General features: G+C 44.9%; 2 long non-coding RNA genes across 2 annotated transcripts; one reads left to right on the top strand and one right to left on the bottom strand.

The window, feature by feature from the left end:
- Positions 1 to 35,079: 35,079 nt before the first annotated feature.
- Positions 35,080 to 41,529, top strand: LOC123373882. Its single transcript, XR_006580919.1, has 3 exons — positions 35,080 to 35,185; positions 38,335 to 38,390; positions 41,048 to 41,529. It is a non-coding gene; the product is annotated as an uncharacterized LOC123373882 (long non-coding RNA).
- Positions 41,530 to 56,674: 15,145 nt separating this feature from the next.
- On the bottom strand, positions 56,675 to 68,953 carry LOC123373858. Its single transcript, XR_006580899.1, has 3 exons — positions 68,725 to 68,953; positions 65,505 to 65,555; positions 56,675 to 56,784 (listed from the first exon to the last, which is right to left on the bottom strand). It is a non-coding gene; the product is annotated as an uncharacterized LOC123373858 (long non-coding RNA).
- Positions 68,954 to 72,089: the final 3,136 nt, after the last annotated feature.

Raw genomic sequence — 72,089 nt, 5'->3', positions numbered from 1 at the left:
AAGGCACGGATTGTGAACGATGAGTCTGATTAACCGTTGGGGCAATTACAAAGGTATAGTGTGGATTTTCCACTATTTGGATTCTTTAAATGAAGATTGGATGTCTTTCTAAAAGCTCCAGCTCGATTACAAGATATGGGCTTGATGCAGAAATCACTGGGGAAAATTCTGTAGACCTGTGTTATACAGGAGGTCAGATTAGACAATCCCTTCTGGTTTTAAAATCCATCTGTGAAGGAGGATAAGTGTCCACTGAAATTCATTTGGATTTGGGTACCTAAATCCCCTAGGTTATTTTTGAGACTCCCAGTCTAAATTCACCCACTATATACAGTAGAGAAAATAGAGAAGTTCACAACTCCTGCAGGATAAGAAGTGGGTATTCACCCACGAAAGCTCATGCTGCAAAACGTCTGTTAGTCTATAAGGTGCCACAGGATTCTTTGCTGCTTCTACAGAACCAGACTAACACGGCTACCCCTCTGATACTTGACAGTGTACACAATGTGACAGCTTCTGCTCTCACTTACACTGCTGTAAGCCTGAAGTAACTGCACTGATTCACAGGGCTTGAAGCAAGAGCAGAATCTGGTCCAGTTGTTCCTGCAGTGACCCCCTTGGTGACAATTCAGCTCCGGCAGCAAGGAAGCCAGTGTCTGGTTCACCAGCTCATGTCTCATCTCTGCCAGCCCACTTGAAAAACAGCTTGGTCATTTTTTCCTCTCATGGCTGCTTGGTTGCTAGGAATGTTACAAGCTGTTTCAGCTCCCTTATCACAGCATGCTAAATTCTGTAGATGAATTTATGTTGGCAACACATATTTGTTACAAGAAATTGTCGTGTGTTCAGAAAGGCTCTGTCTTAAAACACAGCTGATGTGCTGGCTGGAGGGTACCCACTTTAGAAATCATATGGCACGCTGTCTTATCTATTGTCAGCCACCTTTCTGCTTTCATTCAGATTGAAATCTTTGCTTGAGCAAGATCTTTTCACACCTCCCGTTTGACAATGCTGACAATAAAGGAGTTTATCTTCCCCTGTGTGTCGTTTCACTGTTCACAGAAAGTAAGAGTCAGGTCTAGCACAGACTATCTTAACGCAAGACCAGCAAGCATGTGAGATGGGTCCAGTTCATTGTACCACAACTGGCTGTGACTAATTGCTGGTGATACAGTGGTTCTGATTCTTCCATCGGCCAGTACCATGTGTAATTATTGACAATAGGGCCCAGTGAGTGTAATAATAATCCTGGGCTCTTAAACAGCGGTTTTCACCAGAGGACTCAAAACACAGTACAATGGAGGTCAATATCATTCTCTCCATTTTTACAGATGAGGAAACCGAGGCACAGAGCAGTGACGTGACTTGGCCAAGGTCACCCAGCAGGCCAGTGGCAGAGCTAAGAATAGAGGCCAGCTCTCCTGAGTCCCAGTCTAGCTTTCTATCTACTAGGCTATGCTACCAAGCCCATCAGATGCAAGTATAAAATGAAGGTTGGAATCAGAGCCGCCGCTCCACCTCCAAAGTTGAAGTTTGTTGAAGCCGTGATCTGAAAGTTAAGGCATGATTCTGTGGGTATGTCTACAGGGTAGAGACTGGGGTTCTGAAACTTTTTTTCGCTGGGCCCTCCCTTGAAAATATTTCAGGCTGTGATGATCTCCCCCACCCCCAAAAGGGATGACCCCCTCATAATGTGCTAGTCTTACTTCTGCACTGCTGCTGGTGGTGACGCTACCTTCAGAGTTGGACCAGTAAGTAGCTGCCACTCTCCAACCGCCCAGCTCTGAAGGTAGCTCCGCCGCCAGCAGCAGCGCAGAAGTAAGGGCGGCACGGTAGGGAGTGGGATGTCACTTTTTGTAGATGTTTGGGATAGGGCTGGAGCCTGGGCTCTGGGATCCTCCCTCCTCATAGGGTCCCAGAGCTCAGGCTGCAACCTGAGCCCGAATGTCTACACTGCAATTGTGCAGCCCACAGCTTGAGCCCTGTGAGCCTGAGTCAGATGGGTGTTTAATCGCCACGTACACATACCCTGTGTCTCGCCAACCTGTCAAGATGAAGTCTCTGATCCAAACCATCCTGAACTCTGGATTTCTCACAGGGGGGGTTGTCTCTAAAGCAAGTCCCAAAGTAGGTTTGTAACATCTGAGCATCTCCCCAACCCTAATTTGGAGCTCTGTGTGCGAAGCGACAGCCTGGCAGTTCTACCCAGCCATCCCCACTCCCGGGCCCAGCATGAGAACTAATGAGAGCACCTAGGAAGCTAAAAGCCTGCGTGTGGGAATGGAAGGTGCTATAGGTTAGTGAACTAAGGAGGGCTCTCAATGCTAGCAGATGCCCCTGCTCCCTTATGGCTGCAGGTAAAGGGGCTAATAGTCCTTTAGATTGTAGATCCATGTATTGTTTGTCACTGGGCCCTGTCCTGGGCCTGAGTCCATATCCATTATAATCGACTATGTCAGCTGTGTTGTTCATTTACTGAGCAGAATGGACTGTACTGGGATTTCTCCCACCATTGCATTCTAAGTCCATCCCTGGCATCAGAGCAGTACTTAGCCCTGACCCCTGCTCTAACCCCGTCCCCATCCAGCTGAATCTCTCTTGGACTGGCGATCATACATGGTACTTTACATCTGTAATGCTGCTGCCGACTACATGACACTCATCCTGGAGTGTGGTGTCTCTCTCTCTGGTTAGAGCACAGGATTTATGCAGTGCAAACAGATGGGCGAGGGATTAGTTGGGCTTCACTGATGCTTGTATTTCGATGTAGCAGCATTAATTAAATTAACATTAAAGTGAGATGCTATATAGGAAGGAATACGGAAAGAAAAATGTGGGTGAGGAAGTTATCTAGTACCCATGAAGAAAATGCTGTGTGTTTGCACTTCTTTTCTGGCTTGGTTCTGATCTCCAAATCTGGCATGGATATTTCCTTGTATGAACTTGAGCAACTCACTTAACCTCTCAAGTGTCCTAGTTTCCTGGCCTTTACAATGGGGACACTAAAAACTTCATACTCTGTAACGATGCACATTCACCACCAGGCCGTCTCCTCGTGTCAGGGCACAATGCTGCAGTGTTTTTCATCTCCGCTGCCCCCTGGCAGCCATCTGTCTTTGTGCACCACTCGGCCCTCCATCTGAGAAGTGGCTAGACCAAACCTCTTCCAGGATAACCAGATATCCAGGTATAGTCCAAAGTCCCAAAGAATCACCCTGTCCTCTGGACGCCGTGCTCAGCCCTTTGTGTCTCTGGCATTTCAGCCCTCCACAGAAGCCAGTCTGCTCCTTAAGGCTTCTCCTCCCCGAATTAACACGCTCAACCTATTTATAAGGCCCAGGTGTCTGAGTTATCACCTGATCCTTTTAGCACTGCCCTCTCTGGCTAACAAGTAACTACCCAGCTGAAGTAATGGTGACTAATACAGGTTTTAACCCTTTCTTGCCCGCGTTGAGGATGTCAGTATATTGTACCGAATTTGCAAAGCACGTTGACGCCCTGCAGAGAAAGATGCTGTACAGACATCTAGGTCCTGATCACTGTCATGTTGTACCTCCCAATTGTCATACTGGACTTCATGCTGAGGTAACTGGGTGATATTCTATGGCCTGGGTTACCCAGGAGGTCAGACTAGATGATCTAATGGTCCCTTTTGGCCTTAAAATCTATAAAGCTATGAATGTCTAGCCCGGTGAGAGGTAGGGAAGCATTATGGCCATTGTACAGATGTGGAACTGAGTCCCAGGGCAAGTGAAGAGGCTTGTCCAAGGTCACACAGCTATGGGATGAGCTGGGAATAGAGTCCAGGTCTTGTGTCCTAGTCCAATACTCTATCTACTCAATACTGGATCCCCACCTCTGGCTGCTGAGGCCTGGCAGCTGAGGATTGCCCCCTGGCATGGGGGAAGATGCTCTGAACTGGTGTTGGTTAAAGAAGGGGACAAGCAGAATGCACAGAGTGCTGTAGACTCCTGGAGATTAGGTACACCAGAGGCCATTTCAGCTGCCTGCCATTCCAGGAGCAGTCGAGGGAGTGGAAAGGTAGCCCCTGGAGCCCACCTTTTCCTTCCTTCTTCTTAGCTGCATTGAGAGTAAACTCAGTGCGCCGCAGAGCAATCGTCTTTGTGATGCAGAAATATACCTCCTAGTGCCATGGATTGAAATGTCCGTGCTTTCAAACGCAAGAGAACCAGGGATGTTATTTCCAAATCTGTCCAGTCAGCTGCTCAGCAACCTTCACCTCATTTTAATCAATTAATTAGTTTGTAGCCATTGTTACAATGCTCATCACTTTAGTATCTGGGAGCCAAGTGGAAGTCCAGGGGATTCAGAAGTGTAAGAGAGAGAGAGTGTGTGTGTGTGTAAAACTTTTCCTGGCTGTTTTCTTTAAGGAGGATAATGGCTAGGGCTGAATGTCAAAAGGCTGAGAATTTCCCTTTAGGCTGGATGCATATCCAAACTATCCAGATCTCTCTCTCTCTCTCTCTCTCTCTCTCTCTCTCTCTCTCTCGTCAACAGTCTGACTGAGAATCCCTCAAACTGGCGGAGATGTCCAGCAATTGTTGTTAACATGTAGCCAGAAACACACAAACAGCTACTCTCATGGTTTTTCAGCACTTCTGCTTTAGCGTAATAACCTGGAGGTTCCCAATCATGGAATAGTTCCTGTTCTGGAGTTGTTCTAGAAATGGGCCAAGGGTCACGAGATGGGGGAAGGGAGTTCATATTTATTTTTCCACACAAATATGTATGTTCTGAAACTAGGGATGGATAAACATTGTGGAGCTGGAGGCTTTGGAAATAATCACAACCTACCTTTTGGGTTCAGAAAACTGCTCCTATTAGTGCTAGAATTATTGACTATTTGTATCACAGCAGCTCCGAGAGGCCCCAACGAAGACTGGGACTCCATGTTCACACATATAATGAAAAAACAGTGCCTGCACCCCAAAGAACCTAAACCCTAGGTGTATGATGAGACCCAACAGGTGGCAGTTCTAGTCCATGTACACATTGAGCCAGACGCTCAGCTGGTATAAACTAAGGCCGGGTCTACACTGCGGGGGGATCAACCTGAGATACTACGACCTATGAGAATAGCATAGCTGAAATCGACATATCTTAGGTCAACTTACCTCGTGTCCTCATGGCGCGGGGTCGACTGCCGCTGCTCCCCTGTCAACTCCGCTTCTGCCTCTCACCGCGGAGTCGACAGCAGAGTGATCGGGGATCGATTTATCGCGTCTACACTAGACACGATAAATCAATCCCCGATAGATGGATCACTACCCGCCAATCCAGCGGATAGTGTAGATCAGGGGTCAGCAACTTTTCAGAAGTGGTGTGCCGAGTCTTCATTTATTCACTCTAATTTAAGGTTTTGTGTGCCAGTAATACATTTTAATGTTTTTAGAAGGTCTCTTTCTATAAGTCTATAATATATAACTAAACTATTGTTGTATGTAAAGTAAATAAGGTTTTTAAAATGTTTAAGAAGCTTCATTTAAAATTAAATTAAAATGCAGAGCCCCCTGGACCAGTGGCCAGGACCCAGGCAGTGTGCGTGCCACTGAAAATCAGCTTGTGTGCCGCCTTCGGCACCCGTGCCATAGGTTGCCTACCCCTGGTGTAGATGTACCCTTACATAGCTCCATGCATTCCCCTGGAGTTACACTAGCAAAGAATCTGGGCCATGATGTCTGCCATAAGGGTGATTTCATAAAAGGTTAAGTTATAGATGGGCCCTGCTATCCACCACAAAAAGTTTGCCAGGCACCAATGGGTGGCCTCTTCTAGGTATAGATATTGGCTTAGTTTCTCTCACCCATTGAACTCAGTGCAGAAAGGTGGGTGGCATCAGGGAACTAGCCACAGTTCCATGATTCTGACGGCTACAGAACTAATCCTGAGCATGCTTGGAGCTGCTGGCGTGCAGCTTTAGCTTATGGCACTGGGACAGGGTCCTTAATGAATCCTACACCAGTGCAGAGTGGAGCTTGGTCATGTCCCATGCCTCCCGGAGGGGTGGGGTTGGGGGGAAAGACCCACATCTGGCACAGATGCACCAGCAGGGAGCTTTCCTACATGGGTGGGGGGAAGTGCAGGGGAAGTCAGAACTCAAAATAGAATGATTCAATTTTCCATTTTAAAATGCCAGTGTTTCAATTTTTGTATATATATTACATGATGCAATATACAGTTTTTTTTAAATAGTCAAAATTGGAACAAAACATTTGGATCAACCCAAGACAAAATAACTATTTGGAATTTCATTCATTCATTGGAATCGCTACATTTTTTGTTTTCATTATGGTTAAGAATTAAAAAAAACCTGAAACTGCAGATTCTCCAGTGAAACAAAAAAAATCCAGCTCCTCCTAGCTGTTGGGAGTTCCCAAATGCCAAGGAAATTCTCTGCTGGCAATGAGCTGCCAGAATCTGGGCCTTTTACAACACTTCTGAGCAGCATAAAGGAGACCTCTCAGAGGAGAGGCCGGCCCATTGTATTTATGTTGTATTTCCTCTCTTACCCTCTCCTCTCCCACCCCTGTCTCTAAATTTTCCCATTCTACCCACTCTCGGATCCATTTTTCACTCTCTTGCCTCTTCTCTGACCCTTATATGGATTTATTGTTGCCCAGTCAAGAATCCAGACCACAATAATCCATAATGCTCCACAGTGAAGCCATCAATATAAGTTAGGAATGCAAGCGATATAGAATTCAGCACTGTTTTCCCTGCAATCAGCCTCTAGTCTCTCCTCCCTTAATAATGGATAAACCATTTGGCTTCACTTTACAGATTTGTAACCTCAAATCCAAGGCAATTTGGACTTGATTAAATCCTATCCTCTATCAGGTCTTTTAAGTCACAGAAGTTACTTGGCTTCCCCCCCCTTCATTACGGTTCTGGTCCTTGGTTCTTAACTCTAAGAATGAGCTTAGTCAAATACATTGTATGTCAAGAATAGCTAATGAAAGGTCCGAGGTCGGGCTCATAACACTGACTCATAAAAAAGCTATTAACCTCAGGTTAGCCTTACTCAGTGCCAATCTCACAGCCAATGTGTCTAAGGCCTGGTCTACACTGCGGGGAGGGGGATCGATCTAAGTTACGCAACTTCAGCTTCGTGAATAACGTAGCCGAAGTCGATGTACTTAGATCTACTCACCACGGTGTCTTCACTACGGTAAGTTGACTGCTGCCGCTCCCCCGTCGACTCTGCCTGCGCCTCTCGTGGAGTACAGGAGTCAACGGGAGAGCGCTCAGGGGGTCGATTTATCGCACCCATCAACCCCCTCTGGATCGATCGCTGCCCGCCGATCCAGCGGGTAGTATAAACATACCCTAAGTATTCATAGCTGTTCGAACTAGGGGTCCTGGGGGTGCTCCTGCAGCCCCTGGCTTGAAATGGTTTCCATTATATACAAGGTTTACAGTTTGTTTCAATGGCTCTCAGCACCCCCCTATACAAACTGTTCCAGCCCCCTTGAAGCAGTTCATATTGAGACACGGAGGTTAATGTTTCAGCAGAAGGTTCGGTGCATGACGTTCAAATGAGAATGTACAGAACCCATTCCTGCCTTTGACAGATGGAATTCCACCCAGCTTACAAATATCATCCCCCTTTGCCCAGAGAAAGAGCGATACTTGTAATGGGAAGGCTCCAAAATCTTTATTAACTGCTGTTATTTGTTGGGGCTAGAGTGTATCCTTTTCTCACTTGGCCAACCCAGGGGTGCCTGGCAATAAGACTCCATCACGACCCTGCTCCCCTGAGCAAGACCCACCCATAACTGTTCACTCTGGATACTGACCATGAGCTTAAATGGGTGGGGAAGGAGAAAAGAGGGGGCAGAGACTCTTGTTGGCCAGATTAGCTGGCTGGGTGCAAAGGGTAAGATGCATTCTTCCAGTGGCTGCAATAACATTTCCTTCCTTGCAGCACAAGCAGAAGGAATTAAGCCACAGTTCCTTCCTGGGACAGCACAGCTATATATCACCCCTTACTAAGGGCAGAGGCTAACGGCTCAATCTCAGCAGTAGCAGTGATACAGCACCACACATTTGCCAGTGTAACGCGGACAGACCCTGGTTGTTGGCAGGATTGAACCTGAGAGCTTGCGAGCTAAATGCATGAGCCTCTACTGCATGAGCTAAAAGCCACACGGCCATTAGCTAAGGCTGTAGCACCCTTATTAATCTCTAAGGGTATGTCTACACTACCCACCAGATCGGCGGGCAGCGATCGAGCCAGCAGGGATCAATTTATCGTGTCGAGTCTAGACGCGATGTTAATGGTGAGAGTAATTAACCATGGAAACAATTTACCCAGTGTTGCAGTGGATTCTCCATCACTGGCAATTTTAAAGTCAGGATTGGAGATTTTTCTAAAAGATCTGCTCTAGGAATTATTCTGGGGAAGTTCTATGGCCTGTATTATACAGGAGGTCAGACCAGATTATCACAATGGTCCCTTCTGGCCTGGAGAATCTATGAATCTATTTAGCATTCAAGAATGTGTGAATAACAAGGCAAAAGATGGTGTAGCTAGCAGAGAAGAGTCTGAGCCAGTTGAGAGAGTGGGACTGAAGGAAGGGTTACAAGATGGATTGTGAGAATGATTTGCACACGGGGAGAGGAAGTTTGTTCTAGATAGAGGGGCCCACTACAAATACAGGCTTGAAGATCCAAATGCAGAAAGGGAGCACTGAGGTGAGAAGAGTGAGCAGGATGGGTAGGGTGACCAGACAACAAGTGTGAAAAATCAGGACGGGGGTGGGGGTAATAGGAGCTTATATAAGAAAAAGACCCAAAAATCGGGACTGTCCCTATAAAATTGGGACATCTGGTCACCCTAGTGATGGGCAAAAGGCAGAAGCAAGAGCTAAGCAACCAGAAAAAGTGGACGGATGGTCCAGTGGGTGAGGGTGTTATCAGGAGACCCATGTTCAATTTCTTGCTCCATCCCAGGCTTCTCGTGCAACCTTGAGCAAGTCACTTTGGTCCAGATTTCAAAAGTATTTAAGCATCGCTGCATTCAGTTTTGTAACACCTAGCAGATTTAAGAGAAGTGATTTGGACACCTCAGAGCGTAAATTCCAGTGACTGTCACTGGGTTTTTCGATCCTAAGTGCATTTAAAAATGAGATTTAGGCTCTGAAATGGGTTAGGCATTGCAATGCTGAGCGCAGCAACGCTTAAATACCTTTAAAAATCTGTGACTCTCTGTCCTTCAGCTCTGCATGTGTAAAATGGTTCCCTACACCTAGCAGGGGTGTTGTGAGGCACTCAGGTATTATGGTCAGAGGGTCCATATAAGGACCTTGCATGGGTGCATTGTCAATATGTCAGCACCATGACGGACCCCAGCACAAGGCGTCACAATGGGAAAGGTGTATTTAAGTGGGAAACAATAGAACCATTCCCCCATCCCACCCCCCATTTTTGTGGCCGGCTGCCAGCCGTTCTTGAGACAGCGGCTGTATTTGTTGTCTTTCTAAATGAGATGGGAATGCGGCTATAAGAGGGGGAGGAACAAGGGTGCAAGCTGTGTTTGGGTAGAGCCACAAAACTGTGCAATAGTTTCCCAAGGGAAATACGGTAGTAGAAGCCCCGTCATATTGGGTCAGTTAAAACTTACCTGGATAAGGCTCTGGGGATTGTACTGGAAACTCGCCTGGACAAGGCCCTGGATTGTTCATGAACAATCCTACATGGACTGAGCTCTGGGACCAGGTGACCCAATATTTGGCAATTAATTGATCTTTGACTATTAGCAGCAAATATGCCCAATGGTCTGTGGTGGGATGTTAGAAGGGGTGGGATCTGAGTTACTACAGAGAATTCTTTCCTGGGTGCTGGCTGGTGAGTCTTGCCCACATGCTCAGGGTTTAGCTGATCGCCATATTTGGGGTCGGGAAGGAATTTTCCTCCAGGGCAGATTGGCAGAGGCCGTGGGGGGTTTTCACCTTCCTCTGTAGTGTGGGGCAAGGGTCACTTGCTGGAGGATTCTCTGCACCTTGAAGTCTTTAAACTATGATTTGAGGACTTCAATAGCTCAGACATAGGACAGGGGTTTGTTACAGGAGTGGGTGGGTGAGATTCTGTGGCCTGCGTTGTGCAGGAGGTCAGGGTAGATGATCATAATGGTCCCTTCTGACCTTAAAGTCTAGGACTGTATGACTTCTTCAATCCCCAGTTACTGTGGTCCTATGTAATGTCCTAAGACAAAGATAGCTTTATCTAAACCAAGCAACACAAAATAAGATCTCATAAAAAGCATAGGCAGGCACAAAACAAACACACACAAAAAAGGGGAAAAAAAAACATTAGTAATTGCTGCTTTGCAGAGGAAAGCTCCAGGGTCCACAGACTTAATTATGCTAATCACACCATCAATCTTAATGCAGGCGAGACCACAATCCTTCTAAGAACTGAGGCTATTGATGCTTCTGCAGAATTCCTGTTTTTCTTACATTTGCTAAGGTCATTGATCACATAGCATCATTAAAAGGGTATTAGTTATGAGAGAGAACCCAAGCCAGTTCAGATAGATTCAAATGGCCAGATAGCTGCCTTCTTTTCTTGCATTGTATTGGCTGCCACTGGAGATCATTAGGTCTTTTACTGAAGCAAGTGTTATGCAAAAATCTCACTGAGGTGAAAAAGAGCCAGGGAGAGAAAACTTAAAAGGGCTGTGAAATCAATCTTCCCTCCTACTCCTCCTTTTGTCACCTCCCACTCCCTTGATACTTTTCCTACTTTAAGGTAATTTCAGCCATAAATGTGAAAGGGCCATCCTCCTACACAGTACTTGGGACTGAATTTGAGACTATGAGCCCCTCAACAACTAAGTGCACAAGCTGGAAACTGTAACAGACATATAGCCTGTGTTGATCAGGCACAGAGGAGATACACAACATGCATTGAACAGTGGATTACATATGGACTCTGATCTATCTATATCTGCTGGTATTTCTCTCTCTCCTATGTTTGTCTGTCTGAGTTGTATGGGATACAGTGCTTGTTACCTATAGATTTCTGGTTTGAAGCTAGATTGCATTCCTATTGATGAAAATTAATTGCCAAATGATGGCTGTTGATATGAGATGAGCTGATGATCTTAGCAGCACCTGGCAGATAAGCATCCACATTCCCAGAAGAGTCATCCTGACTGCTCTTTAATTTTGGAGTTATTCAAAGTCTGTATCCTATGGGGTCTAAGCCACAAGTTTGAAATACCTATAGAAGGCTCAGTGCTTTATAGCTATGGGGGCAAATCCTGCTTCTAGTGACACAGTGACATCACTGTGAGCTGCATGTATAACACACTTTGTCTCACACGTATACATTTCTCATAACCTCTGTTTTCTCTGGACACTGCTATTTCACGTCATCCATTACCACATGTGAAGCATCCATCCAAGTTTAGAATTCTTCCCTTTAATGGTTAAAAGCTTTTCCCATCTCTCTTCCAAAGGGAGTTTTCAATAAACAAGATGCATAGGGTTTGCATTTCTGATCAGCCACTAAGAATTATCTAGTGTGGCCCAGTGGATCTATCCTGCTTCCCTGATCCAGTATCTGATGCTTCAGGAGAAAGCAAAAAATCCCCATTTTACACTTACCCAGTTGCAGGGCAATTTCCTTCCTGGCCACTGAAGATGAAGTAACACCCTGAAGCATGGGCATGGATTGATTTGATCTTAGTGCATATAGCTACAGACATTATGGGCTTTCAGGAAATTACCCGGTCCTTTTATAAATCCAACTAGTATTTGACTCTATAGCCTTCTACAGCAGTGAATTCCATAAGTTAACTAAGCACTACTTAAAGAAGTATAGCTTTCCATTTATAATAGATGAATTGCTCTCATTGCAAAACATGGCCTCTTGTTCTTGAGTGGTAGAACAGGATAATAAGGAAAGATTAACCAGTGTTTATGTCCTTGGCAGCTTGGAATACTTTAGTCAAATCCAGACCTGTCCCTCTTCTTTCACAGCAAATGGGATGTGGATTAGCTGGAGAAGAGAATTAGGTGACTGAGCTTTATTATGTGATTTCCCCATAGAGATGACTGATCTACCTAGTAAGAGGCAAGTCGTCTTTCTTCCAGTACTTGCCCACTTTTAATAATCACACACATCTCGCTTCAGGAGATGGCACTGAAATAAAGGATGACTGGAAAGAGCAGGTTGTAAAGTCCTTTAATACAATAGTTCTTTTGCTAGTTATTCAGCAGCCTTTTTTTTTTGCATTAGATATTTCACGCTCTATAGATAAGAGGATTTTTTTTTAAACACTACGATAAGGGAACAAAACTATGATTAAAACTTCCACCCTGGAAAAAAGACTTGTTTATATAAGGAAAGATTAATCTGAATGGATTAAAAGTGATCACTCTAAGGACATATTCTGCAAACAGAGTTTTTAACAACTGGAAACGAGAGTCTAATGAGGAGAAAGCACTCTGAAGGAATAAAACTGTCCAGCTGAGTCCTGGAGAGATGTGGTTAACGTCAGGGAGGTTAGCACCTTGCCAATAGGCTGCAAGAGAAGCAGAACAAGATACTGGACTTTAGAGGAGTGTAGCAGGGTAGACACCCGCTCCTGCCCTGAGGGGTTTAAAGCCATCCTGGGAGAGGGCTGAGAGAAAAGCTGGGCTGATTGGGAGGCAGCCTCAGCTGGAGGACATGCCCCAAACAGACCCAGCTGGCCCTATAAAGGTCAGGGCAGCCAGGAGTTCAGAAGGCTCTCTCTGGTCTGAGAGGGAGCAGGGCCTGGCTGCCTAGCAGAAAAGGTACTGGGAGTGAGGCAGGGCTGGGGAAAGGCCAGAGGAGCTCCTGCCTGGCAACTCCCCAGGCTGCAAGGCCTGGTTTAAGGCCTAAAAGGGTACTGGGTGGTAGAGGAAGGCAGCAGGTCCGAAACCCCTTGCCTGTGATGAGTGGCTTATACTGCAGTCCTGCCCCAGGGATTGGGGCTAGATGGTGACGGGCAGTAGCCCAGACTGAGGCGAGGTCGGGTTAGTGGGTGGGGTTAGTGGGTGGGGGTTCCCCTGGGTGGGGGAGACCCAGAACCTGAGAGTGTGGGGGTACTGCCAGGGGGCAGCAACCCAGAGAAACGGGCACCGGGGTCCGGGAGGGACACGGGCGCCCAGTAGTAGCGGATCACAGGCCAACAGAGGGCACTCCAGAGGGCGGGTGAGCAAATTCCCACAGACGACCAGCAGGAGGCGCCTCTGGGTGAGTCCACACCCTTACAAGGAGTTAAATGCAAAAAAAAATAAAATAAAATCTGTGCTAGCAACACTATTGTTCTTCTTTCCCAAGAAGTCAGGAAGTTCAAAGTCATGTCTGCCACTGCAGATGAAATTTAGTCCCCTTGTGTATATATTACATTGTATAATCATTTATTTTATGATGGCCCCTGCAGGCACGAATTAAGTTCAAGATTGTGCTAAGCACTCTACAGACATATAGTAAGAGACGGACTCTGAAAAATTGAGCTTAGCTAGACAAGATAGGCAAAAGAAGGACCATAACATCTGAGCAATTCACAATCTTCAGTGCTCCTGTGAGGTACAGAAGTACTATTATTCCATTTTACAGATGGGAAACTAAACCAGAGAGGAACTAAGGCTATGTCTGCACTACCACCAGATCGACACTCCGGCAATCGATGCACTGGGGATCGATTTAGCGGGTCTAATGAAGACCCGCTAAATCAATGGCAAAGCACTCTCCAGTCAACCCCAGTACTCCACCCAGAACAAGAAGAGTAAGGTAAGTCGATGGGAGAGTTTCTCCCATCAACTCAGCATGGTGTAGACACCACAGTATTCACTACAGTTATTCACGTAGCTGAAGTTGCATAACTTAGGTCGACTTACCACAGTAGTGTAAATATAGCCTAAGTGACTTGCCCAAGGTCATCACGGAAAAAACAGGTATTGAATGTATATTTTCAGAAGTCCAGCCCAGGGCCTTAACCAAAAAAAAAAAATCCTTCTAAGTATTCTTCATGTAGCACTGACTATTGGACACTGAAGTCAATGGGAGCTGAGAATGTACAGGAATTTACACAAAGTGTTTACTACCTCATGCTTGGAGAGGTTTAATGTATCACTGATTATGCTGTTCCCTTTTCAGTGCAGAATATGCTTAAATTACTGCATTGGTTGCTGAGGAACTAAATTGCATTTTCCTGACTTTCATAAATGTAAAGATCTCAACTACCACACGTGCACTCATGTAGGGTTTGTTTGCTTTTTGGCATAGTCACGTTGGGCCTGTTGACGTTAAGGTGGATCAAAGAAGAACACGTTTGGGATCCTTGCTGCAGAATGAGATGCTATTCCAAATACAGAGCTGTCATGAATAGTTAGTAAAGGGTTAAAACATAGTACCTGGTGGACACCTGACCTGAGGACCAATCAGGGAAGAGAATTTGAAACTCCTAGGAGGGAACTTTTCCCTCTGTTTGGGGGGGTCTTGGTCTTTGGCCGTTTGGAGTTCAAGAGACCAGACGAGTTAATCAAGTCCCTACAAGTTCCACCTTTCTGAACTAATTTCTTCTAGTCAAGATAGTGAGTATTAGAAAGATACTTTGTGTCCTTATCTAATAATCCTATGTTTGCAATTCTGTGTGTTTGTTATTGATTATTCTTAATTCTGCTTGTACTGGTTGTACTGAGAAAGAGAGAGGATTCTCTCCAGAACTTAGCAAGGTTATACCCTATGAGTGCCCAGCTTGGATTCATAGAGATTCTGTATTTTCTTTTGTTCTCTTAATAAATTCTTTTCTTTTCTTTGGACTTGGTTAATTCCTTCCCTTGGGGAAATTCAGGGGAAGGGGAGGGGGAAGTGGGCTGCTTCCCTGTGTGTGTGAGATTCAAGGAGTTGAATCAGGGGGGAGGGGGAAGGTTCCTCCTCTGTGAATTGATCTGTGTTCCCAAGGGGGGAAACAGGGGTGTCCCGGCCCACGGAATTGACCGGGTGGTGGCAGCCGAAGGGGAGACCTACCCTAGCATTTTGGGGTGGGGGGAAGACATGCAGGTCCTCACTTTGAAACCGCCCAGTTTCAAGTGAGGGTAGACTCTGACAAGAGCAATTCCACAAACTAAATATGAGTCAACAATGTAATACTCTTGCAAAAAAAAGCCCAACAAAAAAACCTCACCATACATAATTCCCAAGTGTATTAGCAGGAGTGTTATAAGTGAGACACGAGAAGTAATTCTTCCACTCTATTCAGCTCTGATATGGCCTCATCTGCACTATTGTGTCCAGTTCTGGGCACCACACTTTGGGAAAGATGTGGACAAGTTAGAGAAAGTCCAGAGGAGAGCAACACAAATGATTACAGGTCAAGAAAATATTACCTATGAGGAAAGACTGAAAAAAAAAACCCCACCTCTGAGTTTGTTTAGGCTGGAGAAGAGAAAACCGAGGGGGACATGATCACAGTTTTCAAATGTGTAAAAAGTTGTTATAACGAGGAGGGTGATAAATTGTTCTCTTTAGCCACTGACGACAGAACAAGAAGTAATGGGCTTATATTGCAGCAAGGAAGATTTAGGTTAGACATTAAGAAAAATGTCCTAGCTGTCAGGGTAGTTAAGCACAGGAACAAATGACCTAGGGAGGTTGTGGATTCTCTGTCACTGAAGGTTTTTAAGGGCAGGTTAGACAAACAATTGTCATGGATGATACTTAGTCCTGTCTCAGTGCAGGGGACTAGATTAGATGACTGTGATGGGGTGTTCACCCCACACTTTCCCTGAAAAGGAAAAGGCAGACTGAGAAGGGAGGTTATTAACCCAACAGGCCACAGCTGAGGGGACTCAAGTGGCTAAGCAATCCCCCAATTGAATGAGGAAGATCAGCTGAGGAGGAACTGGCTAGGCTGGGACTATAAACACAGGAAATTGGCAGCAGAAGGGGGCTGCTGGGAAAGTCTGTAGTCACTCCCTAGGAGAAGGGAGGTGAATTTGGGCTGGCAAACCTAGAGAGGTGGGGAAGCCAGGAAGGTAGGACAGGCCTCAGGGAAAGGCATTAAGCTCTAGAAGGGAACAGACCTTGATTGCTGGCTAGAGGGTCCTTGAGCCAGAACCCAGAGTAGAGGGTGGGTCTGAGTTCCCCTGCCAAGGGGAGCGGCATTATGAGGTGTTGAGTGGAAGGACTGACTAAGATTGCCAGGGAAGGACTTTGGTGCCCCAGAAGGGGAAAATGTGTATAGTGACCTGGCTGGAGGGCTGAGTCATGAAGAGGTGGAAGCAGCTTGTGGAGCCAGAGGAGGGGCCGTGGGCTGGCAGAGAGAGATGAAGTGATGTCCTGCAGTAGCAGGAAGAGGTGTTGACCTGGTGAGCTATTCCCCAGAGTGACCAGGAGAATGAACCATCCTAGCAATGGGTGGAGCACCCCATCACAATGGCCTATCGAGGTCCTTTCCTAACCTATATTTTTGTGGTTCTATGATATTGGTGTGATCATGATCATTGTCATTAAAGTCTCATTCTTACCAGCCTTTTGGGACTGTACACCCTAAATAGGGTGTGAAACTTGTGATCTGCAGTACCAGTGCATGGGAGAAGAACAGACAGGTCTACATGGTCATCAATCCAGTTTCAAGGCAAGGGAGGGTGAGGTTTCTCATCCTCAGGTAGTGAATAAGCAAGACATTGTCACAGAAAGGGAGAATATTTTTAGAAAAAAGATACATCTAACAAAGGGATCCCAATGGGATCTGCTTTTCAACCATAGCTATAGCATTGCTGGCCCAGCACCCTCATAAATTCTCAGTTATGTAGAAGGGTGCACATGTAATTATCTGAAACATTTGCCATGGTAATTAAAAGCAATTACTTTTATTACAGGATCAAAAACAAACATTATTTATAACACATCCCTTCATTTCCCTATCGCTCATGCAATATACCGTCGTCACAGTAATTGCTGTACTTCACTGATATCCTACAAGTTCCAAAGGCAGGGACACAGTAATTTACTGTGTTGTTTCACGCTATGGCAGTGGATGAATACGTTTCCTGTGAAGTTGATGGCACGTCTCGGCTAGTTAGTTATAGAAAACTAGTAGTGTAATGGGGTCAGAACACCTCTGAGTAATTATGAACATGGTTTGGATCATTCCTGCTGAATTATTGTCTTATTAGAGATTCTAGGCACATCCATTGGAGCACTGTGGAAGGAGTTGTGATTAGAGCTAGGCAAATAACTGATTTTTTTTAAAGTTTTCTAGCTGTCCTGAAGAATGGGGGGGGGGGGAGGGGGATCTCAGACGGACGTGAAATGAAAATTCTTCAATTTTTTTGGAAAACAGAAGAGTTTATCAATAAAATTGTTTTGGGTCAAATGGAACCTGAACCTAAATAGTTTGGTTCTGAGATTTAAAAAAAAATAAATGCAAAATAGTCATTTTGAATAAAAAAACAAATCAAATATTTAATTTTAATTTTTATTTTTTGTGGGGGAACCAAAACAATTTGAGAATTTGTCAGTTTTACTGATGTTTGTCATCCCAAATCTGCATTTTTTGTGTTTGTTTTTTGGTGAAAAAGTTTCAGTTGCAAAATTTGGCCCTGCTTTTGTTCAGATACCAGTGATAAGTGTGATATAAGAACCTGAATAGAATACGAGAGTCCCTAGAAACATCAAATAAACCACTTCTCCTCATGAGATTATATCAGGACATTGGAGGATAAATATTGATCATGAAGTTTAATTTTCAGGCTTCTACTTAAGTGTATCAACTTAAAGCAAGGAATGAGGACTGGGTTTGGAAAAGGGTGCTCTAGGTTTCTAGACCCTGCATTACTATTGACTTGTAATGTGATGCTGAACATGATGCCGAACTTCTGTGCCTCAGTGGACCCATCTTTAAAATGGGAGTAATGTTTATTATTTGTATTACAATAGCATCTCCTCAGGTCCAATCCGAGATTGGAGCCCCACTGTACTAGGCACTGTGTGCACACGCACACATAGAGAGTAAAGGATGGTCCCTGCTCCAAGTTGCTTACAGTCTAAGGCTTTGTCTACACTACGCACCCTTTAGCGACACAGCTGTGCTGCTACAGCTGTGCCACTAAAAGACGTGCAGTGTAGCCACTATTTGTTAGCAGGAGTGAGCTCTCCCACTGACAAAGAACTTCCACCCCCAATGAGCGGCATTAGCTTTATTGGCAGGAGAGCTCTTCTGCCAACAAAACGCTGTTCACGCTGGTGCTATGTCAGTAAAACATTTGTCATTTTCTTCACACCCCCGAATGACAGAAGTTTTACCAACAAAAGTCCAGTGTAGACGAAGCCTAAATAAACATACCTCAAAAGCAGTGTTGTGAGGCTTAGATAAGCACTCCTTGGATCAGGGAACTATATCAGAACAGAGATGTTGTTATTTAACACAATTGAACACAGTAGCTCATCCTATTTTCAGTCCCTGAAATGGAATGAATGCCTGAAACCTCAAACAATCCTTCCAGTCCTCAAGAATACCTAGCATTGCAGATATTAGCAGGCTATTGATCGGATGCCTAGTGTATTTAATACCTTGGACTTTCAGAGTTGCTGGTTAGCTTATGAATACAGGCACGCTTAATGCCACTGGGACAGACCTTCTGCTGGTATGAATTGCCATTGTTAAGCTCCACTAATTTACTCCAGTGGAAGATCTGGCCAAATTAAAATTTGCATAATTTCTCATTTTATTATGTTTAGCAGTAATGTGTCATCAAGTGGCCTTTCCTAGGTGCCCCCTCAGGGCAGCCCAGCCAGCAGCCCTTAGCTCGTTTTCCCCTTTTGGTTTCTCAATAAACTTTAAAAAAGAGGCTATCACAAGTCCAGTAATAACAGCCCTCCTTAGGATTTGGTTTCTGGACTGTTCAAAATGCAACACAAAACTCTTCCCTCCAGCCTTAAACTGGGCACCACCCCAACTCCCCTGGTCTCAGAGTCTTCCCTACAGACTCCGTAGCATCCCCCGTCACTGCAGCCACATGCTCCTCCTTATAGGGAAGTGACCTGACCAATCCCAGGTGTGTCTCTTCAGTAATCAGGGTTGGCTGGGGCCAGGCCTCTAGCCCTTAAGGGCAAGACATTTTGTTACACTGTAGTGTAATAGTAGCATGCGGAAGACCCAACCAAAGGTCCATATTATTATTGTGCTAGGAGCTGTACAAACATAAGAGACAGCCCCTGCTCCCAATAGAATACAATCTAAACAGACAAGACAAACAGAGTGTGAGAAAGGAAATATTATCCCTGTTCTACAGATGGGGAATTCAGCACCTTGAAATTAAGTGATACACAGAGTGTTTGTGGTTGAATCAAGAATCAAACCCTGTCGCTGTCAAGATCTTTCCTCTTTAAGGAAGGTTTTAGGATTGCGTTTTGCGCAGGTCTCATGGTCACTATAATTAATTAAAGTTTGTTTGTGGAGGTTATTCCCAGTCAACCACTCCACCACACAGTGTAAATCCTACATTGTCTATCATCAGAAAACCAGTGCTGCAGTATATCAAAATCGAGAGTATTTCTAAAGTGACAGACACACGTTGGAAGAATAAAACTGTCAGGAAAATGCCCCAAGAGGATAATAAACCTGTGTGAAAGAGGACAGTGTGTATACCGGGTGATGGTGCCGGGACAAGACATTGATTGTAAATCTGAGTCACCATTTTCACAGCAATCACATTTCTCTCCACAACGAGCTTGCGGCATGGGTTTGTGTGAACGCTCAGCTCCTGTGAGCATGTTTCACTCAAGGAGACAAGTGGGGCTGTAATTGGAGAAAACAACCCCCAAGGGAAGATACTGCGGAAAGCCAAGAGGAGGGGTCAATCAGAAGAAAAGGTGAAGAGAGCTGAGCTGAGGTGGGGAGGGGACAAGTTACCCTGCCAAAACGGAGGTAGTAATAATCAGAAGTGGAGTATAAAACAACATTCACATCAAAGAACACCAAGGGAGTTCTGCGGGAGATGACTGAGGTGGGATTTTGACAAGGAAGAATGATTGTGAATAGATTATACCAGGGAAATGTGACACGGAATGGGGGGTGCTCAGTGTGAATGTGGATTTGTACCCCCAATTGTGGAGTAAGTCCTGGATTTCTGAGAGGGTGTGTTGGACTGACAGAGGGAGCAGAGTGTTATCACATACTCCCCCTCAGATACAGACACCACACAGGTGACAGCAAGCCATTTAACAGACAGAATGGGTCTAAATGCAGAACAATGGCGCATCCGGAAGAGTCGTATTCTCTGCCACAGCATGGCTGGCCAACTGGATACAAAACAGGTCTGTAACAAAGACTATAGAACAATATGGTAGTTGGACCTAGACACATCTTGGGAAGAGGGAGGGGTCCAAGGGCTTTCAAGAGAATGAGGGAAAAAATTACTGCAAGAGACCCTCACAGAGGGTCTATACATACTGCAGCGTGTACCTGTATCAAGGCTCCCATGTATATGGATCCATGCTTGCCAAGGCCTGCAAACGTCCACACTGTAGCCATATCCACACTGGCGCTGCTGTCAAACATGAGAAACTTAGACCAGGCTGGGACCCAAGAACTCGATGGCTTCTTGAAAGAATGTAAGTTGTTTCTGTATCTCAGGAGGAAAGTCTGTATAACTGAGCTTGCAGTGGAAGACAGGCTGAGATGAGACTCTGTGTGTGTGTGTGTAGGCCAATTGTTGTTCTGAAATCTCTCTCTAAAGCCTTGTTCCTGCTACTGAATAAAGCAGTTGGATTAAAGGAGTCATAGATCCCCAAAGAGAGGTGCCAGCATCCCTGTCAGGGATGCAGAGCAATAAGTGGGCAGTCTAGACAAGGTGTTGTATGCGCATCCCCATCTAAGAGTGGGAGAATTTCGATTCCACTTCAAAACAGCTAAGAGAGAGAGAGACCCAAAGCCTGCAGGGCTGCTCTCAAACACCAAAAGGGGTGAGAGGTGTGGCTAGCTCTGGAACTATGACAGAAATTAAGTAAAATAAATAAATGGAACAGAAAAGGAAGCCATTGTGGGTTGGAGGACGTGCATTTAGGCTGGGCGGGGCTGCATCTACCTAAGGTACTTGTATGGCCCCACCGCTGTATTTGAGCACTGCACGATCTTTACTGTATTCACCCTCACGCAATATTTGTTGGCATAGGGCAATGCTATGTTCTGTAAAATGGAGCTTTAGGGCACGGAGAGGCTCATTAATTTGCCCAGGTCCCATAGGCTGTGTGGCTTAGAACTGAAGCAGCATATCCTCAGTCCTAGGCTAATGCCCCTAACTGCTGGGCTATCCTTCCTTTCCTCACACAGTCTCCCCATTAACCCTACAGAAAAATCTCTGAAAGTATGAATGCAGCCCCAGTCCTGTGCTTCCCCCAGTCAGGGGGTTGTTTGGTCCCCAGCAACAGTGTGTTGGACTGAAATACACCATTTAGCCGATGAGATTAACCAATGTGTAAGGCAGAACACCAGCAAGCAGGTATCAGTTACTTATATGTGGGAAGCTTGCTGGGATGATACCACACATGCCTCCAGGACCAGTCAGTTCACAGTTCCCCGATCTTTTGTTAGGCTGACTATATATAAACTGCTTGTTATCTTGTATTATAAAATCATAGAACTGAAAGAGACCTCGAGAGGTCATCTAGGCCAGTCCCCTGCCCTCATGGCACTACATATGTAGTAGTTCCTCATTACCCTGTTAACTCTCCTCTGTCAGGTTTTGTGTTAGGAAAGACTGGTCTTTCCTAACTTTGTGGTTACTTTATCTTCCCATGATTACTTGGCATCTTTCCTGTCCATGCACAGTTGGAGTTATGCTGAGATGTTAAACCATTGTCAGAGCAGTGTAAGAGTCAAAGTTATATCCCCTACGGCAGGTTATGTCAGACATAAATATAACCTTGTTCCCAACACAGTGATGCCCTAGGTTGCTACAGGAGACTATGGATCATTACAGGGTTCTGTGAATAACTCCTCACAGTGAGGAGGGGGATTAACCATTGGAACAAATTCAAGGGAAGTGGTGGATGCTCCATCTCTTGATGTCTTCACACCAAAACTGGATGCCTCTCTGGAAGAGAAGCTTTAGTCACACCCACATTATTGAGGTCAATACCGGAGTAACTGAGTGAAATTCAATGGCCTGTATTATACAGGAGGTCAGACTAAATGATCTAATGGTACCTTCTGGCCTTAAAAATCTATGAATATATGGAAAGTCCGACTGGGCCACCACCTCTACCTCCATGCCTCAATATCTAACCCACAGTGGTGTATCATGCCTAATCCTGCTTACCAATCAACCATTCCACCTCCTCACGCCATGAACATTTCCACAAACTAACCCCGGGTTTGTTTAGTGAAGTCACTTTTAAAAATAATCAGAGATTAGATCAATATATCCAGGCCCCCATTAGCAATGGAACTGCTATGAAAAAACAAGGTCTTCAAACACTGATTAATGAATCTAATCATTCCCATAGCAAACACCATAAAGAATGAATGGCTCATTAGAAAAGAAGCTCTGAAAGGAAATATTTAGTGTGATGCGGTTTCCTGGGGAACACTGAAATCTCAAAGATCAAAAGCAACATCAAATACATTTAGCTCCATTTACATTGTAACCATTTTTTATTACAAAGCCATCTTATTTCAATGAATAAATATGGGGAAATGTATGGTCAGAAAGCAGCATTTTTTTTAACATTACCAATTCTCTATAAATCCCCAAGAACAAAACCTCTTGTTGCTGTTGCCGCTGCCAAGCACCAAATGGTATCATTTTGGTCACAGCTAGAGTGCCAGAAATGACCCATATTTTGCCTTGATCCCATTCCTGCAATTGGTTCTGCTCAGATGGGTCCCTGCCTTTCTGTAGAACCACAATAGTTCAGCCCATACAGTCACAGTTGCCGAATCAGCGTCAGCACCCGCCTAAATGTTAATTCACACTGATGTTTTCATGGGTCTTTGTGAATTTGTCTTGAGAGGGGAAATTATATAATTTTCAGCTGCATATTTTCACCGTGAGGAGGGCAAAGCCCTGGGGAAAAAGCTGCCATTTCCATCCAGGATTTCCACTTGTTGCACTGCAAAGGCATGAGGATTCTGCCTGCCAAAAAATGCCTATGAAAGTTACTGTTCTCAGCTACTTGGCCACACTGCCTCTCAGAATGAGTTTGCCAAATCTATGTGCTTGCTTCTGTTATCTGCTAAACGGGGCTACACCTGCATTCTGACTTTCAGAAGGTGTTTTGAGAGCCACAGAAGAATTAGTGCTAAGGATGCTTTGCATTTACATAGAGAACACCACCTTGGGAGGTGAGAATGAGAAATGTTTTGCCCATTTCATCACCCAACAAAAATGATTTTTCTCTTCGTTTGTCACTGACAAAATGAGATTTTTCACCCATGGCATCTTCTAAAGGGACTGTCACTTTAAATACAACGATATACATGCCTGACACGAGGGACTGGCAGAGACTCGGGTCTCTATGTGCTTTATAAAGAAGAAGAACTAGACAGCTCTCCCCTTCATTGGCATGGGGCTTAGACTCTCTTATATGATGCTGCTAGAACTTAGTCCTCATGCAATTTGCATTACCAGGAGCTGCTGTATTCAAGGGGATATTCATTGGTGGGTGTACCACCAACTCCCAATGGATGGCTTAGGGAGGGCATATGGGACTCCATTGAAACCAAGCTGTTGGAGGTTGCCTGAGAGATGTATTGAAGTTTTGAGGTCTGTGCTGGCCAGCTCAGGCCTCCTTAACAGAATGGAGCTTGTGAGTATCTTGGTTCCACTGAATCTGAATGGATTCCATTACCAAGAGCTTGCAATCCACATTTCTATCAATGTGTCTTATGCCACTCCCCATCACCAGAGTATCTGAGTGCCTTCTATATAAAATCAATTGCAACAGCGAAGTCCATAGTGGACTTCATAGAGTCTCTAGCATTTCTCTTCTAATAGGATAATAATTTTGCTTGGGATAAATGGTTTGGTTTTTGTTTGTTTGTTTTGGGTTTGGGGGAGATGGAGTAGTAAGGTTTGGGAGGGGATAAAGGGATATTTGAATTGTGAGCATCGCTTATGGGGGAAGGGCTCTCTCAAAGAAGAAGGCTTTGAAACTGTGACAGAGTGCCCTGAGCTAACAGGTGAACCAAGCCTTTGCTCACTCAGGCACCAATCAGTTATAGAATCATAGAATATTGGGGTTGGAAGAGACCTCAGGAGCTCATCTAGTCAAATCCCCTGCTCAAAGCAGGACCAACACCAACTAAATCATCCCAGCCAGGGCTTTGTCAAGCTGGCCCTTAAAAACCTCTAAGGATGGAGATTCCACCACCTGCCTAGGGAACCCATTCCAGTTCCCCTGGAGAAGTCTGATTGGGGATTTGCAGCTAATTAGCTGAACAGGCCAGGAGGGCTGGTGAACCAGTCATCAGCTGAAGGGTATAAAAGAAGACACAGGAAGGGAGTGAGTGGGGAGGATTTGGGTTAACTGAGCTCTGGCCCTGTGGGGGAAGGGAAAGAAACAGTAAATACTTTACTGAATAAGACTGTATTGGTATTGAGAATATAAATTGTTATGTCCTAGGGGCAGCCGGTGTAGGAAGCAATCACTTGAGGCCAGAGAGCAGACAGCTAACCAAAACCTCCATTTTATTTACAGACACAGAGAGCTCACCCAGCCGGTTGAAACCAGCTGAGCTATCCCTTAATAGTCTAACTCAGTTGCCATAGTAACAAAACCCATGACAACCAAATACACAACATAAATAAATTCACATGAAGTTGCTACCTCCTGGACAGAGTCTGAGAGGTTTCTGAGGCATCAGATGATGGGATAGAGTGTGCCAGTTACAGCAGTGTTCACCACAAAATGGTCCAATTCTGGATTCACCTGATCTCCTCTGGAAGTTTGCTTCATAACCAGATCCCCTTAATTGAAAATGCTTCATCCCCAGCTCTTATGTGTGTTGTCCTGGGCTTTGAGACCTGCATTGTCCGAGAGGAGAGTAGCTGTCACCATGATTCATAGATCAAAATCTGGTCTCTGATGCAGCTGGAGCTTGACCCATGAATTGCTCTGAAAATTAAACTGTCATTGGAAGCTAACTGGAAGTCAATGGACTTTTGCTCATGGCAGGATAAGCCATGGGAGAGAAAGGGAGGAAGATTCCTAGTAAGCTGGAGGTGAAGGCGGCATTTTTGGAGATTGTTACTAACTGGTGATCCAAACATAGTGAGGTGTCAAACAGGACACAGACTTTGCTCCACTCTGATGTATGGGGGCTGCGAGACATCAGTGGAAAGTGGAGATGACCCATTGGCCCTTTCTAACTAGCATCACTTTGTTCTTGGCTGGGTTCAGCTTGGGCCAGTGCCCTTCATCTGAGAGCTGATTTCCTGGTGGCGTTCTGACATTTTAACAGCGGCAGTGATTGCATCAGTTGAGAATGAGAAGTTTCAGTAGCTTGTTTTCCAGTAGAAACCTGGGAGTGAATCAAACCTGGGGTTTATCATAGCTTAAGGATGGGTGAAGTTTGTGTTTCTAATTGAAAGTTCTGGGAAACCTTAAGCCGGCATCATGTAATTAAGCAGATGACATTTAGCCAGGACACAGAGGTTAACACTTCTTGCCGGACCGCTGTATTGCACAGACTATTTCTGTTCTAAGACTTTTAGTGCCTTCAGAAGCTGGAGGTTTTTCTTACCATTTTCGTGCAGTCAAATAATGATGACAGGAATGCCGAAAAATGAGATCAAATGTATTCTGCGTTGCTACTGCTCTTTTACCAAAGTGCCTCTAATACTCCGTGGCTAGAACAGCTCATCAGCTCCTATCAGAGGTTGAAAAAAAAACTAATAGCTTGGGTGCTGTATAAACTGATAAGAAACACAAGCAAGGAGAAGGAAAGCCAGATAGAAATGTCGGGATCCAATGTTATTTCCAAAGGTTAGGAGAGAATGCATATTTCCCTTTTAAATGTCAATTTAATCTGAAAGACACTGAACCTCGAATAACATTTTGAAGTTAATGCAGAATTTCTGGAAGAAAGGTAATTGCTGATCTGGCAGCTGGGGATTTCATTTTCAGCTGATTGTTAGCATCAATATCATTTTTGTTTTACAATGTACCGTAAATATACACTTCTGTATAGACAGTAGAAGGGGATAACAAATCATTTCTGACCAGGTGTTATATCTCAGGTTATTGCGAGCTGCTTAAATCAAAGTGACATATATAATTATTTATCTAGAGGGTTGTGTCGCCCCATCACCAAATATCTGAGCACTCACATTCATTAATAGATCCTCCCAAAGGAGGTAAATGTATGTCATTTATAGCAGCAAATGCAGCTTTTTGCCCTGATGGGGGAAAAAAAACAACACACACACACACACACAGGTAGAAAGCACCATTTGGTATCTGTGATTCAGGACATAATCCCTGGGTAAAATTCTCAAAAGTGATTTAGGAACTGTGAAAGAGTGCACTCACCTCTGGCACGTCCCCTCATGACTTGGTGTGGCATAGATGACTCTTTCCTTGCTAGTGTCCTCTGCCAGTGGCCTCTCTGGTCCTGAGATGATCTCTGTTCCCTTACTCTGCCTGTAACTTGGCCCTCCAGCCAGGCCATGATTTACATCCACCCCCTCTGAGGTAACAAGAAGTCCATCAAACCAAAATCCCAGACTTTGCACTGGGTCTGTAGCTCAGATCCATGGTCCTCAGGCCCTTCCTTCAAGGCCAGGACTCATAAGGATCTCCCCTTGCATCCCCCAATCAAACGGTAAAAATGAGAGCCACTCCTGTTCTCCTCAGGCTTGACCTTTCACCCCTCTCTGGACCACTTCTCAGAGGTCTTTCCCTGGAAGTCCAGTTCCTGCCCAGGTGCACCACAAGGAGCTGCTCCACCCCAGTGAGTGTTCTGTCTCACCTGGCTGCTTGCCAGCCAGGTTCGTTCAAGCAAGGATACCAGGCCAACTCTCTCCCTTGGCTTCTGCCTTGACTCTCCCAATCCCTCCATTCCCAGACACTTTATGGCTTAGTCTGTCACCTCTCCCAATAGTTTTAAAGAGCTGCAGAATATCTTTTTAAATTGGCCCCCCTTTTCCTTGTATTCTGGATTGGTGTTGCAAAGAAAACGGTTACTCCAAGGCTTTTGAGTTTTCCATATCTGTATTTTCTTTACAATTCCATAAGAGACGAATTGTGATTTCCTGGATCTTATATGTCTTGCATAGTCCATCCTTGTATTTATGGATTAAATAGTCATCTATTTCTAATAAACCACCACCTGGTAAAACTCTCTGAATAGTCACTTTGCCCTTCCTCTCAGGGCCTTTGACTACATCAACATTTTCAACTGCTGGGCATGCTTCATGGCATTTTCCCCCTTTTGTTTCATCTGCTCACAGTTCCTGCCATTCCTTCATTGTCAGCTATCTCTGCACGCACTGGGATCCATGCTATTACTGTGGTCACACCCAATTGCTCCAATTCATTTGTTAGCAGTAATATTTCCTGAAATATATCATTTCTGCAGTCAGACTTGCAATTGTATAATACCATCCATTTCTGCTCCAGGCATCCTGGCTTTAAACTAACCAACCAGCTCCTCTCTCTGTTGGGACTCTGTGGCAGACTGCACCCTTGTAGTCACACCTTATACACTATTGTAATAATGGCTGAACAAAATATGGCTTGTAAGTTATCATTTGAAAACAAAGACTGTGCTGCTCAGTAATATCAGAGTGAAATGTGTGTAGTAACATGACACGTAACATTATGAACATAAGCTGAAATCATGACTGTAAACGTGCAGGACTCACCCTGTGGTGCCTCCTGCTGGTCGTCCCCAGGAATTAGCTCTTTGACTCAGGAGCACCCTCTGTCAGCTGGTGATCCGCTACCACTGCTGGCCCCCATGTCCTTCCCAGGACCCCGGTGTCTCTTTAACTGGGTACTGCCCCCTGGCAGTATCCCCACAATTCTGGGTCTCCTCCTCCCAGGGGAACCTCCACCCACTATCCCCACTTCACCTCAGTCTTGCCTACTGCCCAGTCTCCATCTAGCCCCCGTTCACTGGGGCAGGCTGCAGTATAAGCCACTTATCACAGGCAAAGGGGTTCGGACCTGCTGCCTCTGGCTACCCGTGGGCTGCCCCTGCAACCCAGTATCTAATAGGCCTTACCAGGCCTTCAACCTGACGCTTTCCTAGGCCGGAGCTCCCCAGCTCCCTTGGACTTTTCCCAGCCCTGATCCACTCCAGATACCTGGTTAACCTCCCTGCAGCCAGACCCTTCTCTCTCTGAACACACAGAGAGACTGTTGAGTGCCTGGCTCACTGGCCTTTTATATGGCCAGCTGAGGCCTGATTGGGGCATGGCCCAGCTGTGGCTGCTTCCCTAATCAGCCTAGTAGCTGCTTTCCCTGCCACAGCCCTCTCCCAAGGCTGTTTTAAGCCCTTCAGGGCAAAAGCGGGGTAAGCACCCTGCTACAATGACTGAAGTGTGTTTACCAAACAGGTCTGGGGAGTGAGTGGACCTATTTCTCAAAGACAAAGGATATGTTGATGCCTCTAGCCAGGTGTCATCAAAGCTGATGGGCCATCACCTATCAAGTAGCCATTCTTTGGCAAGGAAGTGGGGCAGGAACAAATAGATACACATCTTAGCAAATAACAGCATAAAACTTCTGTCCCACCAGCTGCCACGTCTCCTTTCATCTGGAAAGAACTTTGGGTATGGCTACACTTGCAGCTGTACGGTGCTGGGAGTTAAACCTGTCTTCGTACAGCTGAATAGAGAAAGCGCTGCAGTCTGGCCACACTGACAGCTACCAGTGCACTGTCGTGGCCACATCTGCAGCATTTTCAGCGGTGTTGGGAGTGGTGCATTATGGGCAGCTATCCCAGCGTTCAAGTGGCTGAAACGTGCTTTTCAAAAGGGTGGGGTGGAGTGTGACAGGGAGCGTGGGGGAGAGAGAGAGGGGACTTTTGGAGCTGACACTCCGTCAGCAGCTGCAAGTTCCGACCCCCTCCCCCACCCCGCTCTCGCTCACTGAAAGCAATTAGCCCTCTTTGTTTTTTTCCTCACAGACCAGATAAGCAGCCTCCCCGAAATGGACCCCCCCGTCCCTCCCTCCCTCACGCCGTGCAGCTTCCCTCCTCAAGCCCCCTCTCTTCAAGCAAACACTAGCTGTGGGCGTTCCAAAGGGAGCTCATTCACAGCAAACAGGAGCTGTGTTTGTTTTTTTGATAAGCAGCTTCGGGAGCCCGGAGTTCACAACAAAACAAACAGAGGCATCACAACAAAACAAAGCGAGTTATCTTTACTTAAAAGCATTATGGGAAGGTTCTGGAGGTCAGTTACAGCGTAGTAAGATTATTCTCTGTTTACACTGGCACCCCAGCGCTGCAGCACCAGTGCTGTTCTCTTTATTCCTCTCATCGAGGTGGAGTACATGCAGCGTTGTAGCCAGGGAGATACAGCACTGTATGTGCCTTGCTAGTGTGGACGGGGAGTGAGTTACAGCGCTGTATAGCCACCACCAGCGCTGTAACTCTCAAGTGTAGCCAAGACCTTTATCAAGGGGTCAGTCTCAGGGCAATGCATTTCAAAGGGTGACTGAACTGTAAAAGCGATGGGCACAAACATCCCAAGTTCTCTCCTTACCCATCTCTCTTTTTTCCACCTAAGATGACAAAAAGAAACAGCCTATGGACTTTGAGAGCAGATCCTGGCCGGAGAGTTTGGTCAGCAGTGTCCTGAAAACACATGGTAAGGGACTTCACCATGAACCAAGTCTAGGGGGGTAATTCAGAACCGGGAGTGTGTTAGGGTCTCCCGGCAAGTAGTAACCACGGCTGCCGGAAGCCAGAGTGTGGCTGGTGTTTCCTGGGGGCAGAGTTGCTGGACCAGGGCTGTGGCTTTACACAGATACTCAGGGTGGCACCTGCCTGCTGTTTGGCTGCTTGTGAGGAGCCCAGGGTAGCCGCAGAAACACATTGGGAGGCACCCCAGGTTCCAGGGCAAATGGTGACACATCCCCTCACTGGTCTGGATCGCAGCCCAGATTGTCATAGGCTCATCTTTAATTGGGCTATCCTCCAGGTGCAGCCACATAGCCAAACTGGGCTCTCAGGCCCACATTAACCCTTTCAGTGCCTGTGTGGGGTGCACACCCCATCACAGGAACCTAAATCTCATTTTCAGAAGTGACTCAGGCACTTAACAGCCCAAGTCCCACTGTCTTTAGGTGTCTAAAGTCACTTTTGAAAACACAGATTAGGTTCCTAAGTCACTTAGGCACAGATGAATGTGTTTTTCCTCTTGTGCTGCAGTTCCCATCAGTAAAATAGTTTATTATCCCCATTTTATTTATGGGGGAACTGAGGCACAGTTAGATTAAATGACATTCCCACAGTCGCACCAGAAGTCCAGTATTATTATTATACTGATCTCATATATAGCAAATTTTCATCCGTAGGTCTCAAAACCCTTTACGGAGGTGGTCAGGATCATCATTTGTACTAATGGGGAAACTGAGGCATGGAGTGGCAAAGTGACTTGCCCCTGGTCACCCAACAGGCAAGTGGCAGATCTTGGAACCCAAATCTCTCAGACCAGTATTTTACCCATGACCATCAATACTTCCGGTGAATTTTATTGATCTAGTCTACAGTGTGTCAGCATTCACTACTATTCTAAAGTGTCCGCCCAGCATGCACTGGGATCAGTGTAAAACGTGGAACTGTTCTTCACAGAGAAGCCTTCAGTTCTTCTAAAATCATGCTCGCGGACCTGGAGGAGAAGTGACCAGCCACCATTCTATAATATGGTGGGCAGTTCCTCTCCAAGGATGCGAGCTGTCAATAAAGCCACCAAATCCACCTGCTTTCATCACTCCTACTTATTACTGGCTAGAACAAGGCAGTTGATCAGAAGATTCAGCGTTGCCTGCATACAGTGGCATCAGACGTGTCTCACCCATTGAAGGACTCTGATGTCTATTCATGCACAGTGATGGAAAGGAAGTGCATTGTGAAGCCATGGAAAAAGAGAGGTTGGAGGTGGACCAGTGGTCTGCAATGGCATGACTGCAGATTTTCTCTCTCTGCTGTAAGGGTGCAGGCAGATTTTCTCTCTCTGCTGTAAGGGTGCAGGCAGCCTGCTGACTATCTGAAGCTTGGGGAAGAAGTATGTCTCGTGCACCAGTAGCGATCCATCCAGGCAGTTATGGTGTGACACTTAGAGGATGTCTACGCAGCAATTAAACCCCTGTGGCTGGCCCAATTCAGCTGACTTGGGCGCATGGGGTTCAGACTGTGGGGCTGTAAAATTGCTATGTACCTATTCAGGCTCAGCCTGGAGCATGGGAGCTGAGACGACATGACAGGGGAGGGTCCCCGAGCCCTAACCCCCGCCCAAGCCTGAACATCTACCCTGCGGTATTTAGCCCTTCAGCCCGAGCCCCAAGAACCCGAGTCAGCTGACCTGGGCCAGCCACGGCCATGCTCAGTGTAGGTGTACCCAGATGTATTCCAGTGTAGATGTACCCTTAGAGATTCTAAATGGATATTTACTGGAGATGTGATTTTTTTTTTTAAGGGACAGAAGAAAGCATGAATTGAATGAAGACTGAGAGGCTCCTACAAGACACAGAGGACTAACTGAAAAAGTATCGTGGAAGCTGCTCATCAACAGGGTCACAAGGTCTAGGGTGACCGGATGTCCTGATTTTATAGGGACTATCCTGATATTTGGGGCTTTTTTTATATATGGGCTCCTATTACTCCCCACCCCCGTCCCGATTTTTCACACTTGCTATCTGGTCACCCTAACAAAGTCAGACATTTGAACAGTTCTTCTGAACTGCTTTGCTTTGGGGATGTTACAAGAACAGATTCCCTCTCAAGACTATTCCAGCTTTCAGTCAATGCAGAAATATAGTGATAGTAGATTTCCCCAGGTCTTTTGGGTATTTCTACTTTTGATCCAGATGCAGAAAACAAAGAAGGTTTGGGTTTTCATCAACTGTGAGCCACAAAGATTGGAGTCTGACTGTTTTCTTCATCTAAACCCTCCTAGCACCCCCAAGCTCCCCACTCAATACATACATAACATGCCCATGGTTTGAAATGATCTCCATGCAATTTATGTGCTACAAGTGCCCTAATCTGGAGATCCACTGTGGAAACAAAGACTCTCTCATCTAAATCACAATATGGTTGGTATGCCTGTGTATAGGGTTTTTCTGTCTGCCTAGGTAGCTGCTTGTTGCTGCAAAAGCCTAATATTCTTTTCATCCACATGCATTATTGCAGCCATGTTAAGGGGCTAATACTCTTTTAATACTTAAGCCTGTACAGAATGTGCTTGTGCATAATTCAATGAGACGTCTGTGCAAGCTTAAATATTCAAGCTCCAGTCTTTCTGTTTAAAAAAATAATCAGCTGGTGGTATTCGTACAGAGTTGCTGGTATTGTAGATTCAGGATCATTTGGAATGCTATCTACAAACTCATGACTGGCAGCAGGGAATTCAGAGACCAGAGCATTAAGCTGGCTGGCTGTGACCCTTGTCTCCTGCACAAATCCAGATGGTCTCTATCCAGAAATGAAAAATAAACAGTATGCACAGAATGGGTCCTGGACGGTGCTATTTGTGTCAGGGGTATGACGAAAACATCTACGCATGTTTAAGGGTGAGGGGGAAGGTAGGTCAGGAAGGCTCAGAAGGGAAGAGAGATGCATAATGCATTGGTCGAATTTGGATGTATAACTGAACTGCGAACTGAACTGAACTTTCTCTTTTCTTTCTGTATTAATTTTAGGGCTCTGGAGAATGTCGGCCTGTCAGCCTTACGGAGTGAAGTCCTTCTCTTTACCCACAGAACAGGTACTGCACTAAAAGCTTGTTTCCAAGCCACTCCCTGCCAACAGCGCTGCATCCCGACCATTGATAGAGGCAGAAGCTCTCTTCCATGCCCATCAATTCCTGAGCCTCTAGGCTGACATTTCTAACACAGGTATCAGATTGACGCGGTGGTGGCTTTTTGTGATATAGGCACTTGTCCCCTGATAAGTACACTGAGACCATAGATTCATTTCATGAGAACCTCCAAATAGCCACCAGTCACTACCAACCTGGGCTGGATTTGAAACAGCAAACCAGGAGCGGAGTGCTTCATATCTCCTTCTCAGTGCCCAGGACCAACCTGTCCCTGACACTGGTGCCAATTGGGGGTGGGGGGAAATGGGTGGATTTTGCACTTGCTGAAAGTTCCATGGTCCCCATAGAGACACGGGATAGCCATGGACCAACCACTTTTAAACAGTGGTCCTGTACTAAATCAGAACAGTTTCTGCCAGAGCAGTCTGGTGTGGTGCTCTGGCTGCCTGGTCTCAGTGCCACCGTAATTTGACCAGCCTACCCCTCCATCCAGACAGAGAGAAGGCCAGGCCAAATTTCAGTGAGTGGTGTTGCACTCAAATTTGGTTCAGCTGCGCCTCTGCCCAGATGGAGGGGAAGCCGGGCCACATGGTGTTGCAACCTGACACACAGGGAATCAAATCCTCTATAGTGGAGCTCCAGGGAATCCACTGAGAACTCGACCCTCGACTGTATCGGCTCATGCACTGTGTGGATAAAAGAGAGAGGACACTCCCCAGCTGAGGGAGAGAACATAAGAATGGCCATACTGGGTCAGACCAAAGGTCCATCTAGCCTAGTGTCCTGTCTTCCGACAGTGGCCAATGCCAGGTGCCCCCGAGGGAATTAACAGAACAGGGAATCATCAAGTGATCTATTCCCTGTTGCCCATTCCCAGCTTCTGGCAAACAGAGGCTAGGGACACCATCCCCCTCCATCCTGGCTAACAGCTATTGATGGACCCATCCTCCATGAATTTATCTAGTTCTGTTTTGAACCCCGTTATAGTCTTGGCCTTCACAACATCCTCTGGCAAGGAGTTCCACAGGTTGACTGTGTGTTGTGTGAAGAAATACTTCCTTATGTTTGTTTTAAATCTGCTGCCTATTAATTTCATTTGGTGATCCCTAGTTCTTGTGTTATGAGACGGGAGATGGAGGTGAGGGATGAGCACAAACTGGCCTGGCATCCCTGCTGGAGGGGGCCAGGTCTGGAATTTGCCTCCCTTCCCATATTTGATTTGGGGCCACTGGAGTTGGATTTTCTTCTGTGTTGATAAGATAATTTTAAGAATTATTTTAGAAACAAATAATTTTGGAAAGATCCATATTCCCCCCCCGCGATCAGAGCAGGCACTGCTGCCTTTCAGCAACCAGCTCTGAGAAGTATTGTGGGAGCATTTGTTTGGTTTGGCTTTGTTTCAGTAAAGTCTATACACACACACACACACACACACACACACACTCTCCTTTCTATCTCATACACAAGAAATTAATAAATATCACAAACAAATGAAACTGTGTCTTCTACTGGCTTGGAGAACAGAATTCCTATTTCTATTTTTAAATATTGGAGAGGAGTTTAGATGCAACAGTGATGGGGACCATAGGTAGATAAGGACAAATAAATACATCTGCTCTATACTGTGGAAGTGCTGCCACCTTTAAGAGCCATTCCTGCAAAAGACCTTTCAACCCAATTGTAAACTGTGTTCTGTAGGGGGACTGGATGGTTTAGAAGGTTATTTAATAGGATGTATGGTTTATGACACCAGGATGCTAGTTCTAATCTAATCCAGTTTGGTATTAACCCAAAATTGCCTGGTTACCTGATGACCTAAAGATCTGTGAAGTAAACTGGAGGTCACAGTTCAAGACCTAGCTGACAGGTGTCAACCACACAAATCACAGTTGTCACGCTATTAGGCTCAGCAGAGTCATCAAGGCCTGAATGGGCATGGAGAATGAGCTACTCTTTCATTGTAACAAATAGCATAAGGGAAGTCTGCACTCCTGTTTACTTGTGCTGTACCTGGATCCTTTGGTCAGGTAAAAGACTTCGGTTCTGGGACTTTTCACAAGCAACAAATTTCATGTTTGATAGGCTATGGGCTGAATCAGTGAATCCAAAGGGAATCTTTCCACTGGCTTCGGTGGGCTTTGGAGGAGCCCTAAGTGATGCACACACCAAAAATCAGGAGGAGGAGGAAACTTGAGGTGATGCAAAATTAATTCCTTTAGCATGTGTACAACTTCATGTAGCCTGCACGTCATGGTTTTGCATTGCTGATCTTAATAATTCACAGTGATAAACAGTAAGAACACCAAAATTTGAGTGGAACAGAGGTAAATTCAAGTCAGAAATGACTGATGTACTGTCCTTTATCATTTGATATAGTTGAGAGGTATGCACTTAATCAGATGCAGTTAGAATCTGAAGCATTTGAAGGGTATGCAGTATAATTGCATTTTTACCCAATAAGACACCCAAGTCATAAATGGTGAATGCAGTCATTTTACACACATATATATTTCTCTGGCCAGTCAGGGAAGCGAGTACTGTAACTATTGTTTTCTTTGTCCAATTTGACTGTAAGCACCAGGTGTCAGGAACATGTCCTTTGGATTCTGTGCAATGCTGAGTGCACTACTGATCCTTTATAAATATCAGTAACTGCCTTTCTTAACTATCAGTGTGTGTATTTTCTTATAAACTCATAGGAATTAGGGCTGGGAAAGTTTTAAGATTATTTATAAATAAAGTGAGAGAGTCCTGTGGCACCTTATAGACTAGCAGACGTATTGGAGCATAAGCTTTCGTGGGTGAATACCCACTTCGTCGGATACATATGAGTATTCACCCACGAAAGCTTATGCTCCAATACGTCTGTTAGTCTATAAGGTACCACAGGACTCTTTGTTGCTTTTTGCAGATCCAGACTAACACGGCTACCCCTCTGATACTTAAGATTATTTAGTTCCCCTGAGTTCCACCTATGCTAGATCATTCCTGGCATTCACTAGAGCTTTGTCCAACAGAGTAGCTTATGCCTTGGGAAAATAAGACCCATAGGGACACATGGTGTAAGCAAGGAAAATTTCCATAGAAGACCCTGCTGCAAAATTCAGTGGTGACATAAAGAACAGCGTAAGGTGCTAGGGTTGTATAACTTAGGCCCCTATGGCACTACTAAGAAACAAAACTAAATGAGGAACCCCATGAAAATCTGTGTTTTTCAGTGCTAACCATTGACTTGTCCATGAGATCTCAGCCTGGGTTTCTTAGACCTTGGGTGTATCTTTCACCTTATTTATCTATTTTGCCTTCTGCAAGAAACCTGCTTGATAAAAATACTTTATAGTTTCTGCAACGGGACACAATGCATAATAAGGATTTAATGTACGTGGCATGCATTGATTTGTTAACTTGCTGCATATGCAGAATGCTGGCGGAAAGTCTGTGCCGCTGTATTTAGACAGGGATAAAAGGGGGAGCCTCTATTTATTACTTAGTCTAACAGTTGAGAAGTACCTAGGTTAGATCCATTAAACTGTAAATTATGAAAGGTACAATGAGAATGAGTTAAGGCATTATGCTATCGCTGCAAAAACTTTATTGGAAGTGAGTTATCTAGATGTCTTCTATACATACTTTATTAGATATGTATCAGTGACAAATGTGTACTGCTGATAGACTTATAAATGAATCCAGCCGGCACGTTCATTCTTATCTCTACAGAGATTAGCATATCTCATCAATACTTGTGTCCATGTAAATGTATGGCTCATTAATAACTGCCAGGAGAAGAATTAAATCATGGGGACTTTTTTGTTCCTTAGAGAGAGAATATTCCTGGAATAAATTAGTCAAGTTCCTATCAAGCTTCGGTCAAGTTCTTCCTATTCTGATGTGTGTGCGTAACAAAGTCTGTAGTTGAAAGGACAGCTGGCAAAGCTGCTGATTGGATTTCAAGGAGGGAGGAAAGCAATTGGGGATTGTCTGATTTGCACATCCTCCTCTTGTCATGGATACTTTTTAGCAAGCTTCCTGTCAAGCTGCCGATTCTCTCACTGTCCTCTCGTTCCATGTAAATAAACTGCAGCTCAATTTAAAAAATGAGGCAGGAAATGGGATTCCACTCACAGTGCATTCTTGTCCCAGGCTTGTAAATAGTGCCTGGTTTGGAAGGGCACTATTAAGACTATACAATATCTCTCATTTTGGCTTTAGAGCCAAGGAAGTGTGTGTCTACACTGGGCTTTCCTTTAGCTGACTCCTGATTCAGTATCATGATCTGCTTGATGTGTTTTCTCCCATCCAACACCTGAACTGAGATTAAATACCTGTCCCCTGCTGGACATGAGGTCCCCTCTCTCCTCCTCATGTTCCCAATGGTAATGGAGAAAACTCAGAGGGTTTGTGCTTTGGTTAAGCAGCTCCAGGTCCTGTTGGTTATGGGAAGCTGAACAGAAGCATTCTGAGGACCTGCAGTTGCAAGTTTTGCTCCCGCTCAGATTTGCCTACAAGTGATAGGAGTCTTTGTTGAATGGTTTGTAGGTCAACCCCTCCCAGCAGCTCATTCTTTTTGTGGGAGGAGTTTATAGAGCTTCTTTTGGGAGAGATCCTTGGGATTTCTGTGGCTTCCCTTTCAAATTCACTCCTGTTCAGCCTTGGTTTGAATCTGAGCTGTGCTCATGAACCAGGAGTGATTGGTGCTGATTTGGCATCAGAGCTGGATGTGAATTCTCTTTGTTCCCCGGGGACATCTTTACACCTTCCAGGCTATTGGTGGCATTTCAGGTTTGGGCTGTATTTGCTGGGAAATGCTACATGGGGCAGGTCAGGACACGTTTTCTAATATGCCCAGTAGTTGCAATGAAAGTGAATCTGGGGCTATATTTGGTCACCGTTAACTACAGTAATATTATGGCTGATTTCCATAATGCTCTTTCTCAGTACATAATATCGCTGGTCCATTTGCATGCTCCTGGGTGTGGTCTGCCTGTGATAATACCACTGCATGCTGGTCTCACAGGAGCAAGAATGATCCTGGATGGTCAGGTCTCTCCCTGTGGTTTTTGCTGGAGGGAAATGATTAACAGCACAAAGGGTGGGTCCAGGGCAATTTAATGAGGCTATATAGAAGGAAGCTACAGCTACACAAAGCAGATGGGGAATGGGAGACCTTGAATGAGAATGCAGTTGTTCTGCAACTGCTTTGAGGAGCTCATCAATGGGAGAACAATATTTTGGTGGAGACACTTGTGTTGCACAAGTGGTTTTGCTCATGGTGGAGAGAGTAGGAGCAGTGGCTCACATAAATACTGTATCAGTAGCAAAACAGCATCCTGTTTCATTGCTGCAGAGTCCAGAGCAGACGCGTCCAAGTCATGGAAGAGAGCTACACAAAGACGCTTGCTCGTTAGTTGTCAATGCACAAAAACTTAAAGCAGCCCGAGGTCCCCAAGAATATGTTTGCAACCATTTCCTATGGGATACATTAAACCGGGCTGTCATTAATCACGGTTCTCGTCACCCTGGCTCAATCATGGTTCTCGTCACCCTGCAGCCGCGGAGCAGCACTGACTGATTTTGCATGCGCACCAGACAGGCAGAGTGTTAACTCAACATTATAAGGCTCTGTAACCATGCGGGGCTCACCCTGCAGCGCCTCCTGCTGGTACCATCTGGGAATTACCTCTCCAGCCGTTGGAGCACCCTCTGCAGGCCGGTGTCCTGCTTTTCCTGGCCCCCCGAGTCCCTCCTAGACCCAGTGCCCCTTGCACACCGGGGTGCTGCCCCCTGGCAGTGCACCCCTCAATCTCTGGGTCTCCCCTCCCTGGGGAACCCCCACCCCCTATCCCCACCCCGCCTCAGTCTTTGGCTACTACCCATTCTCCATTTAGCCCCCATTCACTGGGGCAGACTGCAGTACAAATGCCACTCATCACAGGCAAAGGGGTTTGGACTTGCTGCTTCTGCCTACCCCTTTGGGCTGCCCCCTGCAACCCCAGTACCTATTTGGCCTTCCACTAGGCCGCAGCCTGGGGGTTTCCAGGCTGGAGCTCCCCAGCTCCCTGGGCCTTCCCCCAGCTCTGCTCCAGCTCAGGTACCCTGGTACGCTCCCAGCAGCCAGGTCCCTCCCTCTCAACAGACTAGAGAGAGTCTGTTTGTGCTTCTGGCCCACTGACCTCTTATAAGGGCCAGCTGAGCCCTGATTGGGGCATGGTCACAGCTGAGCCTGCTTCCCCAATCAGCCTGGGAACTGCTTGCTCCCAGCCACCGCCCTCTCCTGGGCTGTTCTCGACCCTTTAAGTAGGGTGACCAGATGTCCTGATTTTATAGGGACAGTCCTGATTTTTGGGTCTCTTTATTATATAGGCTCCTATTACCCCCCTCCACCCCTCATCCCAATTTTTCACACTTGCTCTCTGGTTACCCTACCTTTAAGGTGGGAGCAGGTGACCACCCTGCTACAGGCTCGCTCTTTTGTCAGAGTCATAGAGTTTAGGGCTAGAAGAGACCACCAGATCATCTAGCCTGACCACTGTACACCACCCAGCACCCGCACACCAAACCAACAACCAAAGTATTACAATCCTAAGCAAACTGAACTATTGCGTGCACAGGCAGAGAAGGGGCAGGACCAAGGCAGACATATGCCTGTGGCTCCGGCAATGGCATGGAGTTGATTTAGTAAGATATGCCCAGATGATCCTAGTAACTCCCCACACTGCAGAAGGCGGCAAAAAGAGCCCAGGTCATTGCCAAGCTGACTTGGGGGAAAATTCCTTCTAATTTTCTTGCTTTATTTATAAACTATACAAACCTGATAGAGTTGTCCAGCAAGAGACAGTGCTTCTTTATCCTGGGAAATTTCCCCAAATCTGGGAATTGTTGAGTAAAATGTTTGAATGAAAATTCCCAATTTCTCAAGTTGAAACATTTTACTCACAATTTCCCAGAAATTTCCCAGGATATAGAAGCACTATAAAAAACTTCATCTGGGAATTTTTCACCAGATTTGGGAATTTTTTAGCGCCTAGTTGGGAAAAGTTGGCATCATGGTATAGAAGCACTGGCAAGAGAAAGCAAGAGGAGGCCACATGGAAGCATAAAGGCCACACATTCGGAAAGATGTTTAAGGAACTTATGAACAGGAGAAAGGTGGACAGCCCAAAATGAAGATGAGCAGAAGAAAATTTAGTGTGATTAACAAGCAAACCTGCATAGAGGGAAATCTGCCAGGAGACTCCTGGGACAAGTGGTGGATGACATGTTTCTTTAAAGACACAAAACTAGACAAAGCACTTGAAAAATATATTCTATGGAACAACACTGCAGTAGGTATAGAGATGGTCTGAAGAGTTCTTTCTGTATTTAATGGCCATAGTATCACAATAGTGGCTAGAAATATTGGAGCCACATTGTGCAAGGTACAGTAAGTACAGCTAAGAGACAGTCCCTGCTCCAAAGATCTTAGAGTGAAAAACACAAGACAGACAAAGGCTGGGATGAGAAGACTAGGCACAGAAAGGTTAAGTGACTCACACAAGGTCACTTAGCTAGTCAGTGGCAGAGCTGAGAAAAAGTGTGCTTTGGTTTGTGTATCTATTGTCTTTTTATAATGAACAAAGAACCCTTCTCCCACCCACAGCTGCAATATTTGGATCTGGTACCAAATGGCCACAGACTTCTGGGAATTTTTGAACCCAGGATTTTGGTTCAGACTCATCTCTAAAAATAAGAGCCCCAAGCCTTACAAAATGAAGCTTTGAAAACATCAGCAGAGATCTCAGAAAAGCACAAAAAAAGAGATCCGTGTTGGATATTAATATTTGTGTTTTCCTTCCTTTGTAACTACATCAGAAACTTTCCCTGGTATCTCATTAGCACTTTTGTCACTCTATCACAGCAGCTTGTGCTCTTTTGCAAGTCCAGTTATACAGAAGGATCAGATAAGCCGCTTAGACTCTTCTTGTAAAGATGAATTCTAAATGAGAAAACTGTGTAAAATTGCCCTTTGGCAAAAAGCTAACAAAGACTATTTGGGTGATTTTCTAACATTTCTCTTTCAGGCGCTGCTACTGGTAGCTAATTTCAGGGTCGGAAACAACACATTTGGAGTCAAGTTGCAAAAGAATGAGGTGCAAAGAGAAGAGCAATTACATAAAATAAGCCAGAAGGGCATTTGACTATGCAGTTCAAGGATACGATTTGTGATCTGAAGGAAGAAATACTGTATTTCAGACTAAAAAAGTGACTGCACTAAGAAGGTCAGCTGAGACAGGCACCACACGTACCACAGCCCCGCTCCAGCGAAAGAGAAATTAACTCAGGTATGGAGCGTGTCATCAGGCATCACCTAATGAGATAATGGAAAGACCTCCAGCTTTGTCACAATTACATTGCTGTTAGAGCAGCCATCCTTGCATATTTCATAGAGCTACACAATGATTTGAGGTCTCCTTTTGGGATACTGGTACAATAGCTTTTCATAAGCCCATGGCTTCCCTCCGCTCCCTTCCTTCAGCAGTGAAATTCTGCCATTCGATCCAATTCCAGCTATAAATCTGTTTTCTTGAGAGCGTTGTATATTCATCCTGTTCATCAAACACTGGTGCACTTTGATTTCCCATGAGTTTGACGAAAAGAGTCACGGGCTGGCAATAAAAGTTTTGATTCGTTAAATTCATTTGCATTGTCTGTTGAGCCTGAACAGTTGGGTCATAGAGCAGCATGACTGTCCTTGACCCAACTTCCCCTAGGATATCACAAACACACACACACACACACAACCACTCAGCAACATCTTGGAAGACTTATGAAAACACAGGACCCTCTGGTCCCCCATCTGGCAACTTTTACTCATACAAGTAGCTCTGGCTTCAACAGTGCTACTTGTCTTCCTTGAGATTTGTAGCATGAAGGCTTTGAATTGGAAAGGATCCTGTTGTGGGAGTGCTAGGATGTATCTGAAGGTCTAAATGACTGCACCCATGGTGTTGTCTTGAGTTGTATTAGAAAAGAGCATTTAGGACAGAATTTGTTGGGAAAGTGGAGCAGTGATCAAAGTGCCTGTGCAAATCAACATGTTTGGCTCACACAAATGTGTGTCTCTATCAGTGAAGTCACAGCCAGAAGACACAAAACAGCCATTAACAAGCATTTTGGAACATTCCCCCCCGCATATTGAATTCCCCCCCTCCCAGTCTTCTGTGCCATTTTGATTTCTCCTCTTTGTGCTTTTGTCTTATGATTGCTAAACGCGACTCACCCACCCCGAGGGACTTTTTAAATTACTTTTGAGGAGGAAAATTACTGTAAGAGGAGGGGAAATTATTAGAACTATACATCAAGAATTGTAGGATCTTAGAAGGGCCCCTGGAGTATGCATGTAAAACTTTTCAGCACACTTTTAATGCTGCTTCAGTATCCAAGGGGAAACAAAGTCATTTCCTAAAGTGTGTGTGTTTGTGTGCTGATTTTGTGTCTTCATATTCCCAGCCACCCTCCTTTCTCCCCAAAGGAGCCATCTGATTGCTGGATTTCCTTGTCTGCAAAGGATTATCCGGTTACATTTCAAGCTGCCCAAATGAGCTCAGTTGGATTGTTTTAAATGTCCAATATTGCTGCTCACATTCTTCATCAGCACCCTGTCAAAGAGGCTTTCTGAACCTGGTCAGACTGGGCAGCGCTGCTGGGTGTTTCTGGAGCCACCAGGAAAACTGAACTGAAAGTGTGTGTCCATCCCAGGCAAGGTGATAATCCTCAAGTGACTGCATAATCAACAGCTTGCTCTGCGGCCTGGGCATGGGCTGATAATCTCAACCTTGCATTCAGCTACAGTGATCATGGGTACTATAGTTCACAAACATCAGACTAGCGTAACAGGGGGAATGAAGCATATAAGATGAATAGCACTTGCCAAGACACACAGATTCTCAGGTCCCCGTTGGACAGCGAATTCAACAATCGCATGAAGAACTATCTGCAAAGCTATAAATCAATGGAAGTTACATTCCGCTAAGGAAAGTGAGAGATTTGCCTTCCAGCTATAAGGAAATAATAGAAGCTGTCAGTACAATTTGTTCTATGTTTTATAACAGACATTTGATGGTATAAATAATATATTTACAGTATAGTGAAACTGGCCAGAATTCATGGTTATTGCAATAGGTGGCAGCAGGACATTAAACATTGCTTAGTGTGGTACTTAGGGGTGTACCTGGGAGTAGTGAGGTGAAATTAAGGACCCTTATCCTCAGCTGGAGAGAATCATCGAAGCATCAAAGGCAATGGGATCTGGCCAAAGAAATGGAAAATACAGACAGATTTTTCAGGGTAAAGTGGACACTGAGATCTATTTGACTGTAGATTAATCTCCCAAGAGAATTGGTGGCAACACATCAGTTGAGATATTTAAAATTTACCTGGACACAGCAGTGGGACATATACTGGACCAGATCCTCAGCTGGTGTAAATTAGTATCACTCCATTCAAGTCAATGGAGCTACATTGGTTCACACCAGCTGAGGATCTGTCCCGATATCTGTAAGAGACAATCCTGCATTAGCAGAGCAATGTCCTAGATAATCATTATACAGCCACTTCTGCCAGCCAGGTCTTTTCCGTTCCTAAAATCTATGGTGCTTCGATAGCTTAATGCGTAACCCTAGAGCATTATGCTAGCACAGGGGTAGCTATGGTTGAGAAGTCATTTAGTTATAAGCCAGAGCTTTGCAAAAAGTAAATCAAACTGTGTCACCAGTTTCATATTTTGTTACACACTGGAAAACCAAGTTCCTTCAGTTTTCACTGAGGTTTCCAACCTGCAAAGTCCCCGATTCAGCCAGGTACTTACGCAAATGCATAACTTTAAGCATGCAGGTAGTCCCACAGAAATCAATGGAACTTCTCCTGGGTTATCTTGTAGAGCTGGGCAGAAAAAAACCATCAACTGGACCATTTTCCATAAGAGAACACAGTTCGATCGAAATCAAACTGCTTCATCAAATCATCTTGCTTTCACCAACATTTTGTTTTGGAAAAATAAACATCCCAACAATATTGTAAAGTCTCATTTCACATTTTCAGATCAAAATGTTTCACTTTTTTTTTTCTGAAGTGACTTTTTGTTTGGAAGTCTTTTTCTTTTGGATTGCACTCAGGGGTTAAAGTAAGCCGGTACCAGCTGGTACGGCATACCGGTAAAAAAAAAAAAATGCGGGGCAGCGTACCAGTAAGAAAGCGGCCAAAGCATTCAGTACCGGCTTACTTTCATCTCTTTTGGCTGCATAACAGCTTAAACTCAGCTAATGTTCTGTCCCTGATTCCAATTGTATTTGTGTATTGGATCCAGGGCAGAAAAAAACTGCCCCTGGGTCACACCAACAACTGTGAAATAAACAAGGATGCCAAAAACGGCTCCTCATCCATCAGCCAATCCCCTTCCTTCCCACCGCAAGCTGGAGAGGAGCCGCGGCCACTCCTGAGTGCAAGCGGGGGTAAAGTGCTGAGCCTAGCTGCCTTCAGCAGATGGAGGAGAGAAATGTGACAGAGAGTTTTCAGTCTTTTATTTCAATATTACAGTTTTATTAGAGACAGTATTGATAGTAGTACCTTTAATTTCTATATCAAAATCATGCAAAAGGATCCATGAAGTTAAGTGTGTAGGATAAGTGGAAGCAGCAAAGAATCCTGTGGCACCTTATAGACTAACAGAAGTTTTGTAGCATGAGCTTTCGTGGGAGAATACCCACTTCATCGGATACATGTCGGATTGGTGGGTTGCTTGCAATACGACCCTACCAGTAAGAAATGTAAGTTACTTTCACCCCTGATTGCATTCCATATTATAACAATTTAAAATTTAAAAAGTCAAAATCCAAATGGCATGGTTCCAAGGATCTGTAACATTTTTTTCCCCCAGAGCTTGCTTTCTTGGAGAATTTTGAAACGCTTTGATTACTTTCTGAATTAGAATGAAAACCAAACATTAAAATCCTGAAATCCTTTGCAAAACTTTTTTTTTTAATCTTCCACGCAGCTCTGTTAACTATGTACCTTCTTAAATCAGACCTGTGTTTGATTTCTGGTTTTTCATTGAGACTGTGAAATTCCATGGTTCTGACATGAAACAGCATAGTTTCAGGTAGAATTGTACTTGAATATAAACTTCACCAAACTGTAGATTGGTCAAACTCCATAGCCAGATCCTAATCATGCAAGTAGCCCATATTTCTGTTATGAGCTGGACCAAAATCCCAGATCCAAACCACTTCCAACACTGGTGTGTTTAAAATCTGAATCCAGCTTTTGTATCCATCTCTTTACATTCAGCTAAATTTTGCTTTGAGTTTGTTTGAAACCAGAATTCCCGGGGAACTCAACAGAGGCAGTACTGATCAAAATATACCTATGTATTCCTTTGATGCTTGACTATATGATATACCTATATTTTCAGGGGGCCTTATCAGAGGCAAAGAAATATATGTATTTAACGATTGAGATTGAGAATACTTTGCATTTTTATTAGTGCTTTTTTGACAAGATCTGAAAGTGCTTTGCAAACTTTAATTAGGCCTCACAGCATCCATTGGAGGTAGGCATTGTATTTTATGCTTATTTGATTTCAGGCTACCCAACTGCATCCTCCAGGGAATCCCTAGCCCTGTGGAATTCTATCTCCCCCGATGCTTAATCTACTAACAGCTGGGAGAGGCAAGTGTGTTTCTTCCTATACTGCTCTCTGTGGAGGCATACAGCCACTTCCTAAGAACATGATGGCCTCGGGCAGTGGGCTTGTACTCATCAGACTTTCAGTCTAAAAAACCCCTCAGCTTGATATCCAACCAGCCACACAAGACAGCATGCAGGTAGGTGGTGGGGGTAAAATCAGATCTTACACACACACAAACCTGTTGTGTTTTTGGCCTCTGCACAACAGTAAGGATATGAGAAACCCACATGGACACAGCTGGGTCCCAAATACCCATGCATATCAACTCTAAATGTATAAGGTCTAGCTACAAATACATCATGCTGCACTGTTAGGGTCTGGTCCACTCTGATAGGAAACAGCTAGAGGGGACCCAAACTATTTAGAGGGATACTACTCAATTCCTGTACACCACGAGACCATGCTCACATAGGAGACAGACAAGATATATTTGAGAGGGTCTCCAGAATTGGAAGAAGGGAGCCTCATAGGAAGGCACGGGGTCAGTAAAGGTCTTGCAGAAGCCAGGCTGGCACCAACCTCCCCAAAAGGACTCTGCAGAGACCAGACTCCACAGCTCACTTGAAATGAAACCTGAATAGGACTGTTCTAGCTCCAGCCCTGATTCCCTGGCCCCTTTACAGGAAACATCCCTTTCTGATAACAAATATCAGCAGGAGCTACAGAAAGTTTCAAAAGCAGAGACAGCAGGAGTTGGGCATACCTATGACACAAGGGCAAAGGTAATAAAAGAGATCATTGCTAGGCGTAGCCTTAACTGAAATCTCAGCATTCCCCAAACAATGCTAGTTGCAGCACAGGAATTATTTCCTTCTCTAAATATAGGGACAAACCATGACACTTCAGATACCACAGAGAAAGAACCATTGGCAACTGGGGTTTTTTAATGATGGTAACATCTCTATGTAGGGTGTGGTTAGTAACACAGTCTACAAATGGCCCATCCAGGGATGGTAACAAGAAACACCATAAAAAGTGATTATGGAATAATCTGTCCAGGTGGGGAATTTCTTCCCAAGGCTAGGCAGTGAATGCTTGGATAGTGCCAGAAATCTGAGGGTTTATATCACTTGCACGTTTGTACCCTGTCTAATGTAACTCAGGATGTTCTTGTTGGTATACATTTCTGAACCTTTTATGACTCTGACTAAGCTCTTAGCCTCACTAATATCTGGCAGCAGTGAATTCCACAGCTGAATTATAGATTTGCTGCTCCTTTTCAAGCTCGCTAGGCACATTCCACCTACATGCTGAACTGCCTTAAGGGTTTTCTTTAGTAGCTGGCCTGTCTGAAGAGCCTGCCATTAAAGACAGCCAGCTGGAGCATGCTCAGGGAAGGCTTTGTGACTCAGCAGAACAGTAGCAAATACCCTTTCCCCCTGTTTTTAGTTTTCATCCTGTGAGTGGGAGCCTGAAGGGGAAAGGCAACACTCATGAGGGGGAACATACATTTTCAAAAATAAAATTATATAGTTGGCTTTCCTGTGTTGCAACACATGATAAAAACTGTAGGCTTAGAAAACTCTGACTCCCCTGACCTAGATCCCCTGGCTGGGCCGGGCCTGGGCACCATTGCAGAATGATACACCCCAGGGCCAGGGGTCTGGGTTAAGGTGTTCACCCCACACTTGCCCAGGAAGGGCTAAGGCAGATTAAGAAAGGGGCTAATTAATCCAACAGGCCACAGCTGAGAGGAATCAGGGGGCTAAATAATTCCTGGACTGAGCAAGGGATCCCAGCTGAGGAGGAATGAGCTGGGTTGGATTTATAAGGACAGGAAATTGGTAGTAGATGGGGGCTGTGAGGAAAGTCTACAGTCAGTCGCTGGGAGAAGGGAGGCATGTTTGGAGGGGACTGGGACCTACAGTTACTTTCTGGGAGGAGGCAGTTGGGAGGCTGGCTAAACCCAGAGGAGGGGGACAGAGCTATGGAGGTAGGAAAGGGCTCAAGGAAAGGCAGTAAGATCTCAAAGGGAACAAACCTTGACTGCTGACTAGAGGCTTCCTGAGGCAGAACCTGGAGTAGAGGGTGGCCCCAGGTTCTCCTGCCAGGGGCACTGAGGCAGGGAATGGGAAGGCTGCCTAAGAGTGTTAAAGGAACCCTTTAGTATCTTGGAAGGAGAAAACATGTAAGGTGAGCTGGCTGAAGGGCCATGTCACAAAAAAAGAAGCTGCAGCTCGTGGCGTGGGAGAGATGCAGTGGGTGTGTGCAACCCCAGGAAGGGATGATGACCTTGCAAGCTTTCCCCAGAGTAGGGGAAGTGCTGCTCTAGCAGTGAGTGGAACCCCCTGTCATAGGGTCCCAGACTGTACCTTAATCATTCTGTCAGCTTCTGACTGGAAATCTCTGCCCTACTGTGCTTACATACTTTGTGCTACTGCTGTGCTTTTATTTTTATATATATATATATATAAACAAATTTGCCAAAATACTGTTTAATAACCCTAAATCTCTGAAAACACATGGTTCAACTTACAAATCATATCTCTAGAAGAGGCACACTGCTATATGTTAGTAATAATGCCATTTGTGCACCCTAGCCCTTGTTCTTCAATATTGGTATCTTCATGAGTGTTTGGATCCCTGTGACAATGTCCCCACATGACTTGGTTTGATCCACACTGAGAATGTTTGGGAAGCTGTACAAATTGGTGGCTAGAGCAGGTTAATATGGATAATCCAGTTGAACAAGAGCTTTCAGTGTGATGCTGTGGCTAAAAAGAGCTGATGCGACTGTGAGATGCATAAGCAGGGGAATCTCAAATAGTGGTAGAAAGGTTACATTATCTTTGTATTTGGCACTGGTGTGACCACTGCTGGCATACCATGTTCAGTTCTGATGTCCTCTATTCAAAAAGGACATTGATAATTTGGAGATGCTTCAGCGTAGAGCCGTGAGAAAGATTAAAGCATTAGAAACCATGTCTTCGAGTGAACAACTCAAAGAGCTCAGTCTATATAGTTCAATAAAGAGAAGGTTCAGGGTGATTTGATTAGTCTTACATAGGGAACAAATATTTAATAATGGGATCTTCAATGTAGCAGAAAAGGGCACAACAGGATCCAATGTCTGGAAGTTGAAGCTAGACAAATTCAGACTGGAAATAAGGTGCACATTTTTGACTGTGAGGGTATTTAACCATTGGAACAATTTATAAAGGGTCATGGTGGATTCTCCATCACTGACAATTCAGAAGTCAAGAATAGGTGTTTTTCTAACACATCCTTTCTCTGAATTATTTGGGGGAAGTTCTCTGGCCTGTGTTATACAGGAGGTCAGACAAAATGATCACAGTGGTCCTTTTCTGGCCTTATGATCTCACTCTGATATTAAAAACCCACAGATAGAACTCCTGATATCTGTTTCTGGCTCTCCCATTTAACTCTCTCTGCCTCAGTTTACCCATCTGTACCCTCCTGCCCTCTGTCTGTGAGAGTTAACTCATAGCTGTTTGTTTCCAGGAATCTCAAAGCAATTTACAGTCTAATGCATGTGATTGTTAAATCATGCACTGATAACAAATATTACTATCTACAGAGAGTGCAAAATTAGCAGCTGGCTGCCTGGAGTCCGAACAGAAAAGCTACCTAATTGTCTCTTTTGAGTTCACTTATAGACCTTCCTTCTATTTCCAGTCCATGAGTCTGATTTGGCTGTTTTGCCACAACTCAGATCACACAAATTAGGAGCCCTTTCTTTCCAGCAAGGGTAATTATACCAGGTCTAATCAGTGCCAGCAAAGTATTTGCAATGATACGGTATTTGTCAGGTGAGGCTCATCCCTTGGAGGCCAGAACTGATCAAACTCCTTATGAATTCTCAGCTGTCTCACATTTGTGACTGGTAACCTTTTTAGTAGGCGACAGGATGAGAGACTTATAAGAAGGGAAAAGCAACATCCGTATAGAAAGCCCAGTGAAAAACAATGTCAAATTCTGAACGGTGAAATGCCATAAACAATATTACCATTACAGCAATTGGAGCTGAATTTCAAAAGGAAAAGGCCAAGAGAAGGCTTTACAGCACAATCACCTATATTTCCTCTGAGATAATTACCTCTGATATTACACCTAGTGTATTTGTATCATTTCCTGTTCCACAGCCCATGATCAATACCTCCCGGAACCTGAGACATTCTGCTACCAGCACGGAAATACTCTTTTTACATCTTTATGCTGACATGTGAGCACCTGTAATTTCTAGCCTTATTTAACCAGCTGTCATTTGTCTAAATCTTTCTCACTAACCAGCCACTACTGCTGGTAGCAGGGGGAGCAAAAAGAAAACCCCACAAAACTGTCGACCTCTCTGATGACGATTTCCAGCGTTGCAGCCACACAGTTGTATCACTCTTTTTTCATTTCTTTTAAAAACAATTCCCCACCAATAACCATGCCAACAAGGGTTAGTGACCTTTCAATAGTCACAATTCTATATGGTTAAACTCAGCAGCGGTAAGCAATTTAACTCATGAATAAGAGAGTGGTCCCCAAAGGTCTTGCGTGAGAGACTTGGTGGTCTCCTCTTGTTGCCAAACCTCATTGATAAAATGCTTGCTGGCCTTGTCTGGCTGAAAAAGTTCTTTAATCGGAATCTCTGTTTGTGACTTTGATGAATATGGAGTTGCCGGTAGGTAGGTGTGTGTTTGTGTGTGTGTTGATCTGATCATTGTGACGTTCACTGGGTGCCTGGATTGAGTTAATTCAATAGCAGGATTGTCAGGGAATTGGCCCAGGAATCTAGACCCTGACATACACAAACACTTGAGAGACAATGCAAGAACTAGTCACTTTGAAACCCTGCCTCAGCTCCCTGCCGGGCATGCAGCTCTGCTTTCCCCCGGAGTGACTGTATCCTGGCAGGGAGGGGGATCAAAGGGAACCATAGCAGGTTTTGAAGGAACACATACTCCCTCAAGGAGAGAGACTTTTCTGAGACTAAGGTTTGAGAGCCTACCGAGGAAGGTTATACCTACCAGGGTCCCCATCAAGAGGATAGACAAGTGTGTAGGCCCCTTTGAAAACCTTTTCCTCCTATGCCATGCATTGCTCCTATGGCTAACTAAACAATATTTTGTTTTAAGAAGGCTGTTTTGGGTTACTGTAATCTGCTAGTCATAGGCTCCCGAAGAGGAGGAGCACAGATACCAACCCCAGTCAGACTTGCTGGAGAAACTCAGTTGATCCACAGGGTACTGCAGCCCAGGGGAAAATTTAAGAGTGGGAGAACTGTGTAGTCCCACCTTAGAAGTAAGGTACAGGGCCCCATTGCTGTGGGGGTGCACTCAGAAACTGGAACAGGGATAGAGGAGCACCAAGTAGAGGTACAGCTAATGCAGGAACCATGACAGTGATGTTGAACAAGTCACCTCACTGCTCTGTGCCTCAGTTTCCCCATATGTAAAATGGGGATAAGGATACTGACCTCCTTTATAAAGTACATTGCAGTCTGCTGCGTAAGAGCTAGCTATTCTTATGTGTGAGTTTTGAATGTCTTATTCTTTCTACTTAAGCTATCATAACTGGAGACACCCAACTGAACACTCAATGGTCCAAGTTTTCAGAATAATTCAGCTGCCATGTAGGCACTAAAATCAGGGCTGAGTTTGCAGAAGAGCTCAGCACGTTGGTGGCTGATCTCTTTTGAAAATCGGGCCACCAGCGTCTGGACAGGAACTGGTGAGGGCTGAGCACTTTTAAAACATCTGCCTAAGTGGGAGCTGAGCTTTGAAAATCTGGCCCCAGCTGTGGATGTTGAACATTTGAAAATTTAGCCTCAGCACTAGTAGCACTTAACAAACAGGGATAATTTGGGGGTGATCATGAGATGATGACGTGGAAAAGATTGTCCTTATTGTTTGAAGAAGAGGAATATATAATGTATCGCCCCATCTGCTTTAAGAAGACGCAAAGGAAAGCAGACTGCCAGAGAAATTCAGGAGTTCTGATCTGCCTCAAAGATCCAGGTTCATGGGCATCAGGGAAGACAGGTTTCTGGGTTACCCAATGAGTCGGATGGCAGAACAATGCACCACTTTGCAACACAGCTTTGAGAGCCTCTCAATTAAACTGCATTTTTAATATCACTGAATGCAAATCCTTTCTTCATCCCGCATGCCAGGTATGATATAGGCTGTCTCTCTGAAATGTAAGTGACAGTAAAAGGGGTAACAGATATGCAAAACAGAAGTAACCAGAACACTGGGAGTGGAATGATATTAAGAGGATGTGTCAGGGATATTGCACTGAGGGTACTCATCAAATTGCTCTCAGATCTCATCTGGCTTCTGCTCTCTCTCTTTCTCTCTAATTCCTCTTTTACCAAAGAGCAGACAAATCCTTTGCTTTCTCCGAGGCTTGGGCTCCTGGAAACAGAATCCCTATTGCAAGCACAACCATTTTGCCAGCCGAAGTTTTCATTTGGGTGTCTCATCACTCTGTATAGCTGGCTTGCAGGCTTCACTCATGGTTCCACTGAACATCAGTTCTTCTGACAGCAAGGCCCTAAACATTATAGCCCAGTGTCAGAATCCAGCCAGGCACCTGGGATTCTGGAAGCTTCCCCGCCGCCCACCCCCAACCCCCTGCTTCCTCACAGCTGTAACTGAACATGGTCAGAAAAGGGGAGGAGGGTTCTTATATCATTAGTTCATTTAGACCCTGATCCAACCGCCTCCCCGCCCGCCCCAAAGTTAATGAGTCTTTCCACTGGCTGCCAGGGGTCTTGGGTTAGGCCCTCGCCTACAGTGGCAGGGGCACTACACGTGGTGCCATCATCACTGCCAGAGGCATCCAGCAGAAATGTGTTCTATGGAGGTGAGGAAACTCAGCAGCAGGGCCAGGGCACCATTGTGCTTTCTCCCATGCTGCCCTCGTGCCTGGTGGGGAGCTCCCCACAAATATCTACAGTGCTAATTGTGATGTTCTGTACATCTGGGGAACACCCAGCACCCCCATGTTCATCCTTATAATGTGATTGTATGGTATCCAATGCAAAGTTTGTCATGTCAGGTGTCTTTGGAAGGCTCATGATGCACTGAGCATTGTTATAATCATGTTACAGAAATCGTTGTTATAGTAATTCTATAGCCTTTTTTTTAATAGCATCACATTAGCTATCCTCCAGTCATCTGGTACAGAAGCTGATTTAAATAAGTTACATCCCTCAGTGAGTAGTTTTGCTATTTCACATTTGGGTTTCTTCAGAACTCTTGGGTGAATACCATCTGGTCCTGGTGTCTTATTACTGTTTAATTTATCAATTTGTTCCAAAACCTCCTCTAATGACACCTCAGTCTGGGACAGTTCCTCAAATTTGTCACCTAAAAAGAACAGCTTAGGTTGGGGAATTTCCCTCACATCCTCAGTCATGAAGACCTGATGCAAAAAATTTATTTAGTTTCTCCACAATGGCCTTATCCCCCTTGAGTGCTCCTTTAGCATCTTGATCGTCCAGTGGCCCCAGCGGTTGTTTATCAGGCTTCCTGCTTCTGATGTAATTACAATTTTTTGCTGTTACTTTTTCAGATTTGGCTAGCTGGTCTTCAAATTGGGGTGGTTTTTTTTGTTTGGTTGGGGGGGTTTTTTGGCCTTCCTAATTATAGTTTTACACTTCACTTGTCAGATGTTCTTTGGGTCACTCAGACAGATCAGCCTCCTCCATTTCCCTGTTTATTGGTGAATGTCTGCACAGCTACGTTGTTTGGATTAGCAGCTGCAGCAGTCATGACATGGAGTTCTTTCAGAATAAAGACTCTTGTGCTCATGGCTGCATAATGGCATGTTTGATCTGCAAATGGTATATAATGGTCATTGATGTCACAGGTGCAAGAGCCAGGCATTCCTGACATTATTCATTAATACAGTTTGCTGCCACTAAGGATCAGGGCCTCCACACCCCATGGTTCGGTGTGATAACGGGCTATATAATAGACAAGCCGCTTCAAGAATAGCCAGATCATTGATACAGTGCGGTCGAGTCCACACCTTCCTTAGTTTGAAAACTGCTGGGTGAGACCTATTTTCTCTTCCTTAACTGCCCTTGCAAAAACATCAGTAAACCCTAGCTTGTTCTGCAGCTGGACTTTATAATACCCTATGTCCCACATTTTCTAAACCTCTGTTCTTCCTCTGGACTGCCACCAAATCCTGCCAGTTCTTCCTCCACATCAGCTCAGACCTCTGCCATTTCCTCTTCTGTTTCTAGAGCTGGATTGCCTTTTCCAGTTGATTTTGGGGTCCCTTTCACAGGGCTGAGAGTGCATTCTTAATCTAGCCCAAAGACAGTGCTTGGCTGTTTGGCCTCACTTAACCCTCACAAACACTGTGGATTTCCCTGAGCAGCGAACTATGCCTTGGGCAACAGACATCGTTGGTTTTTAGGCCATCTCTATACTACAGATTTCTGCCGACAAAGCTGTGTCGGGGAGGGATTTGAAGAAGCTTGATTCCTGACTGACACAGCTTTCCTGGCTAAAGCCTCTAGTATAATGTAGTGTAGTGTAATGTAGTGCAGTTATACCAGTAGATGTGCAATTTTGCTGTTATGGTTTGTTTCTGGGGGAGGACAGTGTGGGGGCACAGAATAAGCTTCTGCCTCCACACTAGGAACGGTTGCCAGAATAGTATACTGCTATGTCTATACTGGTAAAGCACTCCTCCATTTGTTTGCATATTGTGGAAATTGCATCTTTAATAGTTTTTAATATCCTCTTATTGTATTTAATAAGGAACCACTGCTCTGAGTGTTCTGTATTTTAAAAGCTTGATGTTTAAATAAGTTGATTCAACATAAAATTAAATTATTCCTATTATGTTATTAGATTAGAGGGAAGAGCTAGGGAGGTCCTGGGGAGTTTCATTTTAGCGTTAGCCACCGATTCCCTCTAACCTTGAGATAGTCTCTTCTCGACGTTCTTGTGTCTCATCGAACACACCAGAAAAAGTGGGTCAAATGCAGGAACATGACTGAAAAGCAGATGTTGCATTGTGGGGTGGGGGGGGATATTTCAAAATATCCATAACAAATGAAAATGTTGCAACACTCAGAAGTGAAATGTTCATTTCAGTCTGCCCATGTCATAGCTTTCTTGCAAAAACAAATCAAGCAACTAGAGTTTGGAACGCAGTCGTAGGGCCAGATTCTACTGTTTGTACTTCCATTGGTCATACCTTACATTGAAGTTACTGGGATCGTAACGAAGCATGCCATTATTCAAAGCGTGGTGAACTGAAAAACAGTGTGTGTGCTGTCTGCAGTTGTGAACATGAGAGCAGGGCAGTTTTGCATAGGACATCATATCACTTCCATCGGTGGTTAGCTGGCCCTGTTGCATGGGTGTGGGGCAAGGCGGTTTGCTGTGTGGGGAAAACTTGATTCCTTTTGTTGGGACAGACACTAAAGGGAATCAGCTGCCTTGTGTAAAGTGTCGGCTCCTTTCCAGGGCTCTCAGATTTCATTAGTCAGGCTCATGTAAAAACCAAGGGCTAGTATGTGACGTTAGACGTAATTCTGAGCCGGGGTGGTGCATAAGGCATATTGCCGCAGAAGTAGCCTTGAGGGGCACTGAGTACCAGACACATCCTGAAGTCACTATTCCCCCGCCTGCTTTCCCCTTGCTCCAGGGAATGAGGTTTCAGATTACTACCCACTTGTATCAATGATAGAATAACACTCACCCAAGCTGGATCAAATACTCTGCCAGAACTCCATCCATTCTCCTCCTGACCACTCACCATCCGCTTACAACACAATAGGTAGCCCTGCTTACTCCTATATCCTGACCCACATGCAGGGGACGTAAGGGAGATTTTCTCCCTTGCATGGGTGATAGTTCAAGGCACAAGCTAGACCTTTATAAATGTTTGTTTTGGATAGAGCCATGACCAACAGCAGACAGGGGAGGAGAGATGTCTGTCTACTCTCTGAAGGTAGCAGCAAACCCTGAATGCCTATTAGATGATCTATGGAAGAGAGAAATTTGCACGACCGACCAGTTGTCTGAAGACTTGCTGCACTGATATAGGGCCACCGGGCGGGGCAAGTGGGGCAATTTGCCCCAGGCCCCGGGCCCCACAGGGGTAGGGTGACCAGATGTCCCAATTTTATAGGGACAGTCCCGATATTTGGCTCCTATTACCCGCCACCTCCTCTCCCAATTTTTCACACTTGCTATCTGGTCACTCTACTCAGGGGCGCTCCAGGTCTTCGGCGGCATTGCGGCAGCGGGGAGCTCTTCGGTGCTGCCGAAGACACAGAGCGACTCAAGGGCCCCCCACCACCAAAATGCCGCCGAAGACCCAGACCGCCGCCGGGTGAGTACAAGCGCCGCAGCTCCCCCGCTTTGCCCCAGGCCCCCTGAATCCTCTGGGCGGCCCTGCACTGATATCCCGTCACATTTTATTCATGCGAAGCATTACCCTTGGGAATATTGGCTTTGCTTTTCTGATGGGAAAATCAGTCACTTTCACAAGGAAATGGTTTGAAGTTCCGAAGTTCCGAAGTTTTTAATCCCATTCCCTACTGGGGCTAAGCAAAATTCAGGATCAGTGAGCTGGCCACCCAAGTATTTTAATAACTAATTATAACCCATTTATGTCTTCCTGAACATTGATTAGATGAGGAGTGAAAAGTGGTGACTGCCTCCCACCTCAGAAACAATCTTAAGATTAGCATAGACGTTGTCTAGAATGCTGGAAGGTGACTTGGCAAAGAGACTGGTATTCAACACCTTTAACAAAGTGCAAGTGCTGACTTTACAAATCAGAAATCTTTGTATTTAAGAAAGGGTGGAGGGGGGAATGCCAGATCTTCAAAACAATGCAATACCCAATAGCTCCCACTTAGGCTTGTAAATAGGTGGCCAGATGTTCCATTTGAGAACGCTGGGAGCTTTTGGGATGCAGAGCGCTTTGGAAAATCTGGCCCAATATATCTGAAAACTGTTTTTCTTCATTCTACCTTCATTTCAGCATTCAGTTGATCTCCTGCAAGAACTGATGGCTGATACTTCTAGCTGTGTGCAATATTCAGGCAAGCCAGATCCCTTTCTGCTCTGCGTGTTTGTGCTGCCGCTGACAGGTGCAAGAGGAAAACAAATATCTTGAATCTTTCATCTTGGAAAGTAAAAGGAACTTTTCAGGTAGTGTCACTGGGCTGCGCTTCTCCCCAGCTCCAAAGCATGCGCTGCCATGCCCACTCCTTCCAGGAACTTTGTTTTCTTAAATAGAAACAAACAAACAGACTCTTCACTAAGTCCTTCTCTTTTAGGTTTCAGCTCCACCCAGTCCCAACCAGCTCTGTGAGCACCTGGCCTCCTTGCACCACCAGGGGATGTTCCCCAAGAGTTAGCGCTATGCTCTGTGACTTTCCCTCCTCCTGCACAGCCTGACTCAGTCAATCTCCCCCCCCCCCACTTCCACCTGCCCACTAGCAGGTCTTTGTATGCCCAGGTGCAGCCCTTTAACTGGCTGGATTGAACTCACCTGCTGTGGTCCAGGAGCTCCGGCCTAGTCTATCCACAGGGACCAGCTACTCTGTGACAGTCAGTTTTTAAAAGGAGATTGTCTTTCTAGGACTGTTGAATCGAAAATAAGTTGCCTGATGTGAATTCCAGGCTTAGGATTGGATGCAAACTTTTACAAAATTCTATGGGGCTTGGGACCCAAAGACGTGGCTGAGATCTTCAAAGGTGATTAGGGGTGTTAGCAACGCAACTCTCACTGAACTAAATGGGAGCTATGTGGCACTGGCTAAATAGCCTAGTGACAGTCCCCTTAGGAAATCTCTTCCCGAGCTTTGGGCCCACAACTGAGGCTAGGGCCCGCTGTGGAGTTCACAGTTATAACCTGTGGTGTACTGTGTTGGAACTGCAAGCTAGCACTTCGAGTGAGAAGGATTTCCTGGTCCTGCTTGCAGGGTGGGGGCCTCTGAGGGAAGCCATGTGATCTTGGTCCTCTGAGTCCTTCAGAATCTGCCCTAGGGTGACCAGATAGCAAGTTTGAAAAATTGGGACAGGAGGCAGGGGGTCATAGACTCCTGTATAGGAAAAGGGCCCAAATATCAGGACTGTCCCTATAAAATTGGGACATCTGGTCACCCTAATCTGCCCACAGCCAGTCTGGAAAGAGTCAGCTTAAAGCAAGTTTGGGTGAGTTGTACTTCTCTGCCATAGGAAACAGCTTGGTTTTTTCCCCTGGTTTTTTTGGTTTCCTCTGTCATCATTCTGAATCTTAAAAATAGTGCTATGCTGCAACCTTCCCGAAAGAGTATTTGTTTTCATCTACCTGCTCTGTGTGCATGCCGTGAACATAACGGAATCAGATCCAACCTTTTCCAGAATGTTTCATTGTTTAGATGTTGTGTTTTTGGTAGTTTTGAAGGAATCCTTTCCTTCCTTAGGAGTAAATTTTCAGTGGGTACTAGAGGCAGTTATGGCATTTCACACCCGTCTCGCTTTTAGGAAAATGTGAAATACTTGCCTTTATGAACAAAGATTCAAGCAGTAGTTTTGAGTAACACCGTCAGGGTGGCCTTTAGCAAATCCTCCCCAGGGATGTTAAAGAAATGGGGAGAGGCAGGTGTGGGGTGTATTTAGTGCTGGTAAGTGAAAGACAAGCTTTAGAAATGAGATTATTCTTATTGTGTTTCTGGGTGAGATCCCTGACTCTGAACTATATCCCTGGAGGCTGCTTAAAGGCCACATGCTTTACTAGATCTGAGGACTACCCCTTCTTCCCACTTCCCCACGCACATAAGGAATGTATTACTATAACTTTTTAAACCAGAGAGTAATTGGAAATCTTATAGGGCCTGACTTGAATGGGCTCTAGCCCAAGCTTTTACAAATGGGAGAACCCAGACTGAAGCTGTACTACTCTTGATTTTCACCAGTCTCTGAACAGACGTGCATGATTGGAAGTGCACTTTGCTGACACAGCCTGAACAACAGAGTTACAGGCAACACTAGAGGGAGAATTGCAGGAGACCATTGCAAACAAGGGGAATGGCAGTACAGTCTAATCGTGTGTAACATGTAAATGAGCACACAGGCACTGAATGGAAATGTAAGGCCCCAAATCCAGCTGAACTCAGTAAACAACAGAGCGGGAAAATGGGCAGTAAAAGCTTTTTTAAAATGAGAGTGTTTTAACTGGATTTTCACACAATTTGGGCTGAATAAAGCAGTTAGCAGAGTGCCTATGTGAGGCATGCAGAAGTGGATTGGAGCGCAGCTAAATTAGCCTTGTCACATTAATTTCCCTTCTTGCTCATCTGCCATTTGGAGATGAGCCACCCCACAATGGCCCTGATTTCTTTCATCTCAAGCATCCCAAGGGATTTTGAACAAGACATCCAAGAAGCGCTTTTACTGCTTCTGTTTCATTACTATGCACATTAGTAGAGCTGCTTTCCCCCTCCCCTTCTTACTGGAGACTATGTATCTCAATCATCCAAGTCTCCCGTACATTTGGGCATAATAGTTTTTGCTCCCTAGCAATCAGGGTGTGAGGTGGTGAGTGAGAAATGCAGATCTCAGTGTAGTTACCACAACTGCCACTCATATTTATCACAAGCTTTGCTAATCTGATTAGATGTTCTCAGAATCATATACCGTACCTCCATTTCTATGTAGCGAACAAAAAGATTTAGCCTCAAGCAGTTACGGCAGGGGGCAATGAGTCAGATTTCCTGCGTTCTAGTCCTACCGCTGGCACCAGTCCAACCTAGGCTTACCCATCTGCAACATACTTTTTATACCTGCAATGCAGTGATGTTTGTAAGATTTAGACCCAGGTTCTGTCATAGGGTTGCCAGGTGTCCAGTTTTCAGTTGGAATGCCCGGTCGAAAAGGGACCCTGGCGGCTCCGATTGGCACTGCTGACCGGGCAGTTAAAAGTTGGGTGGGCGGTGCAGCAGAGGCCTGTCAGTAAGGCAAGCTTCCTAGCTCTGTGTGGCTTCTGGAAACGGACGCCAAGTCCTTGTAGCCCCTAGACGCATGGGTGGCCAGGGAGGCTCTGCGTGCTGCCCCTGCCCTCCGCACTGGCTCCGCAGCTCCCATTGGCCAGGAACCGTGACCAATGGTAGCAGCGCAGGTGGCGCCTGCGAGTGGAAGGGCAGCGTACAGAGCCTCCCTGGCCGCCCATGAGCCTAGGTGCTGACAGGACCTGGTGGCTGCTTCCTGGGAGCCGCTGGGACCCCGAATTCCCTCCCATACCCCAACCCTCTGCCCAAGCCCTGACCGCCCCTCTGCACCCCAAACCCCTCATCCCCAGCTCCAACCCAGAGCCCTCACCTCCAGCCGGAACCCTCACCCCCTCCTGCACCCAAACCCCTCATCCCTGGCCCTACCCAGAGCCCACACCCCCAGCCAGAGCCCTCACCCCCTCCTGCACCCCAGTGCCCTGCCTCAGCCTGGAGCCACCTCCTGCACCCAAACCCTTCATCCCTGGCCCTACCCAGAGTCCATACCCCTCCGCCCCACACTCCAACCTCTTGCCCCAGCCTGGAGCCCTCTCCTGTACCCCAAATCCCTCATCCCCACCCCAGAACCCGCAACCCCAGCCAGAGCCCTCACCCCGCCCCCTCCCAGCCTGGTGAAAGTGAGTGAGAGTGGGGAACAGTGAGCGATGGGGGGATGGAGTGAGCAAGGGGTAGGGCCTCGGAGAAGGGGCGGGGCGGGTGTGGGGCAAGGGTGCTTCAGTTTTGTGCGATTAGAAAGTTGGCAACCCTATTCTGTCACTATTGCTTCCATTGAGTAGCTCCTTATTCTGCTCGTAGCCCATAGGGCTCTTCAGAATCAATGTGCCCAATCTGTGGTGGGCTCTGTCTGTAGCCTCTGCCCTAATCACATGCCACTCCCAGATCTCAAAATACAACCAGGAATCTTGATCTCCTAACAATCCACTGCTGTCTCACAAGTAGTTGACTAACCCATTGGTAAGTCCCATGATCATCCCCTTCTAAATGCCGATCCACGTAAAGGATAACAGCCTACTTCTGCTGATAGTTCCGCCTTCCATTCAAGTACCAGAGGCCGGTGCTGTGCAATTGCCAGTACCTGGGCTGCTCCCTGTAAGGGTAGCAGTATCCGGCCCCCAATCAATATTTAAGTGCTTTGCAGATCCTTTGCTAAAAGGCAGTACAAAAATATAAATGATAATCATTGGGCTGAATCCTTAAGTTCCAGGTCAAGATTTTTATTTTTGCACAGTCCTTAGTTAAGTCTCCCACTGACTTCAGTAAAAATAATTGGCCTATAATATTTAAGGAGAACTATTTAAGACTAGGCCCACTATATGGAAGGAGAAAAGTACAGGCTTCCATGCAAGTATACTGTAGTCGTGTGGAACTTGCCAGAAGATCAAGTTTGGGAAGGTTCATTTGTCCACAGTTATCACGCTGCATGGAAGGGTCCATATAAATGCTATTATTATGAAATTTCCCTCCATCATACAAAAATAAATGATGTAAGTAAATTACTTGGATCACTAGGAACTGCCAGTTAGAATGATTCAGAGATTAATCAATCTCGTTAAAATGCTGAGCGGCCAATTAAAATGTTCATTCAGCTAAAAGCTGTTGCAAAATTAAAATTTAGCAAATCTAATTCCGTGAATGATTTAGCGAGAAGAACAATCAAACAAAAAGATTTTGTCAAGACCATTATTATGTAAAAACAACAATCAGTTCAGTTCCGTGGGTATTTATACAGCGTCTCTCGTAAAGGAAAGAAGCTGCAGTACTATAAGCTGAACAATAATTAGCTTAATGAATGCCCGGAGGAAATATGTAGGGCCAATTATAATAATTTCCTCTCTCAACAAAAAGGAACAGTTCTTTAATATCAGAGCTAATTGGAGCATGTGGTATGTTTTCCAATAGGGAGGCAAAATGCCATATTTTAATTCAGACATTGGGGTAAATTCTCTGCTGGTCTAAATGGGTCCATTCTGTTGATGTCAATGAAATTCAGCACATTTACTCCAGCAGAGAATTTGGCGAATTAAGATGAAATTTGCATGGGTTTGGTTGACTGGATGTCTCATGATACTGGTATAGGCTTAGAGTCTTTCACCACCGAGGGCTGGTTTACATGACTCTAATTGTGTTGCTGGACCTGATTATAAGAACCATGTTGGGGGACATCCATAACACACAGTTTTGACTTGCAGGGTCTTTGGGACCAGTTTGTGGTTTAATGTCCAATACTGCAGCACACTGGACATGGTGAAAATATGGTTGAATCCTGACTTTGTCTCCTGAAGAACAGCTCTGTGTAGCTCAAAATAGTCTCTTTCCAATGGAAGTTAGTCCAATAAAAGCTAATATCTCACCCGCTTTGTCTGTCTAGTCTCCTAGACACAGCTATGAATGAGTGTTGGCTGCATACAGCCTTGTTGTAACAGAGTTTTTAATGAGCCAGGAGAGTGGGGCTTTATTCCCAGCTTTGCTACTTACTCGCCTTGAACAAGTTGCTCAGCCTAATGTTTTCAGACTTCTGTGAGTTCACAGTGTGGAAGGTAGGCACCTTATTATCTATGAGAGCTGAGAGACAGCTATTTGCAGCTGGTTTTTCAGGTGCCTTTGCTGGCTGAAAGCTTGCCCAAGACAGTGCAAAGATAATGAGTGTGCTTGGCTCTGGGATTTTCCAAAGGTACCAGCCTGGTTAGCTACCCAGCACCTCTGCAAGCCCCAGAGTACAGCACAAGACATACAGATTAAAAAAAAATTGATGCATGCCGCTACCTGGCTCACTCAGGGGCCTCTCTAAGGTTTTTCATTTGGGACTCAGGAGATCTCTGCCACCAACTCCCAGTAACTTTGGTCAAGTCACATGTGGCCAGATTTTCCAAAGCACTTGGCTCTCATTCTGGTCCCTAAAAAAAAGGCAAGATTTTTCAAAGTTCACACAGCAGTTCCCATTCTGACACTTAGGGTAGGTCTATACTTACCGCGCGGGTCAACGCGGAGAGTTCGACTTCTCGGAGTTCGAACTATCGCGTCTAATCAAGATGCGATAGTTCGAACTCCCCACACGCTCCGGTCGATTCCGGAACTCCACCACCACGAACGGCGGTGGCGGAGTCGACCTTGGAGCCGCGGACTTTGTTCCCGTGACATCTGGACTAAGGCATCTGGACTAAGCCCGAACTAAGGTACTTCGACTTCAGCTACGCTATTTGCGTAGCTGAAGTCGCGTACCTTAGTTCGACCCCCTCCCTTAGTGTAGACCAGGCCTTACAGTGAGCTTTACAAAAGCATACAGCACCCAACATATTCTTTTTAAAAATCTGGCCATTAATCTCTCACCGTCTGTAAAATGGGGACAAAAATACTCCCTTTTATCTGCCTTGTCTATTTCAACTGTAAGCTCTTCAAGGCAGGGACTGTCTTGCAAAGTGTTTATACAATGTCTGGCACAATGGGGTCCCAATATCAGTTGGGGGCGGTCTATAGAGGCTACAAATGCAAAAATAGTAATAACAGACCCGTGTTATGTTGGTGTCAGATTGGAAGAAGTGCACAATGGCTCTGTTTTTTTGCCAAGCCAGCCAGGCAGGTGAGTAATAGTGCTGTATGGCACCAACAGTGCTCAGATAAAATGATCAGATTGGTATCACTTGTTAGGTATATAAAAAAAATATCCTGAGAAGGGAGCACTGCCATAGGACTGATGCCTCTGGCTTTGAAAGTACAGGCTGCAGCATTTAAGTAGCAGCAGGAGACCATTATTCCATGGCAACATTTTATCCCTGTGACAAGTACATGTTTCTGCTCCTGCCCGAAATACCATCGACTCCCAGCTCCCTTCAGCGGCACGTCTTCCCATAGGTGATTACAAAGCGACATGTGTGTTGCTGGGCTTCGTCTCACTCGGTCAGGCTGGATGACAGATGTGACATAACCCAGCGGGGTCTGTCACATGCTTTGCCAATTAAAAAAGGGAAATACCTGTTAACTGGAGGCAAGGTGCTTCTGCTGCAATGGGCATATTGTTGGCCTACAGAGAGCTTGATGAGCACCAGGCATTATTCACCGTGATATTTGCAGTTCAAAAGGAGTAATTCTCTACAGCATAGAGGTCCTATGCCAAACCCTGTACACCAAGTGCAGTTTAGAGATGCATATGGTCTTTGCACTATGGTGAATTTCACCCCTACTCTGTCCCTAGTCTGTTCTATGGGTAGATCAAGCATGACTTGCATCTAAGACAAGCTCTGTATGACTCCTCCCAGCTCATGCAGGGCTCCGTTTTGGCTCACTCAGCAGATCTGCTACTGCCAGACAATGAGAGGTCTCCAGTGGGATGCACACTCTTTGTCCTGACGTTCACACTGCAAGCGCAGTGCAGCTCTGAATTCGATCAGGTGCCAGTGAGGGGGCAGACTGTCTGTGATGTTCACACTGCCGCTGGCGTAACAAAGGCTGCGTGCAGTGCTGATGCGTACGTGGTGTGGGGCGGGGGTGGGAGTTTTTATATAATGTGGCCATGCAAGCAAAGAGGAGAGTTTCTTATTCTCAGGCAGTGACTGATTTACAATCAAAGAGTGTCACGAAGCATAGGTCTACACTGCAAAAAAAAATAAAAACCAACACTGCATCAGTGAGCCTCAGAGCCCAGGTCTAATGACTCTGGCTTACAGGGCTCATGCTACGGCACTTAATATAGGAGTGTAAATGTTCCCAATTGGGCTGGAGCCAAAGTTTGAGACTCTCTACTCCTACCAGGTTTCAGAGCCCAAGCAGCAATGTCTGTACTGCTATTTGTATCACCGAAGACCAAGCCCTGTGAGTCCAGGTCAGTTGACTTGGACACTGAGACTTGCTGATGGGGTGTTTTTATTTATTTATTTGTACATTGTAGACATTCTTAGTGAGGTTGATGATGGGATGGAAAGAAGCCAAAAAACCCACATGATTCTGCTGCAGAGATACCAGCTGGAGTCATAGCTCCATTTATTGTGGGGCCATCGGGTATGTTATCCAGTTGCTTTAAGGACTACAGTATAACATGCTTCTGTGGTGGCTAAAAGGCCACTACAGCCTGCAAGGAATCCAGGCACTTGAGCAGATGCTTCCACAGCAGGTAGCACCATGCCGTAGCTAAACTGGTGCAGGGGATACTACTTCAATTTACAATACTTAGTTCTCAAACAGCACTTGTCATTCATAGGCTTTGCAAAGGAGTGGACGAGCATTAGCCCCTTTTTACAGCTGGGGACACTGAGATACGGAGAAGGAAGGGATTTGTCCAAGGTGATCTATCAAAGTAGTGGTAGAGCCATGATTTGAATGCAGGTCTCCTGAGTCCTACTCCAGTGCCCCAGCCACTAGGCCACACTGTCTCATGTAGTAAATTTAATGCCCTTGCACATGCATACTCCCCCGCTATATGAGTTCAACTGCTAAAAGGGCTGGCATTGGCAAGTCTGTAATGACACAGACTCCATTCTGTTTCTCATCTGCGCACTGCCCCCCTGCTCTGACCTCAAAGGAGTTCAGGTCACATTTACACTAGTGTGCAAATGACTCTTCCATCTCACTTGCACCTTCCAGGTGACTACTTAGCCACATCTAAATCATCCCGCCACCCTTTACACAGCTCATTAATTGACTCCAGTGACTTGCCAATAGGCGGGAGACTTCACTAATTAGATAGGCTTGATCTAATGTCTGGCTGCTGCGTGGCCCTCCCATCTGCACTCATCTCATCATGCTTAAAGCTCTCGGGACTCTTTTTTTTTTTTCCTCCTACCAAATAGTTATGAACTCAAAACAAATAGTAACTTACCGTTACTGCTCCCATAGTAGCTAGCTTCACTCATCTGTTCACTATATTGTACTGTGAAAAAGAATTAGGCTAAATTGTTGTTTCTTTAGTTCTTTTCCTTTTATCAGAGCCTGAGTTTAGCTGCATTGGCAGCAGCTACCCTTTTTCTTTATAATTTCCCAAATTTATAAGGGTAATTAACCATTGGAACAATTTACCAAGAGTTATTCTAGCAATTTAAAAATCAAGGTTGGCTATTCCCCGCCCCACCCCCCTCCATCCCAAGAGATGTTCCAGTTCAAACAGGAATTATTTGGGGGAATCTCTCTGGCCTGTTTTAGACAGGAGGACGGACTAGATGATCACAATGGTCCTATTTGGACTCTGTGAATCTGTGAGAAACATTAGCATATCTCTGTGAGCTCCTTTCTTATACCCATTGAAGTCAATTGGATTCTTAATGGGCTTTGGCTCAAACCTATTATCTCTATTTATCCCCCCCCAAACAAAGTATTTCAGTTCTGATCTCAGTCATTCATTATACTTGAGGTTTGTCTACACAGGAGTGAAGGTGAATTAATTAAAGGCTTAAATTAAAGCACATGCAACTCCTATGTGGACACTTCTATTTAGAAGTAAAGTGACCTTAAGCCTGGTCAACACTCAGGGTTAGGTTGACATAAGCTGCCTTGAATCAGCCTACCTCCCGTTGACGTAAATCGACTGTCCCTATGCCAATTTAGTAACACACCACCTCCCCAACCGGCATATAGACAGTCGATGTAATTAGGTCGACGCAGTGTCAGTGTAGACACTGTGTTCCTTATGTCAACTGTCACTGGCTTTCAGGAGCTATCTCACAAAGCCCCACACTGACAATACAATCAATACAAGTGTTCCTTGTGTTGACACACACTGCCGACACAAGGAGCCAAGTGTGTGCACACAAGTGATTTAACTGTGGTGGTTTTATAGGGTAGATATGGCTTTAGTTTCCTGTAGCTTAATCAAGAGGAGGACGGTACGCTGAACTAAGGAGACCAAATGAGAACATCCATGAGGCGGGAGTTTAATATGCTTTAATTTACATGCATTAGCTTCATGATTTTTTAGCTGCTTCATCTTAACTTTCTTGAGTGTCCCCATGTACACAAGCACAGAGATTAAACTCAATCTAGTTTTTATGGCTGACATCTCACAGGATTATAGAATAACATATAATGATGGAAAATATTAAGGTTGGGTAAAACTTTTCACATGAGAATTTTTTTTGTTGAAAATGAGCTTTTTTAAAAAAAAGAAAAAATTCACACTTTTTTTTTTCAAAATGTTGGAGATGGTTTGGATGAAATTAGAAAAAAAAATGTCATTTATTGGGGTTCTTTGTTTATTTGTTCCATTTGTTCCTGTTCTTTCCATTTTTCTCTCCCCATCACCTTTTTACTCTAAAATGGAAAAAAAATAAGGGGAAAGAAATAACAAAACCAAAAATTCTCAAATGATTTTTTTAAGGAAAATAGCACTTTCTTGCATAAAATTGGTTCTTTTGTTAAAAACTGAGAATTATATATGATTTTGACCAGCTCTAGAAAATATGTATTTGGCTATTTTAATTATCAGAGCAAATAACCGAAAACCTGTGTCTCCCTTGCAAATTACTCTGATGCAATGGTCTTGAATTCAGTGGACATAACTCAATAGATCTCCTTGCTAATGCAGGTTTGTTACAGAATAAATGTGATGGGGGGGGGCAGTTTAGATTTAAATGGCTCTGACAACCAGGCATTCACCACTTCCTCTGGGAGAGACTATTTCACATCTAATAAACTTCACGATTAGGAAATATTTTCCGATAATCAGGCTACATTTTCCTTTGCATAATTTCATCCAGTCACTCCTAGTTATGGAGCTTTGCTCCATCTCTTTCATTCCTAGCATTCTGTTTCCTTTCACCGTTGCTCCTAAGTGATGTGCTGTAGATTTTGGAATTCAGTTCATAACTCCCAGATCCTTGCACTGATCTGCATTTTGAGTGGATAGGAAACCTTTGAGCCATCCACAGCCCTGTAAACCTTACATATATCTACCCTGAATTGCATAAGCCAAATATATCTCTTTTCTGAATCTCTCCATACCACATGCAGGAAGACCTTCACCTGGGATAAATTATCCATCAACTTCAGTGGAGATTTGACTGCTTATACCAGCGAAGGCTCTGCCCCTGGGAATCTGATTGGTACCTGTTGAATTGGCTGACCCACCAAAGTGCTATACTGTCTGCAAATGTCACCTCCTTGCTGCCCATTCCTTCCCCAAGGAAAATGAGTGAAATTCCATCTAATATAGAACCTGGCAGAAAGCTCCTTCTCCTTGTTCCCTATCCTAAAAGGCTTTTACTGTTGTTGCCCAAACTGAATCTCCTTCCATTCATATGGCTAACGCTTAACTGAGGTAGCCCTGTGACCTTTGCAGTAATGAGGCCTTCCTTAGAATCCAGGGAACTTGTGTCCTCAGCATCCCCTGGCCACCAATTTGTCCTATTTCTGAAAAGTGATTCTTCCAGATTGCTTAAGCATGATCTCCCTTTGTGAATCCTTCCCCGCTCCACATCCCTGAGCATCTCTCCAGCCCATCTCTGAGTAGGATATAGATAGTTACTGAGGCTGCACTTTTTGGGTGCCATTTCTGTTGCCGGTCCCGTTTGTCCATGATTTATAGCATAACACCCTGAACACGTCATTTGTTCAAGTGCTAGTGCTGATGTGGATGAGCTCCTGTCGTCTGGGCCTTTTTTGCCCATCAAGGCACCAGACAACATGTTTGCATATAATGTATGTTTGTTTTTGTTCTGTTTTGGAATGGGAAAAAAGTTTTCAATTTATGGCATTCCCCACAAAACAAAAATAAAAAATAATAATGATCAGGGTCCTACCCAGTTCTAAAATACCCTTGTAACAGGGGGTATGTAGCATATAATGAAGATTAATGACGTTTGGGGGCACAAAACTGACTGGATACGGCTAAAGTATGAAAAATGAGTGGTGTTGGTTTTTTTTCCTCAATTGACATAATAGAAATTTCCAAGGCTGAATATCCAAACCCAGCCATATTGATATGAATATTCAAGAGTTTTTTTAAAAAATAATTGGCTTAATTTTATTTTCTGTTTATATCAAGAAACCACAATACACATGGTGCAAGAGCCCCAGGTTTCTCCGTTACCAGTAAAGTCATCACTCACCTCCAAATCTTGGCAGCTTCATTGATGATACCTACAGAGCCATTTATACCAAAGTTGAAACCTGGGGGACCCTGCCCCATTTATCTCTCTACAGGGAATGGATCAATATAGCCAACTCCAAGCATTTGAAAATCACAAGTCAGACATGCACACAATCATGAGGCTGGCTTAAAATGCACAAGGCGGCTTTGCTTCATTTTTTGTTCTTTAAACAGTACATTTTTGAGGTTTGGTAACTGAGTCCACTCACTGCTAGGTCAAATAATGGCATAGCAGCTCTCTTGTTTCTCTAGCGCCCCCTACTGATGGTGGCTTTGGTGCTGTGATGGTTTCTCTACCAGTGACTAGGCCTTCAACCAGTGACTTAAGGCCACTCCTTCTGACATCACAATTGTCCCAACTAAAAGTCCCAGAATATCTTCCACACAAACAAAATCCTTCTGCCCTCTCTGGGGCGATTCCTCAGCCTATCTTCAGGGCTTAGCCTGCAGTCCCCTTGCAATGGGTTTGTACGTTCCTTTCTTTGCGGCTGGTAGGGGAACTCAGTCCCGCCCTCTTCTGTGGGTTCCGGCCCTGGACCCCGTACTGAATAGCTGGGTCTGCTCCTTTTCCTGTGCTGCAGTTTTCCCTGGAACAGCCCCTTAAGTTCTTCTCTGGGATTCTACATCTCTTCCATGTTTGAGCCAGGTCTCTCCCAGGCCCGCCTGACTGGAGAGCTTTCCTCCCTGCTCTGAGCTTCCTACCTGGCTCTCACTCCAGCTCTCTCTCCAGTTGGGCTTTATCACCACTTAGAACATGTCTATATTAGAAACGATAGAGCGACTCAGCTGCAGCTGTGGTGCTGTTATGTTGTAGTATAAGCATTTACAACAGTGACAAAAGGGGTTCTTCCACACCGTAATAGATCCACTGCTCCAAGAGGTGGTAGCTAGGTGAATGGATGGTGATTCTTTAGCCAAGGGGCAAGTAAGCCTGGGTATATCTCACCTGTAATTAGACACCACAACTAGCCCATGCCAGCTGGCTTGGGCTAAAGGGTTGTTTAACTGTGGTGTAAACGCTCAGGCTGCACTCCAAGCTCTCGGACCCACTGAACTTTCAGAGTCCTGGAGCCCGGGTTCCAGCCTGAGCCCAAACATCTACACTGCAGCTTAACAGCCCCACAAGCCCCACTCAGCTGGCGCTGGTCAGCCACGGGTATCTAATAGTAGTGTACACATACCCCCCTGTTACAAGGGTATTTTAGAACTGGGTAGGACTCTGATTGTTATTTGTTATTTTTATTTTTGTTTTGTCGGGAATGCCATGAATTGAAAACTTTTTTCCCATTCCAAAACAGAACAAAAACAAACAAACAAAAAACCCCTTGAAATTCCCGGTGAAATAAAACTCTGGAAAAGGAATTGTTTCAGGCTGATCTAAATGTTTTGTTTTAATAAAATCAAAACATTTCATTCTAATTTTGACTTTTTAAAAAATTCTGGTTTATGACATATTTTTTATAAAAAATTGAAATGCAAAACTGTTTATATTTTCCATTGTGAAAAGGTTGACATGGAACTTTTTGACCATATAAAAATTCTTTTTTTCTCAATTTTTCTATTGAAACAAACATTTCTTGAAAAGTCCCATTATTAATTTAGCTTTTGCTGAATCTGCATTTTCAAACAGAAAAACATTCTGTCAAAAAAATTTCAACAAGTTCTAGATTTCTTTATTTGCCTACTGTTTTTTTTTTAATTTGCAGTTCACTTGGGTCTTGTTTCCAAGCTTTTCTCCATAACCCTACAGCAAAAACCTTATTACCAAAAAAAAAAATAAAAGAGATTTTCATGTATTCACATGACTCCAGGAGCTGGGGCTTTAAAAACGCACCAAGCACCATGAGACTTGCAATAAAATCATGGGATTGTCAATACTGTGGACTCAGGCCTGATATCAACTGCAGTGAAGTCAATCAGAGTTGTGCTTGCACTGAATTTGTCTCTTCGGATCCAAGCAATGTTAAACTTCAACAGCCTATTTCTGTGTGGGGCTCAGGGATTAATCTGGTCAAGATGAAAATAAAATTGGACATATGTAGTTCATTCTGATGAAGATTCAGCAGCATTCATCTCTTTGTATTTTTCATCCCTCCCCCCTTTTTTTTTTGAGGGGGTACATTCAGAAACCTTGGAAATCTACAGCTTAAGGAAAGTTAGTAAAATAGACAAGGGAGATAGGGTGGTGCTCCTATCTGAGCCCTCCTGTGTGTTGTTTTCCAGTTTCTCATACTCTTACTCCAGATCAGTAACACTTTACTCTGTAAGTAGCCTGTGGAAAGCAGTTAGAGTAGTTAGGGTGTAAGGTACTATTGAATGGAAACCAGGCATTGCACAGTGACTTTCTGGCTTCATTGGCACCTCCTCATTTAGCCCAACCCTCGGTTATTTGTCTGATTATCCTGTTGTCTCTTGTTAGATTGTAAGCTTTTCGGGCAGTATTATTCAGGACTGTCCAGTGGCTAGCACGATAGTGAGGCTCTGATCCTTGGCTGGGGCCCCCAATGTGCTGCTACAAGATAAATAATAAATGAACACGATGATAATGCATTTGGAAGTGACCAGTTTAGTATTTGGTAACGGCAATGGACAGATGTGGGTAATTAAGCATTAGCTAGATCTGCCTGTGTATTTCTAAAGCCCATGTCAAAGCAGAATGAGTTGCTTTAATTTAAAAACCAACAGCAACAATAAATGTGTGTGCTGTGGATGTGGAACAAAGGAACCAGGTCAGACGAATGGGCGGTGTAGCCCAGTATCAGAAACAAATAACCTCATTGGCTACAAATAGTGGAGTTATGACTGAGAGAGGAAGCATGGTCAAGTGGTGCATGCCAGAGCCGTAACTAGGCCAGCAAGCATATTTGCGCCCCCTACTGGTCTTTTTTCATCATTTTTCCGCCCCCCTGGCTTTGTGCCATGGTGGCTGCTCCGCTCACCCAACCCTGGTTCATGCACTAGCATAAGACTCAGGAGACTTGGGTTCCATTTCCTGCTCTCACAGCCATCCTTATGTAAGCTTGGGCAGTCACGTAACCTTTCTGGGCCTCTGGGCCCCATCGGCGCAATCCGGACAATAGCCTTGCCCTACCTCCCAGGGGTATTGTGATACATTAAAGACCTTGAGGCACTCAGATATTATGTTGATGGCAGATAGACAAACACCTATGAGAGAGAGGAATGAATTATATGACTCTTCTCACAGCCAACTCTCAGGCTGTAAATAAGCACCTGTGCACTCTCTAGTCCTGCATCGTTTTAGCAGATTAGACAAATCTGACCCTGTTATATGAAATATAGGCAGCCAAAAGAGGATTTTATTAT

Source organism: Mauremys mutica, chromosome 7 (genome assembly GCF_020497125.1).
Source record: "Mauremys mutica isolate MM-2020 ecotype Southern chromosome 7, ASM2049712v1, whole genome shotgun sequence".
In the NCBI taxonomy this organism is placed as follows: Eukaryota; Metazoa; Chordata; order Testudines; family Geoemydidae; genus Mauremys; species Mauremys mutica.
The sequence above is the reverse complement of the archived record's forward strand: the minus strand, read 5'-3'. Positions and strand labels throughout refer to the sequence as shown.